Source organism: Erigeron canadensis, chromosome 5 (assembly GCF_010389155.1).
Source record: "Erigeron canadensis isolate Cc75 chromosome 5, C_canadensis_v1, whole genome shotgun sequence".
Classification (NCBI taxonomy): domain Eukaryota; kingdom Viridiplantae; phylum Streptophyta; class Magnoliopsida; order Asterales; family Asteraceae; genus Erigeron; species Erigeron canadensis.
Window position 1 is genome coordinate 24,103,078 of NC_057765.1, and position 72,089 is coordinate 24,175,166.

Genomic DNA, 72,089 nt, shown 5'->3' on the forward strand with positions numbered 1-72,089 from the left:
AAAGATCATGTATATACAAATATATAGTTTGTCCTGATTCATAATGTATTAATATTATTGTTGCAATATATATTGTAGATATCACAGGAAATCGAAGACCATGAGTTCATCAGTTATAACGCACACTTAGGTGAATTAAGTGTGTGTATTACAATACCTGATCAGTAAGCAATCGTGTATGTGTTGCGAAGTTGAATCTGAGCATCGTGTATGTGCATGTGTATGTGTTGAACTGCATCCTTGTTGTTGTTTATTTTTTGAATCTCTGATGATTGATTCATTGCTGCTGCTACTTGTACCTCTGTGTGTAGAATCATCTTCAGTAAATAAAAAAAAACATTCAAATTCAAATAACATAATTTTATCTTACCACTTAAATAATTTAGATTAAAACATATGATATATATATGGGGAAGGGAATATGAGGCTGTTAGGCATCCAAGTTGGGTGAAAAACCCTTCACATACCTTTTTTTAAAAAGTAAAAATCATGGGGGGCATATATTTATTCAAAATATTAAAATATTAGTATGTGAGGGGTTTTTCACCCAAGTTAGGTGCATAACAGCCTCATACTCACTTTTATATATATATATATGTGTATCTATATACGAACCGCCATCGAGGGGAATGATTTATAAACAACTATCAAACAAACTATCAAGAATAATGAAACCCTAGTTATTTTCAATTGAATTAGCACAGATCTATAACTTCTCATCATCAGATCTATGTAATCGAAAATTGAAAGATTTTGACTATAACACGAACGATTTTGGGGCTTCAATTTTGTATAGACGATCGTGTATGTTTGGCAAAAATAGGTGGAGCTGGCTGGAGCTAGGAGCTGGGGCTGGAATAATGGGCTGGAGTTTAAACTGGGAGCTGAAGCTGGAAGCTGAGGCTGTAAAATTAAAGCTTTTAATTATAGAATCCTGTTTGGTAAACAAGGTATAAGATGAAGCTAAAAAAATGTATAATTACATTAATGGGCTTATAATTTTATTTTATTAAAAAACATTAATAAGAAACAAAAGTAGTTAAAATACTTTCAATTTCATACGTATACACATTAATAAAACAATGTAGCAATATATATCATAAGTTGTTCAATTTCATACATAAAGCATACATATATGATGCATACATAACTTCATTAGCTACATATATATGATATATAAAGATAGGCATGCAAAGAGCTTACTATAATAACTTTACACCTGGATGATAAAATTTTGTACACTAAATATCAAGACTTTCTAAACATACATACATACTTTCTAAACATACTTACACATATACACAACAATGTCTTAGTAGTTGTAACAACCGCCTTAGAAATAATTTAAATAAATCCATGATATGTTCTAGTTTCGAATATGTGCTCACATGAAGGTCTATTCACTCTTAAATCTTAAATTATAAGACGCGTCTATGGTCTATTGTGATAAGAATGTTAGGTTTCAAGACGTAAGCGATTGTATTCAAGAAATTCTAGTCCGAAAATGTTTCATTTAGACCCTACATTTATTATAATCATTAATTAAGGGAAAACTATAAAAGGGTTAGAAAACCCCATTTTTCCACTTCTTCACCATTTTCTTCCCATCTCACTTCTCTCTCTCTCTAAAAAAAAAAAAAAAAAAAAAAAAAAAACACACACACACATACATTCACCATCTTCACCCACAAAAATTCATCATTTAATTTTGAGTTGTTAAACCAAGATTTCTTGCATTTTTAGCTTCCTTGTGATAATCAAAACATATTTCTAGCATCGATTTTCAGGTAACCACAACAAATTTTGAGATTTTCATCAAAATAAAAGTTTACTTTTCAAGTGTATGTTCTTGATGATTTGGTCCATTTTGGTGTAAAAATCGTGTTAAAAGTTAGTGGGGTTTGTGTCTAAAAGTGGTTAGTAACCTTTTCGTGATCAAATTTGGGTCGTAAACATGTCTTAATCTTCAAAACCCTTGTTTTTGTTGAACAGTCCCAAATTCGTCCTAAAAACACTTAAAACGAATTTAGTATCCTAGAAACGAATTTAAGTCTTCCAAAACGAAGTTAAGCTTCAAAACGAACTTAGCAAACGAACTTAAGCTCCAAACAAACTTAAGTCCTCAAACGAATTTAAGGTTTATCTTCGTTCAGATACACCTTACGAATTTAAGGTTTATCTTCGTTCAGATACACCTTACGAATTTAAGGTTTATCTTCGTTCAGATACACCTTACGAATTTAAGTTCTATCTTCGTTCAGATACACCTTACGAATTTAAGGTTTATCTTCGTTCAGATACACCTTACGAATTTAAGTTCTATCTTCGTTCAGATACACCTTACGAATTTAAGGTCTATCTTCGTTCAGATACACCTTACGAATTTAAAGTCTATTTTCGTTAGTTGTAGAAATCAGATTTTATACTTAGTTGTAATCCAAGTCTATCATGTACAAGGAAACCCTAATTAAGGTATAATCAAGACATATTCGATCTTGTTTATCAAAGTGCGAGTTCAAAGACGTTCATTACGAGTCTAGTGTATGAAAAACACTGTTGAGTCAAACGTTTAAAGATCTTTACTGAACCAAATCATCAGTACATCAAGGACACTTAGTGAATAAATAATCACGAGAACTAATACATGTATCCATCTATGCTCAATGGTTTGTGATTAGGTTGACATCAAGACATACTTGGATTCGAGTAGATATATTTTACTATATCTGTGTTTATACTCTGTGCTCGCAGAACTACGTTGTAGCAGATCACTGTGAGTCTTCGTAGCCCCTTTTTCTTTACTTATTTCAGGGTGAAAGGAATACTACTTAAGCTTTTATGCATGCCGTAACTACTTTTACTACCCTTTGGCTATTTGACTACTTGTTACATATTAGCCAGTCCTATTGAGGATTGTGTGTGCTCTATTGATACTATTAGCCGGTCCTATTGAGGATTGTGTGCACTCTATTGATACTATTAGCAGGTCCTATTGAGGATTGTGTGTGCTCTATTGATACTATTAGCCGGTCCTATTGAGGATTGTGTGTGCTCTATTGATACTATTAGCCGGTTGATACTATTAGCCGGTATTGAGGATTGTGTGTGCTCTATTGATACTATTAGCCGGTCCTATCGAGGATTGTGTGTGCTCGCTTACTTATGTGCAAGTTGGTCACTAGCCACTACATACTACTTAATACTTGAGATCTATTGGCAGTATAAAATGCTTTTATACTACTTGTGTATACTCAAACCTACGAACTCACCAACCTTTGTGTTGACTCTTTTAAGTATTCCTTTCAGGTAATCAGGCTAATCGTGGCTAGGAGTCGTAGCATGGGACTATTAGCAGACTTCAGGATTTAGGGTTGGAGTTTGCATGCTTGTACTTTGTGTTTGGTGGCAATATGCCTAATCGTATCCCCTGCGTGGGAACCTTTCGTACTTAATTTGATCATCTTTGTTGAACTTGTGTGTGTCATAGCTACTACTATGCTTGTTTGGTTATGAAATTGACTATTTATGTTTATCCTAAGCACTCATTTAGTATTCCTATGTAACATCCATGTGCGCGTGTGCTTTATCTCACATCCCGAGTTTTCCGCCTAGTCGGGGTGTTACAGTAGTAACTAACATTACATAAGTTTATATTAAAAAAAAAAGAGTGGCATAGCATACACCTACTAATTTATCGACCTCGTGCATTCCAAATTAAAGTAGCGATATCATTGCGGATTTGCTTCATCATGTTAGATGCTCCATCAGAAGATTCTCCAATGTTTGCGTAATGACCATGAACATCATGAAGGTCATCTTGTGGTATAAAATTTGGATGTTGCTCTAACCTACTAAACAACATATCATCTTTAGAATTGTTACGAATGTAGTTATGCAAAGCAAATGTTGCAATAATAACGTCAATTTGAGTTTGCACACTAAATTGTGGCATTCCTTTGAGTATTTTCCATCGTTTCTTCAAGACTCCAAATAATCTTTCAATACAACTTCGAAGACATGAATGAGAACGGTTGAAAGCTTCTTGCATGTTAGCTGGTGGTTCATTTTCGAATTGAGATAGATGGTATCTTGTCTTGGAATATGGAACCATATATCCTTGTCTAAATGGATACCCTTTATCAACTAAATAATATCTACCTGTTAAATAATTATTTATAAATATATGCGGGTTGTAACATTCTAAAATAAACATGGTTAAATGAAATAGTTAGATGTAGTTACCTTCGGGTGGATGTGGAAAGTTCATTGAAGGTGTGTTTATAGCATGAATAAAAACACGTGTGTCATGAGCGGATCCTTCCCATCCAACTGATATAAAAGTAAAACACATGTCGAAATCACAAGTTGCCATTACATTAAAAGTAGGCATACTCTTTCTACCTATGTACGGGATTTGTTTACTCTTCGGTATACATGCTTCGATGTGTGTACCATCAATACATCTGATGCAATCCTACAAATAATGTAAGTTTTTAATTGATATAAAAACTTTGTTGATGAAAATTTAATAGATGGCCTCCAACCTGAACTTTAAAACTTTAGACCCAAATTAGCTATAATGGATTTGTAAAAGATAGAAATGCAATGATATATATGTGAATTCAATTCGTAAGCTTCAAAAATCTAAAATTTTGAGGCTGTAACATTTTGGTCAGCAAAAAGTCACTATTAATCATTACGAAGTTTATAATATATCATCTTTTAATAGAAAAATTTTTATATAGTACTCTTGAAACGTCAAATAAATAACTCGTTACCTTAAAATACGGCATATATCTTTCATCATCAACTATTTGAGGTGGTATATGTTGAAATGTTGAATCCTTTGGCTTTATAACTTCACGTGCTAGACCATCGAAACATTTTCCTCTACTTGTTATTGCCTCCAAAACATCATGAAACGCTATGCTAACAGTCTCTCCCGATCGTTGAAAACGCTCACCAACAGCCCTATTGGATACACCTAACGAAATTATATATAAGAAAACCCCTAACTTTTCAACAGCTGACATTTTATCACTTGACTTCAATCCATATTTTGATACTAGTTCATCACATAATTTCAAAAATACATCCGGGTGCATTCTGAATGCATTAGCTGATCGAATAGGGTGACCGCTCAAAATTTCGTTTGTCCAAGATTCACCTGTTTGTGAAGATGTCATGCATGGCTCTTTATGCATATACTTATAAAAGTAGCAAGCTGCTATCGCCCTTTTAGTTCGTGAAACCGTTAGCAAATATAAACAGCAAAGTCTTTTTCTTTTTCGTCTTCTTTCAATATCCATGGTTATCATGTGCACCTATAACATCACAAAATTTATTAAAACACAAAAATATTAGATCATATCCCACAATTGCTGTTAAACACAAACACATGAAGGAAAGAACAGCCGATTTAACTACAAGGTCACTTAAACGAATAGAAAACATTAAAGTCAAGTTACAATAAGGATCCAAATGAAGTTCACATAAACAAATACATAAAACATATTCTATTTTTGCTGGCTACTAAAAACGACATAACAAAAACCTTCAGATTCCATTTTCATATTTATATTGCAACCACTGTAGCCTACGCGCATCATTGGGAAGACTCATAAAAATCTCTCTTTTTACCGCATCTTCAAATAAGCTAATCGCGAAACACCATAGCTCATCCGTAGTCATTAATTCATTGTTTACCATGCCATCAACGACATTTATAGCTGCACTAACAATAAAACTACTAGCTTGATTCACATGAGGAACTTGATCATTGACACTAGAAGCTTGATTGACATTACGAATATCTGACGTGAGTAACTCTAGAATTTTTTCTTCCGTAGTTTCTTGTTTAGCCATATATTCTTTAAACTTTACAGCTCCCGATGACTCTCTCAGTTTACGTTTCATCTTAGAATTTTTGGATTTATCATTCACTTTGCTAGACTTGTGAGACTCTTTAGAACCCCCTGCACGGTTTGGGTTACTTATAGCATCGTGTTGTGTCTCGCCTAAGAAAATAGGGAAAAAGTCAGCTTCTTGTTTTTCTAGATAATCTAGACGAGAGGCATAGTTATTGTGTACTCCATCAGTAATTTCATCATTATCTTCAACATTGGTATAGGGCACCTGATTCGTAGCACCAGGGTCTATAGAAGGAGCAACACAATTTTCCCCACTGGCGACTACATCCCCAAATAATTGACTCCATGCTTCTTGTAGTTCAACAGAAGGTTGTTTTTTTGAAAACCTTTTAAAATGTTGATTTTCCTACATGATACAAAACAGTAAATGTTATTAAAAATTTTGTATGATATTTAAATATGTTAAAAAAAACCCATTAAAGTTACCTTAATTTTATTTTTCCACCACTCACGTGAACCAACGATTTTTCCCGTACTTTCATCCCATCCTAGACCAGTTTCACTATGCTTTAATGACTGCCATTATACTTATTCTTTAACGCTTTGTCGCTCTGAAACTTGTGCTTAATAATCGTTTCAAATTGTGGCTGAAGTTCGGTCCATTTAAATGGGGCATTCCGACCATTCTTTTCAAGGTACTTATTTAAGAAAGCACACAAAGTAATCATAACTACATCCGTCCAAGTAAAATTGTTGTCGTCTTTTGATGCATCATTATTTGAGTCCATCTAGAAGAATTGTATCATTTAAAACATATAAATTATTTTACCAAACAAATATAAGATATGTTAATTAGCAAGTATTGATTTCATAGTATTGATCATAAGAGCAACCTTGTTTTCATAGTATTGATCATAAGAGCAACCTTGTTGTTGCCTAAGCCAAGGCTAAGGCCGCTAAAACTAAGACCAATGCTAAGGCATAAATGAGTGAAAAAAAGAATCGAGCAGCTGCTAATTAAAAAAAATCTAAGCCAACTACAAAGAGGAAAATCTAAGCCAACTACAAAATTGAGTGCTAAGGGAAAACTGATGTAAAGGCGGCTACGACAACTGTTAAGGCGGCTACGACACTTGCAGGAATATTTAACAGCAACGTAGCAACGTATCAACTGATCAATCGATAATATAAGTCAATTAAGAACAATAAACTCTCATCATGACTGTCCCAAAAAAAAGTCAGTGAACCTGAGGCTTAGTAAAGAAATATATATATGTATGTATAGTAGGTTGTTCGATCAATCACTATGTTTCAGGCATTGATGAACTAGTTTTAAACTCCACATCAATGGGCTGACATGCAGTTGGTGTATCTATCTTGCATCTATCTAGCTAGACTTATCACATTCTATTGCTAGCTACCTACGTTAATTATATTCTTATAATGCAGTCGTGTTGAAGAACTTGCACATTTATCATATATATATATATATATATATATATATATATATATAACACTATAAAGTATACAAATCAAATGTACATACAGTCATTACTAATTAAAAAACAAAAATTGCACATGAGCAACCGGTCTCAAAGAAATCTTAATTAATTGGATTTATGGGAAAGGTTTTAAGGAGTATACACCATATCCTAATACAAAACACATCATATTGTCAATTAGAATGGGGAAGATAAAGGCAACCAATTATACTATTAATTAATGGCATAGCAAGACTTCAAACATGGTTATGTTTGGAAAACAACCTTTATTGCTATTCGTTTATCCTAAATTCTTTCCGATTGCTCAATAGTTATTATTAATTTATAAGTAAGAGATACTTAACACATAAATTCTTAACAAAAACAATGAATGTATCAATCTATAATGCAGATATAAGGCTCAAACACTTATAATAATCAATTCAAATTATAAGAAAAAGGTATTTACGTACCAGTTGAAGAGCAAAAGTAGACAACAAGAGAAGTTTGTAATGGATCATTGATAAAGAAATAGGTTTAGAAGAACCTAACCTGGAACGTGACTCAAGTTGTTGGGGTTATTTGGGTAATTTCAATCATTAGGGGATGGGGCTTTTTTTTAAATTTATTTTTAAGCTAGTTGAGGCTTTTTTTTTCAAAATAAAAGCCCAAGCTTTATTAACCAAACAAGGTTGCTTTTTACTATAAGAGTTTTTTTTTTAAGCCCAATCCCATAGCCCTAAAAAAACCCTTAAAATCCCCTTGCCAAACATACAAGATGTCGTTCGATTTTGGGGCTTCGATTTTGGAGCTCCTCTTCGATAGATTTTGGGGTTTTGAGGTTCGTTATCGATCTAATTGGAAAAAAGAATAGGGTTTTTTTTTGGGTTTTTTTAGCTTTATATATGGGGAACAAAGATGACACTGTAGCCCCATGTTACCCTACCTTTTTTATGACACTAAAAATACGTGTCATAAATCCTTCAGATTTTACAAATTATGACCGTATTTTTATGACTTCTCACTTTGTGCATCATCTATTAGCGTGGGTCATAAAAAGCGGGTCAAGGATAGTCATGCTTCTAGTAGCTTCTAGTAGTGCTTAATGAAAAGTTTCATATTATCATCTTATAATTTTCATTTATAACCTCGTCTTTTTATATTTTCATTTTCTACTTTGATTAAAATGTCACCTTTATCTATACTTATATATATATATATATATATATATATATATATATATAGTAAAAAGATAAAATGAGAACCAACAAAAGGTCGAGGGAAAAGGGAATATAAGGTTGTCCGATACCTAAGCTTAGGTGTAGAACCCCACACATACTAATATTTTATTATATATTGTATAATGAATAAATGTTTGGGCCCCCATAATTTTATGGTTTTAAAAAATTAATATGTGAGTGTCCGGCATCTAAGCTTAAATACCTAATAGCCTTATATTCTCATTCCCATATATATATATATGAGAAATAAAATTTACAATTAAAAGTTTATGTCAATACGAATCTAACAAACTTGAAAACATGTTTTTATGATCACTTTTTATTTTTCCTAAAAAGTACATCTTAATATCTTTTTTAGTATGATAAAGGAAAAGAAAAATGTGATGTGAAAATTACAAATAGCTATTGGTAGGTTAGAGCCATTCTGGATGCTCTAAAGAGGTTTCTATAGAAAAGCTTTGTTCTCCAACGATAAAAAGTTTTTCAAAAGCTTGAAGTTAATTAAAATATAATTGTTTAAATGGAAGAGTAAATGAAAAGCTTAATATCCATCGACCTATATCTTGAACTTATTTTTGTACTAAACTAGCTAATCAACCCGGGTAATACCCGGGTATGAGTAGCAAAATACATATAAATTTTTATATATTGAAATACTTGTAAGTGCGTTTATCCAATTAACCATAATATTTAATTAAATCACCTATAATGATTCCATAAGAAGTAGCACCCTTGACCCCTTGACCTTGTTAAGCAAGATTCGAAAATAGTAAAGGTCTCCAATTTTAAGAGGCACATGGTGTAGTCTGCCAATTGCGAATCCCTGTTTTCTCGGAGTCCATTTCTTTGTTGATGAATTCCAAACAAACTTTGTTGGCATCTGAACATACGTCATTTCTTGAGCTTCCTTATACAATTTGTTACACTCAAACCATCTTAAAAATTGTGACTTTCCTACTGAAGGTTTAGAAAGAACATCGTCTATAGGTTCTTCTCCATCATACGTAACGGGTTGCCCTCCTTTAACATGAAAAGACAAACGTTCCACGACTGGAATCCGATAATGTATGTCAAAAGCAAAAATTCGCCAACATGTTTCACATGCTGATACATAACGACATTCATAGTATTCTGCAATTTCATCCTTATTCTTGTTATGCTCTTCAGTGTCAGCATCAGTTTTTAGCCTCGAAACAGCAGTTGTAATTCTCTCGGGTCCTTTGTTAACATACTTGAAAAGGTACTTAATTGATCCAACTTGGTTACACCATTCAAGATTCATGTGGCATTGATATCGTTTAAGTGATGTACCGTTATATCCAATGACATGCCTGTATAAAATGACAACAGCGTACTCGTTATTTATTTCTCCATGTTAATAGTTGGAAACATATGGCATAAAACAACCTTTGTGCAACTTAAAAACTGTTAATGTATGTAATATTATGTAAATAGACCTGTTATCAAGTTCAACAGTTCCCTTCTTGACTTTACATCCATTATTACGCCTCATATATTTTGGAAATCCTTCGTCATCTATGTAAGTGAAGTCTGTAAAATCCTTTGGGAAATTTTTTGTGCACAATTTTTTATGCATGCAAGGGGAAGAAGGGTTGTCTTCACCACCACATGGTCTGTGCATCATGAACTTGGACACCAGTTGGTAAAGTATAGGATCATCATCTTAGTTTGGAATTTCAGCAGAAATAATACGATCGATATCTTCTGGATTAGGAAGCTTGTCCTTAAGAACCTGATCGATAGCTTGCAAGCGTGCCTTGTCAAGAGGAACCTACCACTGTTCTCCGCCACGCCAAACTTTGACAGAACACGGACCCCACCTTCCTGTACTAAGGCATCAAACTGACCAATCAGGTTCCGTTTGACAGTAGTTTGTATTCTGGTACCCTGCATTTCCAATATACAAACTTGTTATATATCACATATCTAACAATTATCATTAAGGAAGTGGAACAAAGTCTGGACATAATGACTAACAATATACAAACTTGTTATATAACTTATATTTTTTTACCTGCTCGTCAACTAAGACCATGTCAATACTTGAAATAACATTGGGATTGTCGCTGAATGTCTGCTTCCAGAGCCTCATTATCATAACTTTGATCTTCCAACCATCAGTTTCCCCATTAATTTCACTTACCAGGGAAAGGTTTTCAGCAGCCATATCAATTTCTTAAAGTGTGGTTGAGATTATAAGAGACAGTAAGAGAAAAGGCGTAATTGATTTGACATTGATCAAGGGATTTTGTGGGACTATATATACATGTAAAAATACAATCTTTATAAAAATTATGAAGATACGTAGAAAAGGTTGTTGCTGTAAAGTAGGAAATGAATCTTCAATTATGTTAATTATCTTTAATGCTGAATCGGATCATTCTGGACAAATAATTGTTTTGATTTATACAAATTTCGGTTCTGAAGATATACACAAATATATATATTGTCTCACAAAAAAGTAGTAAATTAAATCTTCATCTAATTCTGAAGATATACACAAATATATATATCGTCTCACAAAAAAGTAGAAAATTAAATCTTCATATAATTCACAAAGATTTTTTTTTCCCAAATCCCTTGTCGTCGTGTTAAAATCCAGAATTTTAGAAACTATTTTCAATACCGTGTTTTAGAGAGAAATTTGTGTATATCTTCAGAATCGGGTTTTAAATAAATCATGAGTCACAATAACAAAGAAAATGGGAAGTAATTTGTGTATAATAAAACCATTAACATAAAACCATTAACAAAAGACATAATCGGAATATTACAAATGAAAACCCTAAATTGATGTTTAAAGATACCTGAATTATTTTTACCATATGCAAGGCCGATGTTCATCCATCGGATTTTTGGAGAACATATCGAATCTGAAAATTCAACCAAGAATAACACTTTAAGATTAACCTGATGCATATATTGAATTGTTCTTCTTTTTTCATGGATGAAGATTTGTAGAGAGATTATATAGAAAATGAAAATTCTTCTTCCTATTTTGATGGTTTTAGGTTTTTAGAGAGAGTATATACAAAAGTTGAAACGAAATCTGAAAATTCAACCAAGAATAACACTTTAAGATGAAAACTTGATGTTTCTGTTTGATTTTGATTTATTGTTAGTTGTTGATTGTTAATAGTGTTGATGTTTCTGTTATATTCATATTCATATACCTTTACCTTTGGTTTTGATATTTATTATTTTATTTTGTTAATTATTTTTTTTATATATATTTTGACGTTAAAACAAAATTTAAACAAAAATTAAGCTAATGAGAAGGCAATGTTGCCACCTGGCAAAATTTTTGAAGGCATTAGGCTAAAGAACCTTGCTTTATTAAGGAGAGAGATTTATGTATTTAAATTAACTTCAAGCTTTTGAAAAGCTTTTTACCATGAAGAACAAAACTTTTTTAAAAAAAACCTCTTATACCTTTTTACAATTCTTTTTAAAAAAAAACTTTTGAAATATACCTTGGAGATGCTCTTATAATGCATGAGGTGGTACCTTACAATTCAATTTTTGTAAAGTTTCATAATAAATGAAAATTATCTTGGTCAATTATTTTCATTTTTATATATTCTAAAAACACAATTTAAATACATCTAGTTAAAGTTTATTTTTAAGTTAAGCTAGTTAATTTAAATCTTGCGCGTGACAAACTATTGACAAATACGCACGACTATTAAATCTATGGACATTGTTGGCTACATGCAAAAAAATTTCAAGTTTTTTATCTAATAAAGTTAAAGTTATTTGTTGGTGATTAAACACCAAACAACGTCTAGTTAAAGAATTTTATTACAAGCTCGCTTAGACTAAGAGGAGTGGGGCGAACCCACCCCCGGTTTGCCAATTATGTCGTTCAAAACACCACCCCTTCTCGGCGATCTCCCAAAAAAAACGAAGAAGGCGATGAATATCTATCCCCCATCACAACTTTGACTATTGCTTTTGATTGGCTAGAATGAGGAACAAAATCCCATATGTTTTTAATTTTTTTTTCCAGATATGTGATGTATAGATAGATATAGAATATATATACAATATATCGATTAGATATTTGCAATGTTGAAAAAGGGGTCACACACTTTTATCTTTTGTAATAGTATTTTTATAGCCTTTTTCAAATTAAACCCCCAAGTTTTTTTTAACAGCTAAACCCCCTCAATTATTATTTATATGCAAATGGTTTATATTTATAAAACCGTTCAAATTGGTATTTATTTCTAATTTTTAATTTATAGTTTTAAAACTTTAATCAATGAAATAGTTTTTATTGATATAATTTGTCTTTAGTTTATTTATGAAATTATGATGGTTTTCTATTTAATTTTAAAGTGTTATAAAAAGAAAAAGATAAATAAATAATCAATTATTAGTTAATGTTACATGTTCAAAGTACCCCACCCACATGAGTAGCTCCACTCCCATTTTTTCTTACACTTTCTTCATGATGACGTGACACCAAATGTCACAAGTCCCTCACTTGTGAGTAGCCCCACTCTTTTTAGTCTTAAGGGTAAGATGAGGATTTATTAATGACTTATTGGTGATTCCCATATGGTACAGTCGCTTTAGCCTCAAAGTCTATTTTGGTTGAATGAATAATATGTATTATGTTATGCGAAGGTAAACCATGATCGATGTGAACCTCTCCTTTTACAAGAGAAACTAGTACTATACACCGGGCATTGCTCTGAAAAATGTAACGATATTTAAAATCTGCAACGTATCTAAGACCGACGTTGGATACATAATGATAAACGCACATTATAAAAGCTTATCATAAAGGTAATTCTAAAAAGTATTAAATAGATAACGTCTTTGTCATAGCATAAGTATTACACTGTATGTTTGTAAAAGAAATATGTGGTAAAAAGTAATAAAATGAAACTTTTTATGGCTGAATTGAGAAATTTAAAATTATGTGGTAAAACAATAAAAATATGAAACTTTGTTAACAAAAGTTACGTGGTGAAGAAATTAAGTTATGTGATAAAAAGTAAGTATATGAAACTTTGTTGACAAAAGTTAAAATTCCGAAAGTTATGTGTCAAAAATGAAAAAACATTAAAGATTAGGTTAAAACACATTTGTTTTAAAAATTGAAAAAGTAAAAGTTTCAGTGGTTTTGTGGCAAAAATAGAAAAACTAAGGGGGTGTTTAGTTCACGGAATTCATTAGAATTGCAATGTAAATTCCATTCATAATCATGTTTGGTTGAGAAAAAACATGGAATTGGAATCTAAAACTTTCCACCAACTTCTTTAAAATAGAGAATTTAAGATTCCTTTGATATATTGATGAAATGTTATAAATTCCAATGGAATTCATGTATTTGGATAAAAACACCCTCAGCTATAAGAAAACCTACACAGTCATCTTCTCCATCTGCATCTTCTTCCTCCCATCTTCTATCTTTTGAAAGTAGATTTGATGTTCCGCCAGAGTAACAGTCACCACTGTCGGAATAACAGTCGCCACCACTAACTTGAAATTTGATCAGAGAAAGATGAAACCGAAGGCCATCAGAAAAAGATGGAAAAAGTTGTCGGCTATGTGTCATGTATGTGATATGTGGTCGATTGTAATGGTGTAATGGTGAGGTGCTTTGAAATTTAGATGGTGATGGTAGATTTCTTGGGAAGCTACGTGTTACATATCTAATCCAATATCCAATGTATATTTAATATTTATTATTATTATTATGATTATTATTATTGTTGTTGTTGTTATTATTATTATTATTATTATTATATTAGATTAAAATGTATAATTATATTCTTATGAAAATTAAAATGGAATAACTTTGTAAAATAATAAAAGGTTAATTTTGTCATTTGACATAATTTATATTTGAATTTTTTAAAATTGAATTCCATTGAATTTCGTCATCCAAACACAAAACATAATTTAAAACATTCAAATTCCAATTCTTTAACAATTTTCAATTCTTTCAAAAACATTCTGCGAACCAAACTGCCCCTAAAAGTCCAGTGGTTTTGTGACAAAAATAGAAAAACTAAAAGTTTAGTGGTTAAAATAAATAAAAATTAAAGTCTCTTGTAGCTAATGAGACTTTAATTGTTAAATATATAATGTATGATGTAGCCAGGGAAAGGTCGCGTTTGGTTCACAGAATCTGATGGAATTTGATGGAATTAGAATTGAATTTCATTCCTTAGTGCGTTTGGTTGCACAAAGAAGATGGAATCTCATTCCATAGGAATGTAAACATTCCATCATTTGATGGAATCTCCATTCCTTGGGGATGGAGGAAGGAATTTCATTCCTTCCATCACTTGAATTTTCAAAAAATCAAAAACATTCCGTCAAATTTCATTCCTTCAAATTCCAATTCCTTTGAAAGATTACATTTCTTTCCAAAACATTCTATGAATCAAACACGACCTTATTAATCAGCTTAAAAGCATATCTAAGACTATTTATAGAGGTCTGAGTTAGTGCCTTGTTATTTATCCATAAATGGTAGCAAATATCTAGAATTGTAATGTAAATTTTCATATTTTGGAGCATGTGTTAATGTGGATTCACAAGGACCTTATGCATTTAGGAAAGGATTGATAGTGATCCTTCGCGATTTACACGTGACCGTATAACTGTGTTTATCACTTATACGAAGGTTACATTTCGCTTTACGTAGTAAGCAGCCCAATAAAAGCTGTTTATAATGCTTATCGGATGGGTATATAATCCATTGATATATCCAAATCATAATATGATACGAAATATTTTATTTAACTATTGGTTAATAATCTGAAGTCTCTATGTTAAGGCTTGGATTTGGAGGTATTTATCTTTTTCAATATGTTGTCATGTCTTAGACCAGATTATTATGATTATTTTTTATTAGATATTGAGTAAAAAACTTTTTAACATGGATTTGATAAAAACAACATAACCTCTTAGATTGTGATTTTCGATATGTGCCTGTCGAAAATAATATGATATTTTATTTAGGAAATTATATAAATTAATCTTTTGATTATTTATTCTATATTTCACATTTTTTAATCATAAATTTAGTTAACCGTGTTTAAAAAAAAGAAAGAAATACAGACAAAACCGGTGCTTGGAAAAAGAAAGAAAGAAAGAAAGAGGCAAACGAGTTTATTATACTTTCCTCACAAATCTCACTCTTTCCATTCTTCTTTCTATTCACAAAAATTCCATTCTTTCTTTTTCTTAATATAATACGAGTAATAATAAATTTTATTATCAGGGTTTCAATTTCATCACAATTTTATCAATTACTTAATGGGTAATTATCATCATCATATTTTAGTTTAAACAACACATTAATCTCAATTAACAAAAAAAAAAAGAAAATGGGAGAAGAGGGATCATCAGGAAGTGCAACAAAAGGAGGAATGAGTTCCATGGATTCAATGGAATCACACCGTTGGGTTTTTCAAGACTCACACGATTCCGATATCGAATTCGATAGACAAAATGATTCTGATTTGAATGATGATGATTCTACTAATGATAATGGGGATGATGATTTCACTTTTCATAATGATTCTGATGAGGATGATGATGATGAACAGGAAGACAGTTTGTATCAGAAGTTGATTCGTACTGGGCCCCGGATTGATTCGTTTGGTGTCGAAGCACTTGAGGTCCCTGGTGCTCATAGGAGTGATTTTGAGGTATACCCTTTGTGTTGGTTTTCATGTTTGTTGGTTTGGTTTGGTTTGGTTTAGTGCATTTTAACTGGAATTGATGATAGTTTGCCTTAGAAAGTGTAGTAGTTGGTAAATGCTTGAAAACGTAACGTTTTTGGTAGTGTTTTACTGATAAAGTATGGAACTTTATGGTCAAGTGTTTGATTTGTGGGATGTTTTATGTTCGGTTTTTGGATTAGTGTGAAGGGTTAGATGGATTTAAGCTGATGATATGATGTAAGAGGTTTTATTTATTAGTTTGTGATCGGTTGTGAGCGTTTAGATATGATGGTGGTGGTGGTGGTGTGATCCTGTACGTAGGTCTATTAGTTGTTCGTGTATATGCTTTGATTTGGGTAGCCTTAGTTCATTCGATATGGAATATACTGCAGCGTGTAGTATTTGCTGTGATATAGAATGAGAGAGTAAGGTCATAGACTCATAGTCAAGGTTGCAAATATCGGCCATATCGGCCGATATATCGGTGATATATCGGATATCGGCCTTCAACTGATACGATATATGGGTTATAGTCTGGCATATGTTCAAATTTGGGACTATAATTCAAGGAAGAGTTTCGGTTAGAAATGGATCTATTAACTCGTTTCAAGCAAGGTGGATAATACTATGGCAACTGTCACGCTCATCGCCATATATGGCTTTTTTTTTTATCACTGACAACCTTGCCTTTCTCTCATTCTCCTCTTCATAGGAAGTTCATTAGTTTCAGTATTGGAAGTGGACTACCAATAAGCTTTACTTAGTTGGAATGTTGGATGTTTAAACTGTACATTTTTGTATCTATGAAGAACTGATATATGTTATATGTCATAGTCAGTTGGGTATACAGTAATCCTTCAGTTCATAATTCAGGTCCCCGAGTCTCAGGCTTTTGCCTGTGTTTGTTGGTGTTGGCTTAGTTGTTTCAGTTTTATTGTATATCTTTATTGTATTGCATTTATGGTTGGAGTTTGGCTGTAGTTTTGGGTAGGATCTCAGGGACTAGATTACAAATGGATGGTGATGTACTTGAGTGGTGGATATTTTCCTGTATTCTATTCAGTGTGAAGTGTCTTTTTGAATGACTAAATATTAATGAATAACATAGTGCGTAATCGCTTAACTGGTTTTTATGTTCATCTCTGTTCCAAGGTCAGTATAAAGGTTAATAGAACTTTTGCGGCCATTTCATTGTTGTGCTAACTAAGGAATAATGTACTAGCCATTGGGGATTCGATGATTTTTCGATTTTAATCTACGGTTTAAGATAACATTGAGGTAGTATATATAGCCTAATGACTGAGGCACCTAGCCACTCTTGGACTTCCCCACCGTGGTGACTAATGGATCATCATTAGTATCCATGACTACTAGATTGAAATAAATGCCGCTTGGTGTATCAGAAATAGTCTAGGAAACCTGATGAAATGCCACTTGAAGAATTGTTTGTTCTAATGTAAGGAAACCTTGTAGTTACTTGTATTTTTTCACCCACTAGGGCAGTTTAACTGTTCCATTTTCAAGTTGTGGGTTCACAAGCTGTAAATAATAGATGGTCACAATAATAATTAATGGAAGGGCCTTGTGAGTCTTTGCTGTTAAAGAACAAAAGGAAAACTATATGCATGATACAAAATGTACATAATAACTTAACGCTAATGCTATTTTAAAGTGGCAAAGGTTACAAATGAAGCAAGGTGATCATTATTTGCATGCTGAATCTTTAAACTGTATTTGCAGGATGCTAGTTTCGGGAAGAGTATTTTTCTTATTTGTCAAACGCTTGGTGTTGTTTTTGGTGATGTTGGAACTAGTCCACTGTATACCTTCAGTGTTATGTTCAGCAGGGCTCCAATAGAGACAAATGAAGATATTATTGGAGCTTTGTCTCTTGTTTTGTATACATTGATTTTGATCCCACTGATCAAGTACATCCTCATTGTTCTTCTAGCCAATGATGACGGAGAAGGTAAGGTTGACTAATTTGCTTTATATTCCCTTGTAATATCAGCTCGTAGGTGTATTTCTTTATATAGTTGCCTTCTTGAAGTTGACTGTAATTTCTATAATGTTGCAGGTGGTACATTTGCTTTATACTCGCTCATCTGTAGGCATGCTAAGGTCAGTCTTCTCCCAAATCAGCTTGCTTCTGACACACGCATATCAAGCTTCCGATTGAAGGTTCCATCTGCTGAACTTGAGAGATCATTGAAAATAAAGGAGTATCTTGAAACTTCGTTGACTCTGAAAAAGCTTGTTTTAGTGTTGGTGCTTGCTGGCACCTCCATGGTCATAGCTGATGGGGTGGTTACACCCGCAATGTCAGGTCTGTTACTGTTTTAACGCTTCTATCTCATTTCTTATTTAAAGACTCTGATTTAAAAAACTGTTTTTTTTGTTGAGAACTGCTATAACTATCTATTCTGTGTAGTCGTAGTCATCTTACATTTATAACCTTCACTTATTGTTTCTTTCTTGCAGTGATATCAGCTGTTCGTGGTTTTAAGGTTGGAGTTCCGACAGTTGAGCAAGGTGACATGATTTTACATGTAATGCTTAGACGGACAATAATATACAGATAATTCAATAGATGTGATTGCTTCTTTCTGCTTAGTTTTTTCTGTAGGAGTGTAGTGGTAGAATGTATAATACCTGCTTTCCCCCTGTAATAGCTAAGTTAACCTAGCAACTTACACTAAACACAGAATTTCAATAGTCATTTTTAAAGATTAGCGCTTTTACATTTGGCCAACACTCATGAACTTTCAGGCATACAATTTATTGACTAAAAGGGTATTTTTCCCGAGGGACAGTATCTCAGTAGTCTTTTTGTTATTGTTTGTTATATTCTTTGTTAAGTCTATAACTTCAAAGATTTTGTGTTAGTTTCCCACTTTCCCTTTCTCTGACATTAATTTTTTTTATTAAATTTAACTTTTATCCTTTTAATCAGTTGTCCCGTCTTGTTTTTTATGTATTGCAGATCACGTGGTGATGATTTCGGTTGCATATCTTGTTATTCTGTTCAGTGTACAAAAGTATGGAACAAGTAAAGTTGGGCTCATTATTGGACCAGCATTGTTTATATGGTTTTGCTCTCTTGGGGGCATTGGCATCTACAATCTTGTGAAACATGATAGCAGTGTTGTGAAGGCATTTAATCCTATTCACATCTATTACTATTTCAAGCGCAACTCATATAAAGCATGGTACTCTTTGGGTGGATGCCTCTTATGTGCGACTGGTAAACACCTATTACAGATTTAGGACCTTGGATTTTAATCGCTACCTTGCATTTTAAACACATAGGATTTGCTTGTACACTGAACCTTAGAAACACGGTCATTCATTAAAAAAAGAAAACAGATGCCTCTTAAATGTGGATTGTTGTTACTACCGAGTTTTATCTTACACGATTTCATTCCTTTTTACTAATGAATTTTAGGTTCAGAAGCAATGTTTGCAGACCTGTGCTATTTTCCAGTGAGAACAATCCAGGTAAAGCAGTAAGTTGGTACACACTGCAAACGTTACGATAGTGTTACTCTAATTGTAGTTGGGAGACGCTAGTCTGACTGTTCTAAGTATATTTACTTATTTCATACAGCTAATGTTGTGCAGATGACGTTCGTTTTTCTTGTGCTTCCTTGTCTTATGTTGGGTTACATGGGCCAAGCCGCATACCTATTGGATAGTGATGGTGATGCAACACAGGCTTTCTTTTCTTCCATCCCAGGTGAGTCTCATGTGTGTCTAGCATTCTGATTTAAAGATTATCCTTTTAACTCTCAACTGTGAACATACAATGGTTGTAACTCTGGAAGCAACAAATCTGTTTGTACTACTAAGAAAGTAAGAGGTGGCAGTTTTGATCAATTTACTTAACAGTTAATTGGTTTGATTTATATTTTGTACCACTTGATGAAACAAGTATACTTTAAAAACCAAGTTAACATGAAATTGGTCAAACTGGTCGAGGAAATGTCACCAAGTTGTATTTAGATGCTTACAACCTATTAACTCTCTTTATTAAACAAATGAGACTAATATCATAACTATGTAATAATTTATTCTTAAAAATTAAGGAAACATGGAACGTAAATTTATGCGTGGATAGACCTTACTGATCTGACCTGTTACCAACCTGCCTGACTTGCCCATTAGGCTACCTGGCAGTCATGTATCTATACCTACCTCTAACTAGTACGTCTATGGCTTACAGTTTTGTATTTTCTTATATTTTGTTTGCAGATGTTGCTTTTTGGCCAGTGTTTCTGATTGCTAATATTGCTGCACTGATTGCTAGTAGAACAATGACAACAGCAACCTTCTCTTGCATCAAACAGTCAACAGCCCTTGGTTGCTTTCCACGTCTTAAAATTGTGCATACATCTCGCAAGTTCATGGGTCAGATCTATATTCCGGCCATCAACTGGTTTCTAATGGCATCTGCGGTGCTGCTTGTATGCACCATTGCAAGCACCAATGAGATCGGGAATGCATACGGTACTCTTTCCTTCAATATTAGAGGTGGATGGGCTGGGCAGTTTGGGTAAGGATTTTAAACAAGTTGACCCACAACTACTTTTTTTTTTTTAATTTTTGTTTGGACTTTTCTTGTAAGCAATAGTGCATTTGGTATGCTTACAATGCAATATAGGAGGTTGTATGCATAATAATGCACTTTAGCTGGATTTCATCCCATGTTACCCTTCAACTCATACCCTTTTATTAGTTTAATTTCTTTGTATAAAGTATAAACCATATGGTTTTGTTGAGATATAACTCAAGTTAACCTGCTTAAAAGCAAATTGGTTGAACTCGAATTTGACACTTTGAAAGGTCCAGCTACTTAGCTTCCATGTTAACAAGGATCTCTATTATAAATACAGGTATTGCTGAGCTTGGGGTGATGATGATGACTACTTTCTTAGTAACCCTTGTGATGCTTCTTATATGGCAAATAAACATAGTTATTGTGGTCCTATTCTCTCTGATTTTTCTTGGTTTAGAGTTGCTATTCTTTTCATCAGTCTTAAGTGGCATCGGGGATGGAAGTTGGATCATACTGGTTTTCGCTATAGTTATCTTTCTTATAATGTGCATCTGGAACTATGGTAGCAAGCTCAAGTATGAAACGGAAGTTAAGAAAAAGATGTCAATGGATGTATTGCGTGAATTGGGCTGCAATCTTGGAACTGTTAGAGCTCCTGGTATTGGATTGTTATACAATGAACTGGTGAAGGGTGTGCCTGCGATATTTGGACATTTTCTGACTACTCTTCCGGCTGTACATTCAATGATTATTTTCGTCTGCATAAAGTATGTCCCTGTTCCTGTTGTTCCTCAGAATGAGAGATTCTTGTTCAGGCGAGTCTGCTCCAAAGGCTATCACATATTTCGTTGCATTGCCAGGTAAATATCATTTTCGTGATAATTTTGTGCATGTAGTAATGCTCTATCTAGAAACCCGACTACAAGTTGTTTCCTTGAATGTTCTTAGTTAATAGATGTGGCAAAATGATAAGCTGGGTAACAGATCCAAAATTCTAAATGGGTGATTTTTGGGTATGGATTGAATTGGTGGGTTGATCTCGAACACTTTTTGTCCAAAGTATCTTTGAGTGTATATTTAATGTAGTATTAGTGTGTTAAATTAGAGTACAAGAGTTAAGTATTTTCAATAACCATCTTATACTTGATTAAGTTATGGATTTGGGATGCTTGATGCTTTAGGAAAACGTTTTTGGGCAACTTTAGCCAGTGTCCTGTTAAACTACATTCTTAATGTCTTTTGTACCCATCTGCCAGCTGTAATTATTTTACTTGCGTAGTGTCAAGACCACTTCCCTGATTTATTCTCTTACAGTTCAAAGTCCATTTTTACAGGTATGGTTACAAGGACGTTCGTAAAGAGAACCACCAAATATTTGAACAACTACTAATTGAAAGCCTAGAGAAGTTCATCCGTCGTGAAGCTCAAGAAAGATCATTAGAGAGTGATGGGGATGATGATGATTCTGATTTTGAAGATGACCCATCGCGTGTCCTTGTCGGCCCAAATGGCAGTGTTTATTTTGGTGTCAACGACACCGGTAATGGGATCGACAATCACTACATAACAATCTCAGAAACAACCACTTCAAACGAGCCCGATAAGGCTCCTGCCAACTCAGATCCCGAGCAAAGTCTTGAGAACGAGTTGGCTTTCCTACACAAAGCCAAGGAGTCGGGGGTTGTTTATCTTCTTGGACATGGAGATATTAGAGCTAAAAAAGACTCATGGTTTATTAAAAAATTGATCATAAACTACTTTTATGCATTCATGAGGAAGAATTGCAGGAGAGGGACTGCAACTTTAAATGCACCCCGCTCACACTTGATTCAAGTGGCCATGACTTACATGGTGTAAATGAGTTGATTTATAGTAGATGCTTAATCCAGAAATAAGCTGATTTAGCTTTGTTATGAAGATAAGGGCTGTTAACTTGGTGGCTGTTAGTTTTATCCACACACATGCTCTTCATTGTTGGTACCGATTTTGACATCTTTGATTGCCCATCTTTTGAGATGTAGTTATTTGTAATGGATGGGCGTATTATGTAGACTGCTTGAATTATGGGTTCGGCAGTAAACCTAAACCATAGTCATATACTTTTTGCATACTGCCAAAGTTTGAATGGATATAACATAGCCTGGTTATTGAGCTACAATGATGAAAGGAAATTCAAATTTATCTTTGTTTATACGTTTGGTGTTGTGATTAGAAGTGGCATAATGGGTGGGTGGTCAAGATTATTAGGCTACATTTCGGATTGTAGCTTATGTTAAATTGGAGATATTACATGTAAAAGCTATTGTGTGTTTGGCTTCTTCATTACAAGCTCCATAGACATTTTTAACTTTTTTGTATGATTAATATGCTAATATGATTTTAGAAACTAAAATTACACAGTTAGTTTGGCTTAGCAGTTAAAGGAATTCTAAGTTTTGTTTTGTATTGATTTGGTAAACGTTTTCTAGTTATGGGGTCATAAGGAATTTTAGGTGGGCACATTATGTTAAGCTATGTATGAGTTATACTTAGAGATGAAAGTTTTGTTTCATTTCTCGATAGTGGGAAGCTCGTGAGCTTATTATCTCAGAACAAGTTCATAAGATCTACCTTTTTACGTTCTCAAAGCCCATGTGTGATGGACATGAGGGCAAGAAGAAAGAGAAGGATGAGGTTTCTCTCACCTTCGGCATAATGGTCCCCAAGGAGGAGCCTGCACGATGGGCCAGGAAGATTCAACCTACCTAAGTGAGAGTCAAAATTCAAACGGCATTATAATTATCATCACAATTTAAAAATACTCCAAATTCATCAACTGATAAACACCCTAGAAAGACAACCCATATGGAAACAGTTGAGCCAGAAACCGCAAATGTCAAAAAAATAAATAAATAAATAAATTGGCAGAGCTGGGTAGGATAGTTAAGCTTTTCTACATATTTTTTTTTTTTTTTGCAGATCAACATTTGGCAATGCATATATAATGGACTAACGCAGAAAGAAAAAATGAGATCATATATAATGGTTAGAAGAGGTTCTGTACTCATTAAAAGCTGCACATGTAAGTGCATCCTTGTCTGCAAAATAAATAGAGAAGACAAAAATGACTAACATAACCCCTATCTTACTATAACTATCACCATGTGTCTTCTTTCCCCAAATGATACAAATCTTTTGCTTTGTTAACCGGCCATCATGAATCTACATACAATCTAAGTGAGGGTTTTGGGTGCGGGAGCTTCTATGTCTTCTAGGACTTCATAAGATGGTGCTCCATTAATTCTTTTCTGTTGTGATGTGAATCTGAATCTAAGAAGTAATGAATTAGTCATCACACCGATCGAACTCAAACCCATGAGGGCGCCCGCAATTGAGGGAGTAAGCATCAACCCCGTTACTGGCAACAAAGTTCCTGCAGCTATAGGAATCCCAACCTGCAATTATGCAGTTATATTAGTTTTATAGAAACATGCACTAAGTTAATAGCACCTTCAATAGCAAAATCACCCACAGATATCCTACTCATTTCTTATGACTTACCATAAACCAGATTTTAGTTCCGTGTATAGACACAGTTAGGTTTAAATGACGACGTTAAAATATTTAGGATTGCTATTTATGCATAGTGATATTTTTGACATGCATATACATCCTTAGATTTTAAATCTTTCCACTCTCAATCAGTTGCAATTTCTTTAAGATCAAATAAATTAAATTTATATATATTGTGTGCAGAGCTCTAATTTATATAGGGGTTGGGTATTGTAAAACAAGTATTAAGGTAAAATAAATAAGACAAGATCTTGACCCTTTGATCATGGTTAAACTGATGCACGAAGATTCATGAACCAATTGATGCACGATGCTTTTCATGATGCACGGTGATTTTCAGTGCAGAGAAACCTATTGTTTTATTTGTTTTACTTTAATACTTGTTTTATTTTACCTAAAACCAATTTATATAAATTCAATTTTATATGATGTAGAGATTTTTGTAATGATATCTTAAACATCAAATAAAAATTTAGTGTATCCATATTATATTAAATCTTGGGATTTTTAGATAGGAAAGTCCAATTTTAGGTAAACTGAGCTTCTGATTGCCTTTGGTCAACAGAAAAATTAAGCATTGTGATTGTCAACTAAGAGTAACGGTCTTTTGTTAATATTATATTAGCATAACTATGTTTTTACTCTGAAAATACAGTATGATAGAAGTACGACGTTATTAAAATACCAATCTAACTTCTATTACAATGTCTTTAGAGGGTTGTATATATTGAAAATACACACTGGACTAGTTTTAACCCACTTGCCCCATTTTGACATGTTTCTCTTTTATCTTCTTTTTCCATTTGTTGTTATCTGACCCATATGAAATTATACATACCACTTTATGGAACCTTTACGCTCATTTTATTAGTTATAATTATCTGCGATGTGACTTTTGAGCTTTTGGTCCTTAGTCGAAAAGATCTCAGCTCAACCTATTGCAGCCATAAGAATCAAGAGGAACAAACAAGAAGTATTACTTACAATATTGTACCCAAAAGCCCACCAAAGATTTTGCTTCACAGTCTTCATCGTTTGTCTGCTAAGCTCCATTGCATCAATCAACTGCAAAGGGGTATATGCCAATTAACATGCTACATTACTATACTGTGCTACATCTATATCTTAATAAAGTCGTCACTTTTTGAGACCATTCTCTTTTAATGGTCTCACATACACCACGCCCATCAAGTATATCATCCCACATTCCCATCTATGGTTCAAATCGGTAGTAAGTGCAAAAGGTCTGCCAGATTGGGCACAGGTCAAAACGGGTACCTTTTAGATCATGACAGGCTGGACCGACCAGCAAACACTTTTTTGTCTTCTTTTCTTGAATATTAACAACAATTGATATCTTTAAAATTTAATATTTTTAAAATTATAATAACAATAACCATATGATACAAAATAATATTTAATGTATTAGGCAATTACACTTATAACTTTAGAACTGTTCTGCTTTAGCTATTTACTTTGAAATTTTACTCGTTTGACCCCATGAGAAACGAAGTATAACCCAGACAGAACAGTTTACTCATAAATGGGTCTACTTAAGTGTATGAGACGCTTTCTTCCTACACAACCAGAGTGGCAATTATCATTGGGAGAACAATCTCTATGATTCTATAGTTGAGAAAGTGACAGAGGGTACCTGTGAAATTTTGTTACCCATGAGCACAACTGACGCGACCTCGCTGGCAGCTCCAACACCTCCACCTATGGCAACTCCTACGTGTGATTCAGCCAAGGCAGCAGCATCATTGATTCCATCCCCAACCATAGCAACAACATGTCGATCTTTCTGAAGTTTGCTGATAAATTTACTTTTTTCATCAGGTTTAACTCCATAGAACACCTACCAAAAACACAGATTATTACCATTTTATCTCAAAAGGTTTTCCCATTTTCCCTAATAATTCATTATTTAAGTTTACAAATTTTATAAGGGGAGGGTATGACTGCACGTTGACACATACCCAAACAAGAATGAAATGTCTGTACCTGTTCCTTTGGAATACCAACTACAGAGGCAACATATTCAGCTGAACTCTTTTTATCCCCGGAAAGCAAGTATACATTAATTCCTTGATTAGTCAAAGATTGAACAACATGTGCAGCATCTTCTCTTATCTGATCCTCAACGTAAATAAGTCCTGCAAGGACACCATCTACCCCCACATACACCACTGACTGATTTTTAAACTCTTCAGTTTCTACAAATGGATTCTCAACAACTCCATGCCTGCATTGGAATCAATTATAGAAATAAGACTCCAGCGTTAAGTACCAGATTACAGAACCACTACCAACGGCCTCTTCAAAGCAAGAGATGGCAGGTCGGTCAGATTGGCGGACGGTCCAAAAATCAAGACTGAACTACTGAAGCACCCGTTGATTTGGGTAGACCCAGAGACATTTTGTAAACATCAGAAGCATTAATTATGATTGCAAAATATTATATTAATAACCTAAATCTTTATATGAAGTATAACATTAGGATTTTGTTTGTATGTATACGTGTATTATACATATATATCATAGTGTGATAAATGTGACAAATTTGGTAGGCCTACAAACATGCCTAAAAATCTGGTGCACATGGCAGATCAAATATTAAGATTAAGAAAGAGAATGAGTGAAATCCATGTGTGTCAACACCAGATGTTTAGGCATGTTTTCAGACCTACCAAATTAGTCACATATATCATTACTCTAACTATGAGCATGGATACCTTTGATTATGACTCACTCCATCTATTAAGTTTCTTTTTAATCGACAAATTGAGTGAATCTAGGAATCTGTACAGAAATGACTCAACAGAACATGATAGTAATGGAGCTACAAAGAAATGCTTGTGTAAGTCTGAAAATTCATCACAAACACAAACTCATGCCACTTCAGAATCTATAGAAGAATGGTTGATTATTCTGTACCTCCTAACCCATTCCAATGAACCAACAGAAATCATCTTTTTCCCAACTGAGGCTACTGCACCAGATCCAGGTTCCTCCACAAATGTTCCATCATCAGCCTGCATAAAGAATACTCTCATGAAATGACTATAACTCTATAAGATCAACTCTAGAGTCTCCAACTTACTAGATGTTCGCGCAGTAAAAATTCAAACGTAGTTTACTAGAGAAATAGGAATAAAATGTATTATTATATCTAACCAGTTTAATTTTAAAAAAATAAAAAACCTGGACAGTCTGAGCCATGGACTATTTTGATACGGGATCAAATTGATATTGTTCTCTTTGAGCCAGTCAAACATTTAGTTACAAACTCAACTTTGGATGATTCAGAAGAGTAACTTCTTAGTAGAAAATATAGATACAAAGTTATTGCACAAAACTAATCTGGTGGTAGATATGAAAAGCCACTAGTAAAAACTTTCAAGAAACAAAAATAGGATAAAGTTAAAAAGATAACATTCTTTGTATATATGTACTTGAGCCAAATGCAAATAGGCCCATTCATTTTGGTAGATAACTGTATTGATAATTGTTTTGATGGAGATATATATGAGTTATCAAGATTGAACAATTGCTGGTAGTGGTGGGGGTAAATGTGAGATACCAAGTGAATATAAAATAAAATTAAAATACGTAATAAAACGTTGAAGACGAAAATTAAATTCTTTTAACTATGGCATATGGAATTTTAAGTAAATTATGTGAAATTTCTCTGGCTAGCAGACAATATTATGTACCTTTACATTAGGGCATTTAGCACGCCGTGCAGCTTCCACTATAGCTTTACCAATTGGATGAATTGTATTAGATTCAACAGCAGCAGCTAACTTCAGTACATCAATATCAGACCATTTGTCACTTGAATTAAGCCTGCATCATAGTTGCATTCAATTATACCAACAACAACTTGCATTAGGTAGAATTAGATTCTATTATAATAGTTTATACAATTGACTTCCGGTAGTATCACACTCAAAATAATATCAATTAGTATATTGACAAATGTATTCACCCAGAATATACAAAAATTTGCTCTTCTCACGAAGTCTCAAAATTAGAATACCAAATTCACTCTTACCCATTAAACTATTTAAGTCATTCTAATTTCCAAGAACTCCCGTCCCCCACAAAGATTGGCCTCGGCCCCAAAAATGTGACTCCCCACTCTATAAGTTGGTAGACCTTACTTACCTAACAGATTTTATAAACTAATACAAATATATAACAACTAATTAGGATCAGAAACTTGGAACAATACTCAACTGTAACTCGGAAAAGTCGCCAGATGTTGGAGTCACTATATTTGTGACAACAGGTTTGCCAATGGTTAACGTTCCTGTTTTGTCAAAAACAATTGTGTTGACTGTAGAAAATTTCTCTAAGATACTTCCGCCACGCAAGAGCAATCCTTTTGTAGCACCAAGTGAAGTCCCAACCTAAATTGGCAGGATAAAATAAGATCAGACCATTGATTTGTTTACATTCACATTAAGCACGCCTTTGATCATGTGACGTTCATGTATATATCTTGGAGAAAAAGAGCTTACCAGCACAGCAGTTGGTGTTGCTAAACCCAGTGCACATGGACAAGCAACAACCTGCATCACAGAACAGATGTTAAGCTTTCAAATAAAATGATAAAAATCCCAATAGCTATATGTCCTTTTATTGAATGAAAAGATGAAATACCAAAACACTACAAGAGAGCTGCAATGCTAGTGACATGGAACTTCCATGGTGAAGAGTGGCTGGCAAAATATGCATACCAAAAGCACTCCAAAACATAAATGTAGCGGCAGAGATTGCCATCACACCATAAGTAAAGTGTCCAGCAACCTAGTACAAGAAAGATGGCATTAATATGAGCAAAATAATAAAGCAAATTATTATATTCATAATGAAAAAATTGTAATTTCATCATCTAATAATAAATATAGAGATGTATTCACAACAGGATATGAGATGAATGTAGGACCTTGTCAGCCAAACGTTGAACAGGAGCTTCTCTACTCTGAGCTTCTTCTACCAAACGCACAATGTCTCCCATAAAGGTTTCACCGCCTGGCCTTTGTACTTCAACAGTAAGCGCTCCATTAAGGTTTATACTTCCTGCTGACACTTCAGCCTACAACACAAGAAATTATTTTAAAAAATAAAAATAAAAAAAGCATTATCAAATAAATCATAATTGTCAACATCTTACAAACCCACACAAAAACAATCTATAAAATGTGTATTTTCTCAAAACTGATGTCATATTTACCCCCGGAAGCTTAGTAACTGGAAGTGGTTCCCCAGTGAAACTTGACTCGTCCACTGCACTTCTACCAGCTCTGACTATACCATCGGCAGGAACACGATCCTGAACAGTGAGCATAATATTTTGTAAATAGAAGCCAAAATTAAAGCTAGAACACACACTTTATTATGAAATTTTGTAAATGAATTATGTCTTAAACTTACTCCAGGTAGTACAACAATTCTATCTCCTATGGAGAGACTATCACAAGGAACGTCCACTGTTGAGCTCGATTCTTGAGCATCATCAGTCACTAGAAGACGAGCTTTTGGTGGCAGAACACTAAGAAGGCTTGTCATGTCACTGGTGGCCTTAATTTTAGCTCGTTGTTCAAGATTCCTTCCCAGCAAAACAAATGCAATCAGCATAATTGGTTCTTCAAAGAACACTTTCCAACCCTACACATACAATAATAAAACAGGGTATAAACTTTCCATCTATCAGGGGCTAATATACTACCTGTCTGGTTAAACATAATATTCAACCAGGTTAGTTATTCATTGTCATTTTGTAACATTCGAAGAACACTGGCAACTTCAATTTATGGTAAACATAATTAGTCTACATTGGTCATAATAGAATGTCAGGGCCAGAACTTGCTCTTGTTTTCCCCGGATTTTGCCCTTACTTATACATTAAGGTTAAAAGTTATTCATGGGCGGTAATTTCGAGTTCATGCTTGAATCTATCAAACTTGGTACACGTTAAAATCTATTGCACTTCTGCATGCAATAATATCTAGAGTGTTGTAGTTGGTTTTGTTTGCGTACTTATTACTAAATACAAACTGCATCAAAGCAAGCTAATCCATTTTCAAAAATAAAACACAAACAAAACAATTTATTTTTAATAGAGTTCTGATTGATACTGAAGAAACTTAGAGAACTTTTCCTTAAATTATTCCAATCAAATCGCATTGTTTTATAATCAGCAGAGCTTGTAACAAGTTAAAACAACTGAAAAGCAAATTGGAGACTCTGCTCGCTGGAGCCTGGGGCAATTTTTAATGTTACACACCAACCATGTTCTTCCTTGCCTTTTAAAGCAGACTTGACATCTTTCATTATATTTCCACAATATTGAATGAATGCTCAATACAGAAGAAAAAATTTATATCAGCAGGTAGCAAGAAAAATACTATATGTGGAAAGAACAGTGGGGATTACCAATTTTGGTATCAATGCTGCAAATGAGCTAACGGTAAATGACGATATCGCCCCAAGACCAACTAGCGTATTCATGTTTGGAGTCCCCCTTAAAAGACTTTTTATACCATCAACAATAAGTTGACGTCCAGGAATCAACAATGTAAATAAAGACAATGACAAATGGAAACCAGTTGAATGCATGGCATGGATCCACCAAGCTTTGGCTCCAATGAAATGAGAGACATGCCCAAAAAGGCATACAGCACATAAGGCCCAAGAAACGGCAAGTCCCCTACCTGTTAAAATAAAATAGTTGATCAAAATACTACTAGAAATAATTCATCATACTACAAGATATTATATAAGCGCATACCACTTTCTTTTAATTGTTTACGCTTGTCTTCCACCTTTCTTTGAAATGTTTGGAAAACACTTTCTTTCTTAGAATCTGTAAAAATTGGTGCAGACATGGTGGAAGATCAGTAATGATTTTAACAGCATACTTTGATCAACCATGTAATATAAAGAAACACATCAAATTTTGCAGTTATAAAGAGAACTTATATACAGAAACGCATCATAATTGTGAGACTACAAGAAGACAGGTATCTTATTTGAAACTAAGAGGAAAAGATACAATCCTAGAAAGTTCTATGACTGACTGGAAATCATTATTTCTCAGTAGTCGGAACAAATGTAACGCTTTCGAAATACTGAGATTCTCTACTACATATAACAAAAAAGAATCTACATAAGCCTTCCATAATGTGAGGGTGCTCCACTGGTAGAATTGCCTCCTTGCAAACAACACTCACCTATGGATACAAAAGCTAATTAAGCATGACCCAAAGATCAAACTGTCTTTCAAAGATAGTGTTGAGAGTTTTGGGTGTGAACAAAGTAACATAGAGAATATATATAATCCAAAAGTCCAGGTAACAAGGACATACCACAAAGGCTTATGGTTGCTCATACAAGAATCCATTGCATATATTAAGATGCATCTCCTTCAGTTGCAGCCTCACCTGCCAGTTACCCATCAATCCTCTTTATCAATTACCGAGTGAAACAGACGGAATATTTGTATAAGTCTTCTTTTTCAAAAGTCCTTTTTGGAAATCGAAATCAATGTTTTTTCTCAACTTCGGTGGTCACTACGTACACTATTCAACTTTTTTCTCAAAAAGCCAATATATATGTTGCAACAAGTCCATACTATTATTAATACGGTTAATAGTTCGCCATGTGACCAAACTTCTCTAAAGCTTTACATTTTGGAAAAGCTCAGCTAAGCTATTGTGTGCTAATTTTATTATAGAATACTTTGATTCATGTTATTGGAGAAAATTGATGATTACAATAAGAACTATCTAACTAAACTGGTGTCATCACCCCAACGATAACAGACATAAGCGTCAAGGAAGCCAGCACCATATCATTTCAATAACTGGAGAACACATCATGCAAAGATTCTTGTAGGCAGGCCAACCAGAACCAGATGGACCTTGTAACCTTAGACTTGACCAACAACTATATAGATTAGACAACACAAAAAACAAACCTAACAGAAAGAAAAGGCAAAACACCCACAAAACTAGGTGTAAGCATTATAAGACCTAAACCTAATAAAACACTTTGTAGTTGCACCCAACAAAAATTCACAAAAGTCTAAACTTTACGTCTTCACCAGGGGCACAACATAATATAGCATTACTAACGGCTTCTAATAGTTAAAATGAGTAGCTATCAAGAATTTTATGATGATAATATCTATAGAAAAAAATACAAGTACACATTTGAACATACATGGAAAAAGGTCAAATGCTGTGAATTGCAATAAAAAAGAAAAAATAAAAATTCTAATGGAGCAGATACAGACCTCTAAGGTTAGATTTAAATCCACAAGTTGTCAAATGTTTAGCAAGTTCTTCTCCCAGGACCCTTTGCCAGTTAGGTGAAGCCTTAGCTTCAGATACAGGCCATACAATTGCTGTCTCTGTCGTAAGATTCACACTAGCAGAAGATACCAGCGGCTGTAAACATGTCAATAATGTATCATTATTAACTAGTTTACTTCAAGGTACACAAAGCAGAAAAATTGTTTCTCGGAAAGAAACATAAAAACGTTTATATTCTGCCATATTTGCAACATCGTTATTCATTAATGATTTTTCTTTTGTAACTTTTCAACATCATCTTCAAATTTATAGTGATTAATTACTTGCTTAGTGTGGACATGCGTTCTTCCATTTGGCAGAAAATGACAACAAAAGTACAAGTTACAGGACAACCCCTGAAACATCTCCGCATGGTTACTTAAGTAGTAAGCACACAACGACACAAATACCAAATGATAGGCAAGCAGAGTATGTGGAAGTACTTACTAGACTCTCTAAAATTCTTTTTACACTTGCAGAACACCCTCCACAGCTCATACCCTGACAAAGCAAAGGATTTGTATGTTAGTAATTACAGGACGAAAAAAGCATAAATTTTCACAAATAACTATCAAAAATAGCAAATTGGCATACGATAAGAGGATGTGCAACTAGGAGACAAGGAAGCCATAAAATCAAGTGAGATACTTTTCCAATTAGTTCGTGCATATTATCCTCAAAGGATCCATTGTTCTAACTTCTAACAGAAACCACTAATTCAGAGAATTTACTCACCTAGAATAACAAACTTGTAGATATACACATCATAACGTCTTACATAACAAATACATCTTTTATTGTCCTATTGGAATGTGATCAACTCGACGATTGCTAATTGATATTCCTAATATCAAAAAAAAAAAAAAAAAAAAGAGGCTTCTCCTATTCTATGATCATACATACATATATAATCCTATTACTCCTATCACACATTGCAAATCATTGTATATTCCTTGTTGATATTGATAAAGCTATTATTATTATTAACATGATCAATTAACTAAACACGGCCGAGATCAAACGAATGCGAGATAAAGTGTATATATATATATATATATACTTACTCCAACATCTAGAATGATAACATCAGACGAAAAAGCCGAAGCATCATCACCTCCTACACCGACCGGATTCGCCTTAACCTCACCTCCATCACCACCACCACCACCTCCTCCACTTCCACCAAACACATCTCCACCACCACCGCCGCCACTTCCAGTACTAAACGAAGCAGCCGAATTCGAAACACACGATAACCGATACCTAACCGAATTTACTCCACCGGCACCGCCACGGCTGACATTCCTCAATCCAAACAACACCGGACTTGCAGAAGCAGCACCGAACTTCAATCTCCTCAATTCAGCTTTTGCAATTCCGACGGTAATTCGGTGGAAGTTCAGCAGCGCAAGCTGGCTCCGTACAGATTGAGCGCCGGTGAGTTTAGAAAAACCGATTGCAGCTGATGCAGTTGATAATGTTGATTCCATTGTCAACTTAGAATGTGTTAATGTGTATCTATATCTGTCTGTATCTATTTATATATATATATATATATATATATCATATATGTGTGTAGATATATATGTATATGTATGTGTACCTACCACCACTCGTATCAGTCTGAAAACCTAGAAATTGAATACATAAATTGTTTTTTTCCTTGATTAAATAAATAATTTTTTTTCTTGAGCAAATAAATAATTGATTAATGAGTTCTGCAACATTATCTACGGCATGTGATCGTTTGTAGAGTAGGTGAGAAGAAGATAATAGGTCCATGGTTTCCACGTGCATATAATATGATCGCTTTTTTGATTTTGTATTGTACTGTAGATAGGATTACAAGATTCAAAAAAAATATTAATAATAATAAATTAAGGTAAATTATATAAATCATATATGAGATTTGTAAGATACTATATTTACGATTTAAGAAAATTACTTAAGGCATACCTATCGTTATCAATAACTTATACTGATCATGTCTAACATTGTCAATTATGCACGCTAACCATACCTATTACAAACGAAGTTTGACTAATCATTAAGTTTTGTCACATGTGAGGCACGTAAAACCGTAAAAGTAGTTTTTTACCCAATATCTGCTCCATCCATTTTCTTTTCAATTTAACTTTTGTAAATAAACTTATTTTTATCTAATGTACTATTGATAATAATACAAAATACATATAAAAAGGATTTACATATACATATTAATAATTTATATAAAATAAACATTACAACTAAATTTTAGTTAATTTGTTCAAACTTTAGTTGTAGTTTTTTAATTTTATTTAGTTTTTACTAATATAATATTTTATTTTTAATAAAAGTAAGTTTACACAATAAAATAAAATTGAGAAAGATGTGAGGAAGAAGAACTTATCACAATACCACTTTACTAGTAAGTAGTAACTCTTTCAATCCTATGATCTACTATCTACTACTCCATTAATTTTAAGAGAAAATAGCCTTAATACCCAATTTTTATAAATGATATATCAATTTACCCAACTTTTTTTGGTTTTTCACAAAATACCCAGAAAAATCGCAATAACTTTCGAAAATCGCAATGAGATTGTTAAAATCGCAATGAGATTCCCAAAATCGCAACGAGATTATACAAAATCGCAATGAGATTACAAAAATCACATAAAGATTTATGAAAATCGCATAAAGAGTTTACATAATCACATAAAGAGTTTATAAATCTCGTAAAGATTTTGTAAAATCTGAAGTTCTTTATGCGATTTTGATAATCTTTATGCGATTATAAGTTCTTTACGCGATTTTTAAAATCTTTATGCGATTGTCATGTCTTTATGCGATTTTGATAATCTTTATGAGATTATCATGTTCTTTACACGATTCTGAAGTTCTTTATGCGAATTTGTAAATCTTTATGCGATATTACATGTTCTTTATGCGATTTTTATATCTTTATGCAATTTACCCATTCAGGATAAGATTTTATGACAATTTAAGTACGTAAAGTTACAAAAAACTCCCCAATACATCATATGAATTCTATCCTTTCTAACAAAATAATTAGTTCAAAGTTTTCAATATTTCTCCCAATATTTGAGTGTACAACTAATTAAAGGTATGTTTTTATTAATTTACTAGTAATTATTTGTTATTGAGTTTCATAGTATAATGAAATCGTCCACTGTTGAGAGTGTTTGGGTAGATTTATGTTTTGGTGGATCATGGGAGAATGTGAATGGTTGTTTGCAGTATATACCATTATCTATGAATGTTTCACTAAAACTATCATTTAAAAGTTAACTTATAAAGGTTTGATGTTACGTGTTGCAAAAAAATTGAGTTAGGAGCCTCAAAGCGGGTTTAAGCTATCTTATTTGAAAGAAGGCAAAGTCTATTTATTAAACGATAATGAAGATGTTGATGGTTTCATGGCTTATATTAATGTTTCAAGAGATCTTGCTACATTATATGTTGTTGCACCTAAAAGTAGTGAATTCGGGTCAGGAACCGAAAGTAATCATATTAGTTCTTCAACCCCTGCTTATGGAGATCACAATGAACAACAAAATACCTATAATCAACATCAAAATTTCATGATTCCACCACATTTTCAAACACATACAACTCATTTTAGTATCCAACCTCAACAATCTCAAAATCCACAATTCTTCCTTGATAATTCAAATTTCAATCAAGTTACAGACCCAAATTCAGGTTTTCGAATAGAAGACTTAGATGATGATAATGAGCCAACCAAAAAAAATGTGAATAGTATTCATTTTGGTTTTGATCTTAGTGAATACGCGATCTTGAAGATAACTCAGATCAAGTTTGGGGTAAAAACAAAGTAGAAAAATCAATGCCAACTTACAACAATCTTGAAGAATATGAAGATATGGATGATGGAGCCACGGGTAAAAATGATCTTCATTTTGATGGTTTTGATCTTAGTCAATACTCGGATCTGGAAGATAATTATGATAGGACTATGCATGTAGATGTTAGTGAAGAGGAAGATATGATGGTGAAAGAGACAGTTGAACACCCATTCTATAATTCGTATAACTATGAAGAAGAAGAAGAAGAAGAATGATGTGTTAAATCGAGTAATAAAATTTATAAAACACGAACTACTAGAAAACTGACTACAATACACTTACAGGCAGTGAACCCATTCGTATGCAGTATAGTAAACAGGTAAATCCGAGGTCGAACACAAGGACTTTGTAAGCAATTGTTCAAATAAAGTAATTCAGATTAAAAAGGGGTTTTTATGGCCGAGTTGCCACGTTGCAAAAGTTAGTGAAAATAGTTAGTAATCCCATAGGATTAATCGAAAAGAGAATTTGGTTGTATTTTATGACAAAAGAGATTTAAAAGTCATCCGTCTTGACCTCGCTCAACAACATGTTTGGATTGCACATTAATGAAGCTCAAATTCAAATTAAGTTGATAAAGATAATCGTGACAAAACAAAGACACAAACTGGTACCACCGGCATTTGTAAAATTATTTAAATCACCTAATTAATCAGTTCCTTTGTAAAAGCTGGTACCACCAACACTTAAAAAAATTTCCCTAACCAACTAGTTTGTTTGACTATAAAATTAACAATTGTACCTATGTGAAGATAACGTGGTACCACCAGCCGTTACCCAACACGTTGACAAAATAACTCCTTTTATTAAATGACATTCACTATCATACCATGAACTAGTGATAACTGTTTATAGACAAACAGTTAATAGAAAATCACATACGTATTCAACTAGTACCACTAATAAAGAACACATATGCCACCAATATCAAATAATAATTAATAAGGAATTAAATCATCAAGATCTCGATACAACGATAATTAAAATCAACTTTGAATTATTAAATTAGTGCAATCCTACATATTGTATCACTCCATCAAGACGGATGATATAAAATTTAGCTACTCATGACAAAACTAATAAACACAAATACAATTATTAATAGAAAAGAATCCATATTAATATTGTACGATGATAAAGTCTTAACAATTAATATTAAATAAAAATAGAGAAGTAAAAAGAGTTTGACCAGATTTGTAACAAGCTGCTTCGTAAACGAATTCGAAGAAAACAGTAAAGTTTCACACTTTTGTCGAACACCTGGAGCTGCTCAAAACCCTTCCTATGAATTTGTAATTGCCAAGCGCCTCCTCTACTCTCGTACAATTAATAACTATATATAGTTATTGATGTTGTTACTTGACCGACGTAATAAGACCACAAAGGGGCCGAAACTTCTTTCTTTCTTTTCTCGGCTGCACACATGGAAGGGATGGGCCAGGCCCAACTTGACCATTATTTTGGGCTGCTGCTCACGTGAAGAAACACCACAAGTGGGCTGCCCCACATAACTTTCTTTTCAATAGTAAATGTCCAGCCCATGATTAATTCTCCATAGCAAAATATTGAAATTAGCTTTGGACTAAATTCACGTCTAACTTGCAAAACTATGATGCATCTTTAAAGGACTTATTTTAACCTTTGTAATATAATCTGCCACATTTACCTACAATCCAATTAAATATCTATTAAGTATCAAAAGTTTACAAAAATAAACATAATTTAAATATAAAAGAAATGATATCGCATAAAATAAATATGTATAAAATAGGCGTTATCAAATTCCCCTACACTTAAGCTTTACTTGTCCTCAAGAAAATTCAAATTTCAAAACAAACATTCCTTTGGTTCAAGATCGCAAAAACACGACAATTATCAAAAGAAGCTAAACCATGAAAGTTAGAAAATAAATGAATATGGTTAAGCAGTTTTAATCTTAAATGAAAATTGAAATGTTTGACAATATTTGAATCTGATCTACAAGCCTCGAAAACACGACTAAGCACTTTAATCAAATGAAAGAAGAACATCTCAACTAACCTACTCCAACTAACAAACTATTGGGGTTGAAATATTGTATCAATCATTCAAAGCCTAGTCGTGATGCATACTATTTTACCATAGGCTTGTTCTAGAATCAAATCTCCACCATCATGGCGTAAGCACCAAGCATAACTATCAAAAGAGGTCTTTTATTCGGTTTTAATGTACATTCTGAAGGCTTACAAGGGTCATTAAAATTGTGTATGGAAATTTGGGATATAATTGGTGTTAAAAAGAAATAACACAACAATTAACAAAGTTTTACATTATAGTCTACTCCAACACAACCCATATCACTAGTTGCTATCTATCTAAAGCCCAAAAGATGTTATCCCGACACTACTCCCTAATAGACCGATAAAAACCGACATCATTACCAGTATGACCTTCAAACGACTCTTAACCACCATAACATACCAATATTGACTTAAACGAATATAGCCAACTTCAAATGAAAAAAAGAACCATCAAAGAACCTTTTGTTGGTCTCATATACATACCAACTTAAACCATAAGATAAGCATTTAACCATTAAGCTTTTGTTGGTTTAAACTAACTACCAACTTACATTGATTTGCCGAAAATATGGGAAATACCAACTGACAGTCCAAACTCATTTTTCTATCATTTTTATATTTTTTTCTATTTTTTCTATTTTTCAATTTTTCCATTCTCTCTTTTTTTTTTTTAATGAACTACTTTTACCCTGCCTAATTGGTACCCCTTTTTGAACTTTAAAATACATTGACAAATCATAACTCTTACTAATTAAAATATTCTAGACTTCCTCTAAAATCATGACGAAATCAATCTACCCCCACTAATAGGAAATATACCAACCCGACATAACCAAGACAACCCAAATCATTCAACTAGCATAGGCAACTAATGACCAACCATGGATTTCGACTATCGGTATGGCGAGGAAAGGTTACATATTTAAGTGGATTTAAACACAAACGAATAAGGCGAGGCTCAACAGGTATTTTACAAGTTTCTTGCACTAAAAATGAGTGCAACACGGGTTTAAACAAGGGTATTTACTAACTAATGTGGTTAGCTACTAAAACACATGCACAAAGACATGGTTAAACAATGATAAACATAACAAGGGGTGAAATAACAAAGAAAAACACGGTTTAAACCTAAATTTGCCTCTTTATCATCTAGTTACACCTATATCACCGAAGTGATCTCACTACGATCTCGAAATGATCAACTAGGACAAGTTCTAGAATCAATGCGATCACCGACACACTCATATCAAAGAAGAAATAATACGGAAATGGAAAATCAACCTTAAACTTGCACATCGTAGTTCAGAGCTCTTAAAGAGACCCTTACTTCCGGATAAATCCAAAAGCCTATGAGAGGGACAAATTTACAAGGCTAATAATTTCAAAACCGTAACACCTAGCATATATATAAATGAATCAAGACCTTACAAATTTGGTGTTTTGGGATATAAGTGTGCTAGTCATGTTATCAATCCAGAAAGGATTTGCCCAATTAATCATTCAAAACACATTTCACAAATTAAAATTTTTTGACCAAAGGAATTTATAGTTTAATTACTAATATGATTAAATCCTATATGACAAAGCAATAAACTATAAGGACAAACAAGCAAAAGTTTCAAAGTCTCCCAAATTAACCCGGCTTTTTCCTATTTACCTCTCTCCCACACTTGAGTTGTACAATGCCCTCAATGTACAATGAACTAAGACAAAACTATGGGAAATAGGGAAAAGTAAATAAAAGAGATAAAGAACTTAGAAACTTCCTGGGTTTAATGCGCATGCTCCAAATGCTCGGTTGATCCAAAAATAATGTAAGTTAATTGCATCTCAACCGCATTTAACACCTTCCTCGAAGCTCTAACACACACTCAAACAAAAACATCAAACATACGAAAAAGAAACAACTATAAAACTAAAACTAAAAATCCTAAATACGAAAAAGAAACAACTACACTAAAAATCAAAATCTTTTTGGATTTTTTTATATTTCAATTTTTTTGGATTTTTTTAATATAAAAAAAAATGAAATGTAAAAGTAAAACTAAACAAGATAAGAAAAAGAACAAACATAATAAAGAGACTCGGGTTGCCTCCCGAGAAGCGCTTAATTTATTAACGAGTCTTTAGCTAGACTCGATCGTCGATTACTCTTCGAAATCAAACAATGGGAGTTCCTAAAAAGTAACTCCCTCCACGGCTTCTTCCTCATGATAAAGCTTCAACCTATGACCATTAACAATAAACGACCCTCCATCATTTTTAAACAACTCAACGTATCCGGATGGGTAAACATGCTTAATTACATAAGGTCCTATCCACCGGGAAGTCAATTTAGGTTGCTTAATCTTAAACTTTGACAAAAACAATAAGACTGTATCACCAACTTTAAATTCTTTCCTACGAAGTCTTTTATCATGCCACACTTTTGTTCTTTCTTTGTACAACATGGAGTTATCATAGGCACCTAATCTAAGCTCATCAAGCTAATTCAATTGCAAAAACCTATGTTCACCTGCTTTTAACAAATCCATGTTACAATTCTTTAAAGCCCAATATGCCTTATGTTCAATTTCAATCGGTAGGTGACAAGTCTTGCCATAAAGAAGCCGGTATGGTGTGGTACCAATAGGCGTCTTATAGGCGGTCCGAAATGCCCAAAGAGCATCATCTAACTTTTTAGACCAAATCTCGGGGTTATCTCCTACGGTCTTTTCTAGAATTCGTTTTAAGGCACGGTTTGTGTTCTCTACTTGACCGCTAGTTTGAGGGTGGTAAGAGGTAGAAAAACGGTGTGTTACACCATACCTCTTTAATACCTTGGCTAATTGATGATTGGCAAAATGGGTACCACGGTCACTAATTAGGGCTCTAGGAACACCAAACCTACAAAACAACTGTTTCAAAAAATCTATGACCACTCTAGCGTCATTTGTGGGCAAGGCCTTGGCTTCCGCCCATTTAGACACATAATCAACCGCAACTAAGATATAAAGGAACTTATTCGAAGGCGGAAAAGGTCCCATGAAGTCAATACCCCAAACATCAAAAACCTCACATACCTGAATCATTTGTTGGGGCATTTCATCCCTTTTTGAAATGTTACCTCGTCGCTGACAAGAGTCACAAGTTTCCACTAACGTCTGAGCTTCCTTGAAAATAGTCGGCCAATAGAAACCTGCATCATAAACTTTCTTACCTGTCACAGACGGTCCATAATGTCCACTGGTAGGTCCATAGTGACATGAATCCAAAATCTCCCAGGTTTCAGTACCGGAGACACATCTTCTGATCGTTCCATCTGCACACATTCTAAACAAATACGGTTCTTCCCAAAAATAATGCTTAATCTCAGAAAAGAATTTCTTCTTTTGTTGAGATGTCATTTCTTCAGGAAGAACGTTAGCACAAAGATAATTAGCAATGTCTACAAACCATGGTTCTTCATCACCTTGTACCCGCATCAAATCTTCATCAGGAAAATAATCATTAATCTCATGCTCTTGCAACTCCTCAAGGTGAGGGTTTTCGAGCCTACTTAAATGATCAGCTGCCACATTTTCCGCCCCCTTTTTATCCCTGATCTCAATGTCGAATTCTTGCAAAAGCAAGACCCAACGGATGAGACGGGGCTTGGCATCTTGTTTTGAAAACAAGTACCTCAATGCGGAATGGTCCGTGTAAACAATAGTCTTATTCAAAACCAAGTAGGGACGAAATTTGTCAAAAGCATACACAACGGCCAACAACTCTTTCTCAGTCACAGTGTAATTTTGTTGGACCGGATTCAAGGTCTTGCTAGCATAAGAAATGAGACGGAAATGTTTATCCTCCCTTTTTCCTAAAACGACCCCTAAGGCATAGTCACTAGCATCACACATTAACTCAAAGGGTAATGACCAATCGGGTGAAGTCATAATTGGTGCATTAGTCAATTCTTTCTTTAACAAGTTAAATGCATTAAGACACTCATCATTAAACACAAACGGGACATCTTTTTCTAACAACTTGGTCATTGGCCGGGTTATCTTTGAAAAATCCTTTATGAACCTACGATAAAAACCGGCATGACCCAAAAAGCTTCTAATTGATTTAACATTTGTCGGTGGAGATAATTTAGCTATAACATCAATCTTGGCCTTATCTACCTCTAATCCGGACTTAGAAACCTTGTGTCCCAAAACTATTCCTTCTTTAACCATAAAATGACACTTTTCCCAATTCAAGACTAAGTGTGCCCGTTCACACCTTTCCAACATCTTATCAAGACTCTCTAAACAACTCTCAAATGAACTACCAAAAACTGAAAAGTCATCCATGAAAACTTCCATGGAGGTTTCAATCATATCTTGGAAAATGGCAATCATACATCGTTGAAAGGTACCGGGGGCATTACAAAGACCAAAAGGCATCCTCCTATAGGCATAAGTGCCATAGGGACAAGTAAACGTGGTCTTTTCTTGATCTTTAGGGTCAATGGGTATTTGAAAGTACCCGGAGAACCCGTCTAAAAAACAAAAATACTCGTTACCGGCGAGCCGCTCGAGCATTTGATCAATGAAGGGCAATGGGAAATGGTCCTTGCGGGTTGCATCATTCAATTTCCGATAATCAATACATACCCTCCACCCCGTAACAGTTCTAGTAGGAATTAATTCATTTTTATCATTTAAAACAACGGTCATCCCACCCTTTTTCGGTACACAATGTACCGGACTCACCCAAGAACTATCCGAAATGGGGAATATGATTCCCGCATCAAGTAACTTAATAACCTCTTTTTTTACAATATCTTTCATGTTTGGATTTAATCTCCGTTGTCTTTGCACAATTGGTTTAACATTATCAACAAAGTTTATGATACTTGGGCGTATATTCATTATGTCATCGATCACCCGATCTTGAGAAGTCCGGGCTCCATAGGTTTCTGTAAGTGTTGGAAACGTCGCACTAAGTAACTATTGGAAAAGTCGACACTTATAGCCACTATACATATTTTAACCATATTTCATGAGGTTTATCATTCATGCATCATTCCTAAAATCACATATATATACACTTACAAAGTCATAATCACACAAATTAACATAAACAAATTGATCATAAAAGATTCAGTTTCTCGAAAAAATAAGAATCATTTAATTTGAAATTTTCAGTGATGATGAAGGTGCGGAAAGTCCAAGGAAACGGTTGATCGACTTGATGTAAAAAGGAAGAAAAAGTTGATAGCCAACAACAACGATCATGTGACTGTTTTGAGCGGGGGTTCAGGTGCGTCTTCTATATATCACCGGGGGCAGCGGCGTAATCTCTCTGGCTTATAACCCTACCCGCGGTTGAACCCGTTTCCACACCTACCACCTGTAGTGCATTAGTAAGCATATATTTGTTGTGCAATAGTGAACTAGTTATATTAGTGAGATAAAGATTAACTTCAATTATATATCAAGGATTATTAAGGATGAAAATATGGGTTTATTAAGATATTTTTAATAAAAGTGATGATTTTATAAATTCTATTCATAAAAGTGATGATTTTATAATAAAAAATAAAATAATAATAATAATAATAATAATAATAATAATAATAATAATATACTATAAGAAAGTTGAACTAATGACATATTAACCAATCAAATCATTCAATTTCATCAAATTGAATTTCGCTTATGTCATCATTTAGATTAACTGTAAATTAAAAATCTTAATAATAATTATCCAAATATATTATTATATTAGTATTTATATTAATTTGTAGAAAAAATCTCATTATTTTACACTTTTTTGTTTTCCATCAATAATTTACACTTTTTAACCTTGAACACTTTATTTATATTTATTTTTAGCCATCAACTTAAGAATATATTTTTAAAAAATTTTAAAAAGTTACAAAAAGTATTTATATTTAATTTTTTAAATTTATAGTTGTCACTCAAATCAAGAGGTTGTTGTCAAAGAACATCAAAACAATCCTAATTCTTATCTAATTATCATAGGACACGTAATTGAAAATAAACATATTCGTGTTATGGGTCTGTATCATGATCAAATACATATACTTGAATGTCAAGTACAAGATCACAGGTATGTTAATATTTCAAATTTTAATTATCTTTCATAATCATAATAATATCACATTATGAGTACAACTAGTTTTGAAAAATTTTATAATAGAGAAATTATTGTATCATGTGCCTTGTGGAATGACTACGACAAACAATTCTATCAATATGTTTAAGCTAATAATGACTCTGACGAACATGTGATTATTACTACAACTTGCATGCAAAGTATACACTTAGAACCGTATATCTTCAAAATTATAAGTTTTTATGAATTAAATGTATAAAATTCTAATATTGATAATATTGTAAACTTCGTGTCCAATGTTGGATACGGGTACTATAAGACAGTTGACCTAATAACTTATTAACCAATCAAATCACTCAATTTCATCAAATTGATTCTCGGTTATGTCTTTAGATTAACTCAAAATTATATATGTCAATAATCATTATCCAAATATATTATTATATTAGTATTTATATTAATTTGTAGAAAAGTTTTATTAATCTACAGTTTTTTGTTTTCCATCAATAATTTACACTTTTTAGCCATGAATATATAATTTATATCTATTTTTAGCCATCAACTTGAGAGAATTTTCTAAAATTTTGTAAAAAAAGTCTCATTAATTTATACATTTTTGTTTTCTACCAATAATTTACTCTTTTTAGCCCTGAATATTTATTTATATTTATTTTTAATCAACTTGAGTGAACTTTTTAAAATTTACAATCATTTAATTATTTAAATAATAATTCAACATATGAAATATTGTCTACAAATTATATTTCAAAACCTAATGACTTATCAACAAATATTAGATTAGATCAGTATAAATTATTTATATTAGTATTTAGTTTAATATTTTATAAACACAATTTAAACTCTAGATACATGTCTCAAACATAATAACAGATAACGATATATAACATCATTATTCTAAACACAATAGGAAATACAAAACCAGGACGATCACAGGACAAAACATGATTTACAACAGATGGTTACTTGAATACTAAATCCAAATCAATATGAACTTCATTCAAAATTCATTCTATCTCTCAAACAAAAAAAGTACATAATATTCTCCTTTTTTATATATTAGTTTTGCGTATTAATGTTTAAAGTTACAGTAATCACTCAGAATATAAAAAAAAAAACCTAATTGTTATCTAATTATCATAGGAGAGGTGATTGAAACCTATGTGTGTTATGAGCCTGCATCATGATCAAATAGATATAATTGAATGTCAAGTACATGATCACAAGTAAGTTTATATTTTAATTCTTTCTTTTATAGTACTATCACATTATGAGTATAACTGAATTATTATAGCATGTGCCTTGTGAAATGACTACGACAAATAATTTACATCAATATGTCTCGGCTAATGACAGTGACAAACTTATGATTATTGTACTATAATTTGCAAAATAAATAACACTTAGAATCGTATATATTTTTAAATTATAAGCTTTTATGACTTAAATGTATGAAAATCTAATATTAATAATATCGTAAACCCCGTGTCCAGTGTTGGACACGAGTCTAAAATCTAATATATATTCTCTAAACTAACTATGGAAATTAGTAGATATGATAAGACATAACTTTATGGATTTAAATGGGGTACATATTTTTATTGAGAAAAGAATTTGGGTGAATTTAATTTGTTTACTGCTATTATTGTAGAAAAGAAATTTTGTTTTATCTCATTGTATATATGAATTATTACTTAATATTTATATATTTATGTTTACAAAATAAACAATTAGTACGAGTAAATTACTAATCTGAAAAACTATAATTCCCGATATGAAAAGCGGGAATAAAAGCGGCAATTCCCGTCAACGATTTACGATTTAATAATAACCATAAACATCGCCAAGCCGACATGCCTCGCCTCCGCAAGAAAAACAGGTGTGTATATATAACCTTGAGTTTTCGCCACGAAAGTTTTCTTTTCGTTGCTTTTTATGATTTTTTTTTAATTTTCGACACGAAAGTTTCATTTTCCTTATTTTTCGCCACGAAAGTTTTCTTTTCGTTGCTTTTTATGATTTTTTTTTAATTTTCGACACGAAAGTTTCATTTTCCTTATTTTTCGCCACTTTTAAATTTTTAACTTTTGTCAACAGATTTTCATATTATTAACTTTTTACCACATAACTTTATTTTTTTCAACTTCAGCCACCACGAAAGTTTCATTTTTTCTTTTCTTTGTATGTTTTACGTTGCGTTACCCAAGATAATTTATTAGTATTATCTTAACCTTAGTAGCCGTGGATAGTATTTTATGGACTAATAAGATACGAGTATATTCTATAATAAAAAACAAACACAAATATATCAATAATAACTGGAAAGAAACAATGAAACATAACCAGAGAGGGGTTTTGATCTTTAAAAATAAGGTGAAAATGTGGTCCAGGAAGAGAAAGATATGTAGAAATTTAAAAAGATATGAAAATATTTGAAAGAAGACGGTGGGCTTCGACCTGTTTTGTTGAAAGAGGCGTACGCAGCTATTCTCCTTAACATTTGAAGAAGTGTAAATAAATATAGTTAGAGGAGCACATAAGTCGGCTTTTCTTAATAATAACCATAACCATCGTTTTAGGGTTTGGTAGCGATTATCATAGTCTCGACATGCCCCGCCTCCGCAAGAAGAACAGGTGCGGTACTCTGTGTGTATATCTATATATATTAATATGTTTTGATTTGGTTGATATAATGTGAATTTTGGTGAACGGTAAGGCAAAGAAGCCAGAGAAATTACAAGAGCAGGTGTCTATATATTATATATATGTGTATAAATATATATCTATATGGTTTGATTTTATGTGAATTTTTGTGAACAGTAAGAGGACTAAGGTTTGTCCGGAATTATTATTGCCAAAGAAGTTGATAAAAACTCCGGTGAGTATATATATCACCTTTTCAACTATTTTTTTCAATTATCATTACAGATATTGATGATTTGTTGGCACTCTTGATTGAAAATCTATATTGATATCCTTGTTTATCTTATGTTAATAGTAATTGTCTGCTACATTAATGGAATGCAGAGGAAGAAAAGGGTCAAAGTTGATCTGAAAAAGATCGAATCTTTAGAAAGCAACCAAGGGGACTACATATTACAATTTATACCATCGAAAACCACTAGAGGTATGCAGTTTCTCTGCCCCTACTTTACCCATGCTATACACACACACACACACACAATAGCAACACCAACATCATTGACTTGTTTCTGTTGTTATAAATATAAATATATACACACAGATGACAAAAAATTGGTCACCAAGAAGATTGATGTTCATACTAAAGCTCTCAAGAAGATTGATGTTCATACTAAAGCTCTCAAGAAACTTATTACCACTAGTTTCAATTTTGTCCGAAATTATGAATTCTTAATCAGTTCTGCTAAAGAGGTGCTGCGCCTTGTTGATTGCTACATCAAGGATTCCAAGTTGCAGCCTTTCAACTACGATTGGTATGTTACAAGCCTTCATATGTGTGGTCGTTTTGTATATTAATTTCCTAGTATCAACCCCACTTTTTACCATAATAATACTACATACTATAAGAAAAAAAAAGTGTAGTTATTGCAACTTACTTTTTACTAAACTGATAATTTTATCTTTAATACTCTAACAATCACTTGACACTTGTTTGAGTTTTTATAATACCAATTTTTGTTTTGGGGTTATATTAGGATATGTTTAATCAATTTTATCTTAACCTTATTAGCCGTGGATAGTATTTTATGGACAAATAAGATATTCTATAAAATTTTATCCAACTACTAGGTAAAAGCTTGAAGCATAAACGTAGAGAAATTATTACTTGTTTCATTTATGTGTCTGTAAAAGGGTGCATGTATGCATTACACTTTCTTTGATATTAATAAAGTGAATTTGTCATCTCTCATTGACTTGAATTGAACCCATGTCTAATCTAATGAGTACTACTATATGGTTTTTATCATTATTTATATATAGGGTCCTTTTTACTGAATCTTTTTTTTCCCCAAAAACCGTGAGAACTTTTAAATTATGTATTAGATCACATGTTTTTTAAGTTCATTCACATGTAAAAAGTCATACGAGAAGTCGAGAACACAAAAATTGTCTAAAACATGTAAAACTACATATAACTTGACATGGTCATATGTGAATGGTAATGTTTTTGTTTCATATGAACTCTATGACTTTTCACATATGAAATAAAGCTAAAACACTTGTGATCTAATACATAGTTTAAAAGTTCTCAAGATTCTTGCAAAAAAACAAAGTTTTGTAAAGAACATGAGCCTCATTGGTCACTGCACACACACACACATTTTTGTTTTGTGGATCACATTGGCATTGACTTTTGCATTTGCAACGTTTTTCAACAGGTTAGTTTATGACCCACCGAGGGAAGTTTATAAAGAACCAAATGTAAGAATGTGTTATTATTAGCTATGCTTTTTTTATTTCGAAATTGTTTGAAGTTTTAAATGAAAAAATGGATTATAACTATGATACAACTACAATAACGTCAAATCCGGCGATTGGGATGTGGACACTCATACCTCTACCCGAGAGCAGAGAATCTGTCTTCTGCAAAGTGTGAGACAGTATATATAAAAAGCATGTGATTATTTGTTAGTGTGAGGTAGTGGTCATTTGTCTCTGTTTGAGTGTGAATACAAGAAATCATAATATTACAATAAGAAAGAAAAGCAAAGAAGCATGCCGACATATAAAAGCATGTATAAATGTACATGGCATACAAACCATAGATCAGTTTGTGTACAAGGAATCTATACTACACATACTAGGTATATGTTTGTATCTGTATACCTAAAGATATAGGATAATATCTATGCTTTGAGTCCGTATGTCACCTAGAAACATACGGGCATCTAAAAGAATAAACGTAGATATCTAGAAGCATAAAGGCACCTAAATGGCCTAGAAGCATATCATTATAATAACTTGGGGATTATTATGACTATGATAGCATTAGTATAATTAACTATCTGATGAAATGTTGGTGTGTAAATCATAATCATAATAAATTGGGGGTTGTATGTGGAGCTGGTCAGGTAAGATAGAAAGCATAGTTCTTCGTATGTTACTACTTTTAAATTGTTTACTAGGGATTAAATCGATGCATAGGAACAAAACTGTGGCCTTCACTGATTTGAAACAAATTAGTTCATTATAAAGTAAATCTTAATCGTTACAAAAAGTTTTTACTATTTGTTGTATGTGGAAGCTATATGGTTTTGTATTTTTTTAAATTTTTATTATATTATTATTATTATTATTATTATTATTATTATTATTATTATTATTATGTGACTTGCAATTTGGATATCATTTACCATATTGTATATTCAATTGATTTCATATCAAAATTTAATTTGATTTTGATGCACACACCAAAACAGTGTATTATTAACTTTTGGCATCAAGTTGATATTTGTTTATTTGATGAATTTTTCAGGTTTCTGCCTATATCTGCAACCTTGCCAAGAATGGTCATGCAAGTGTTCATCCGAATTTTTGGATTGATCCGGAGAATGTGTTATTTATTGGTATGCATTTTCAAATTAAATAAAACCGACTAGGGGGGGGGGGGGGGGGGCATCACAAGTGATGTTGGGATGGTGAACCCATATAAGACCTAGATTGTTGTACACAAGGTTTAAACCATTGACAGCATAGGCAAACCCTTTCCTTGGTAGATCAGCCTCTAGCGAAGGGACCTGTTATGTATTCACCTTCTTTTAGTCATTTTCTTATTGATGTGATGAGACCCGTCCTGACTCTATCAAGTTAATTAAATTCATCTTAATAAAGTTTTAACCCTAATCCTCTGGTTTGGGACCAGCTATAAACTAATTCAAGTAAATAGAATATTTATTTTATATATTTGTATTTTATAGCAAAAGCGGTGCAATTAGCGAATCTGACAGCTGTTTTAAAATCCGCAGGGTGGTATTTGTAGAGTAATCATAATGTCTTATTAGGATCTTATTTCTCTTGGCATTATTCGTATTTGTATGCGTGTTTTTGTATGCATGCATAGACCTGACCTGATATAAGTTCTGAAACCAGGCTCATGTGAATAAAAAAGGCTCGAGCTTCCGTAGAAAGTTCAAACTCTTATTTAAAAACGTTAACCTAATACTTAAAAGTTCAAACTCTTATTGATAAAAAAGGTCAAACTTAAACATAATTGTTAAGGAACATTAACATAATACTTCAAAGTTCAAACTCTCATTGTTTGGAAACATAAAATTGAACCAATTTAGGATTTGATTAAAAGTTCATAAATTTTTTTTGACCTAGGTTGACCCAAATTTTGACTCGCGTCAGCCGATCCCTGATCGATTTTTAGTCTGATCGAGCCTGACTCAACTCTTGAGACCGCCGATCCCTGATCCAATTCTGATTACTCGGCTGAATCGGCCGAGTGTTGCAACCATGCATGTTATTGGACTTGTTCAAATATGAACAAACGTGTAAATTTGTGGGTCTTGTGGTATTTAGGCATGCACAAATATCTATGCTGAGATTTGTCATATTTGTGCATCAGTTTTTTGATGCATGTACTCCCCAGTTTGTTAATATATTAGTTAACACATGGATGATAACTTGAGCTGTTTTCTCCTTTCAGATCATCATATGGAACCTTTTCCTCTTATAATACATCCTTTGAACCAAAAAGAAAGCAAAATCTGGCTGGAGTTTAAAAAGCTGGATAAGGGGAATGTATGCATATGATATCCATTTCTCAATCTGTTGTTCATGCTCACTACATGTCTGCCTGCACATAATTTTTTAGACATACATATTTTATGACATTTCATGGCCTAATTCATGTGTTTGGCAGTCTGTAGAAGAGGAAGAAGAAAGGTCAGTCAATCTTTCTTATCCCCTTGTTGGTGTTATTGGTGGCTTTGCGGTTGCTGCTTTCAACAAGGCTTGTGAGTTGGTATGGGTTCTTTCCACCTATTCTCAACTTCAGGGGTTGTTTTATTGCTTACTGCTTAACATATAAAGAAATTATTTTGCTTTTAGATCAAGAAGGTTGGACACAACCTCCATGATTTCGAATATATGGAGTGCAAGTATGTAAAAGATACTGAGGATTATCTCTTCTACATGACCATAGAGGCCATCGAAGAAGGGAATCTTGGTGTTTATGAGGCTATAGTTGTGTGTCCAAGGGCTGAAGTTGGAACATGTCTCCAGTTAACATTGCTCAAGTTCGTGCTTACTGATCGTACACCAGTTGGTATGTAGATTATTTGGAGTATTTATGTCCTGATTTGCTTATGACATCCTTGGAAGTTAGAACTCACTTTTATATTCTCTTTTGTGCTACTAAGAAACATTTAACACTTCATATATCTGGGAGGTTATTACATCAGTTTCAGTTTTTGCACTTATTAAAGACAGCTGAGACTCAATGGGTAATCAGATCATTTGAGTCTTATTATTTCTATTAGTTTTTGAATAGAATAGCTTCTTCAATCAAACAGATAACATTATATTATTAGAGAATTACCACCTTTTTTAAGTCACCTGTATAAAAATATGCACCTGATTTGACATGTTAGCCAATTCGTCCCACCTGCCAGTTTACCACTTATTCAAGTTACCACTTTTATTTCTCATGTTTGTTTCTTGTGTGGTGTTTTATTTGATTCCTTATCTTTCATGCAGGTGCAAAAGCAATGGCATTATCTCTTTTTTCTTGCATGAGATCCTTATGCCAAGCGTTAAAAGGTTAATCTGCCATGATTGCTACATTGTTTTGCTTTACCAATGTTGTTATCGAATAATCATTATGGATTCTTTTGTGTTGCCCTTTTAAACATTAAGGTTAATGGCTAAGTTTTATCTTAACAATGGAGTATTTGCGCAGATGATGCAGAGGAAAAAGCATATGAGATTAGGGGGATACATTCTAGTACGAGAGGTCACACACACACACTAAACCTGGTCCTTATTAATGACATCCTTCCATATAGGGTTTTTCACTCCCCTTTATCACTTTGGATTCACAGGTATGACAAGGGGCAAAGCGTGTCATGAAATGATTTTTCTTGGATATTTCGAGCGTGCAGTTATAAAAGGTTTAGATTCAACATGATAGTACGCATATTGTTGATTATGATTGTTTTATATATTTACTATAGCCACCCTCTTAGAAAAGAGTTACATTGTGTTGTTGACACACTATAGGTATTCGGCGAGTGCTTTATTTGAACCTTGAGTTACTGTTTGAGCCGGATTGCACCCGAAGAAATGATCCAGGTTAACCCAAGCTTACTCTGAATTATATTGATTGTTTGCTAGTTAATGGCTAAAGATTATAGATAATTGTATGTAGAGGTGGTAATCTTGTGAATGGGTCAATTTGGTTTGTGTCAATTCTGATCTCTATATCATACCCAATCATTTTGAACATATTAGTGATTTTTAAGAAATATATTTGTGTCCATTTACTTTAAAAGTTGACAAAATAAGTGTTTGCTGGATTAACTCCATGTGGCCCTTCACTGTCAATTTTTACATCTCTCCATCCGCCTATGTTGCCACTCACTGTCAATTTGGTCTCTTTTCAATTATTTTTATCTTTTTACTATTATGTTTTTAGAAATATAAATCTTCTGTAGATGATTGGTCTATTCTCAACATTAGCTGGATGGTGCCTAGGAACAATGGCACGCCTAGTAGGGGTTATGACTACGATAACTACAATCCGTATATCACGGCCAGGTTAGTTCTTGCTGATGCTAAGTACACGGGAAGTGTTGTAGTTTCTCATAAATTTTCATGCAAGTTTATGATCTTCACATTTATAATTGTGGTGGATTGGGTCGTATAAAGTGGTATGTGTAGGATGTGAGTAGAGCAATAAGTTTGTTGATCAAGTATGTATGGTGGCTCTATTTTTGTAAATATTACTGACTTGTACGAACTAACTTAGTTTAACTAAGAGGACATATGTTGCTGGCTGATAATTTAATGGTCTTTTATATAGAGAGACCAAAAACATGTATGAACCAAGACCGACAATGTTTTAGAGTGATATTACATGATAAATGAGGTGCTTCACTTCCTTGCCACACGGTTGACGAGTTATCATAATATTGTAAGCTCCATCCTTTTTCTTGTGATAAGGGTTTTTAAAATCCGCATTGAGGTAGTAGGTGCTACATAATATGCCCTTATGATTGCTTTGTGTTATCCATCGCTTGAAATGTCTCCATAGTCGTTGCTCCACAATGATTATCTTGTGTGACGACTTTAAAACTTAGGGTCTGAAATGTCGCTCCATAGTCGATGCTCCCACAATGATTATCTTGGGTAATGACTTTGAACTGACTTAGGGTTTATAGGGGTCTCCATTAATCATAACTTGCAATTACCAAGGTTAATGATCTCTTGGGGAAACATCATAAAAGATGGTATAAGGTTCTTTGCAATCAAAGTCATGCATCATTTGTTATCCATGTTTGTAGAGAGTGTATGGGTGTTAGTGTTGTTTAATTTGATTTGCTATTTGTTATTGTTCAATCGTATTGATGTTTAAGCTCATTATTTTACAGTAGTTGGTTCAAACACTTTGAAGTGCTTGTATATTGTGGTAATGGGATCTATCGCCATTCAAAATAGTAAGAATTGAAAAACAACCAATACCGAAGAAGTGCCAAACATACTTGCCTCTTAGTTAATAGTTTAGTAATATTTTCATTGTAGTAACTATAGGACCATTTTTGTCTCCCAATCCATCGGTTATTGTACCCTCATTGTAAATAGGACCCTTCTTATTATGTCACTATTAAGGAGTTCTTATGTTTTCATACATTATCATGTTATCTTGTTTCTGTGTGCCAACATAAATTTTTTCAATTGTTTTCAGGTCGGCCTTGGCAAAAAAATGAGACTGATGTATGGAAAGAATCTTAAAGAGCAGCTTTTGAATTCTTGTTAAATAAGTTTAAAATTATTTACCTTGTGTTTGGTTGTGTAATTTATGGTCCTAACGATGTCTAGGCTATACGTATGGTCCTCTTTTGAGGCACGTCTCTTTGATGAAACCCTAAACTGTATGTCAATGAAATTCGGAGTGCTAGTTGCAGCTATGTACAAGGTTAATCCTAAATCCGCATCTAAATCATTGAACCCAAGAAAAAGGAACTTATTTTTGACACTACCAAGCGGGGCTCCACATTTAATTGTGTGCATCGGTCTGATCAATACACTTATGAATTGACATTTGATGTATGTAACTTTCTTACTAATGACAAATGTATCAAGATTTGTCCAAGTATTTAAACAAGTGATCTGTAGATGCCTATGCACCGTCTCTAATATAAATTTGGGGGTAGATGGATATGAAGAAAAAACAGGGTTGAGAAATAACAGTTAGAATAATGTGAATTGTATCCCCACAAAACTGGTTTGGTTATTCCATAAACTGGTGTTTACCGATTATTGATTTTGCCGTTACAGAGTGGTTTTTTTGTAACCTGGTTAGAAAAACTGGTTTGTATTCAAGAGACATTGGATCTAAATATAGTAGTTTGAGTAATTGGACATCTAGCCGTTTTTTTATTTTATTTTATAGCTTTTAGCCTTTAGTTACCATTTTGTCATTCTAAAACTTGTATAAATTGGTAGCTTGGGTTTGATTTAGTCACAACACTCAAAACCCGGAGCTTTTTGCTAACTTCCTTTTGTGTAAGTGGTTGGATGGGTCGACTAAGGTGCAATGTAAAAGTTGTTAGAAATTTTTTAGCTAGCAAATCCAAATATCCAATACAACATTGAGACTACGTATTAAAAAACACTGTGAAGGACTAAGAATCGTTCCAGAAGAAGGTCAAGCATCAGTGCCATGAGATAAAACTATTTTTGCATATTTTAAACAACCCTGTTATCTCGTTTGGGAAATATCAGTTAACATATTAAGAATTTTGATTAAACAACCCTGTTATTTAAATAAGAAAGATTTTCCACACATTTAGAAGTACATCTTGTGGTTACTTTGAAGTTTTAGGTTGTAACTTCTTTCACTTTATTTTTTTTTTGATATATGATTATATGAGCATTTAGTTGTTATTTCCATTAGATGAATTTTATGTATGTAAGTTTGTCTATGTATTAGCATAAGTATGAACTGTCCTACGTCGTGAATGAGTGAGTTGCAATGAATTTCTCACCTCCCTTCATCACTCTTTTTAATAAGATAAAGATAAAGAAAAACAATGGAGGGGTGGTGAGTGAATTGGTAGGGGGACGCCCTTTGGCTCACCACTTGTCTGTCATCGGGGAGGTCAAGGCGGTGTTCACATGTGACCACCGGGTACCCCTTCTTTCCCCGATACACTCTCCCCCTTCTAAATAACCATATATGAGTTTATGGCAGCTCTGTGATTTTCGATGAACAAGACCTTCGTGCAGGGGTATTAACTATTAAGTCACTTCTCTCAATGTTATATTCTTTTTGGTATATCATTCCAATAATTGGTAATGGATCATCGTGTTGGTGATGAATGGTTTTAATTTCAAACGTTTGACTGTGATTCATTAATGGTTATTTAGTTTGGTGTATATGTGTAATTTTTGATCTGATCAATAAAAATGTAATATTTATCAATATATAGTCAAATTTGTAAGGATTCATTTTTGGAATTTGCTGTAATTATCTATGTATATATTTGTGTATCTAGCTTCTATACTTCGATCATGTGTTCAAGTAATAATTTTAACGAGTTACAAACTTTTGCGCAATTGTCATTTTAGCGATGAACGTTGTAGCCTTTAAGGGTAGTCAAATTACTTGTATTAGCAATGGAAAATAGCTTGCAGTAGTTCAATGCATTAGGAACTTGGGTTGCTCACAAGTTTTACCATTCAACGTCCGTAAAATACAACTTTTAAACATGTTATTGAAGGACTGTTAGATAAATTTGCTTGTTTAACATACACTCCAAACTGCCCCATCTATTTTATTTGGAAAGCAAATACAACTATCTAGATAAATTGTGCCAAATGAGTGACCTACCGGTTATTTCATTCACAAATAAACTTATATACAGAGACAAGCATTCATATATGATGTATAAACTAGAATAATAATACCCGTACTTAGTTCGGGTTATAGTTATCAAACTATTTTTATAACTTACATAACTCAATACATAATTTAATTAATTTAGATTTAAACTTTTTAAATGAGTTTATGATTTATTTTTCTAGGCTTTAACTCATATTTATATATAACTTAATTCGGTTAATTGGATTTATAATTTATGTTATATTTTCATTCTATGCTTTAACTCATACTATGGGATATCAACGGTGCCGAATGACTCATTTTTACATGTATATGTCTGACATGTTTCTCTTAAATGAGCAGTTTTAACCAATCTTTATTTTGAATCGTTACTCAACCCATCATGACCCGTCTATTTTGCTAGGGGTTCCACAATTTTTTGTTGGGTGTGAAACCCTCTTTTTCTCGTTAGTTTATTTATTTTATAAAAAACATTATTTTTGTAAGCCTAAACAATAAATTATATTATTCTCCTATTGAAAGGCCCATTTATTTATTTATTTAAACTTGTTAATTACTCGTAACACCATACAACTAAAGAAGTAAATTATTTACCCGTAAAATATAACACACCAGGAAAACCTTTTTACACAACTATATATGTCTATTTACACTTAGGAAAAAAAAATGACGCTAAATAATATGTGTAGAATAATTAATAATACATGTAACACATGTAATAGCATTCATCTAATATACCAAACATGAAACATATACAAGAAATTTTTGTTGGAATAGTAGATTATACAAAATGATTTGCAAAAATAGAGAGTCAATGAATAAAATTGCAAATATAATACCCAGTTTAGGACAGGGTGATGTAGTTTGAGGACCCGATGCTCAGGTAATGAGGTGTGGTCATTAAGGCCCGAGGTCATAAAGTCGGATGATGGATATTGAAATTTAATTTCTAATTTGAGTTGATACATTAATGATTTAATGTATACAAGTTTCACTACAAGCAAAGAAACACAAATACTATGACACATATAGTAAAAAAATAACAAACATGAGACTACGAAAAATTAAACTTGAATAGTTTATGATACTTGGGCGTATATTCATTATGTCATCGATCACCCGATCTTGAGAAGTCCGGGCTCCAAAGGTTTCTGTAAGTGTTGGAAACGTCGCACTAAGTAACTATTGGAAAAGTCGACACTTATAACCACTATACATATTTTAACCATATTTCATGAGGTTTATCATTCATGCATCATTCCTAAAATCACATGTATATACACTTACAAAGTCATAATCACACAAATTAACATAAACAAATTGATCATAAAAGATTCAGTTTCTCGAAAAAATAATAATCATTTAATTTGAAATTTTCAGTGATGATGAAGGTGTGGAAAGTCCAAGGAAACGGTTGATCGACTTGATGTAAAAAGGAAGAAAAAGTTGATAGCCAACAACAACGATCATGTGACTGTTTTGAGCGGGGGTTCATGTGCGCCTTCTGATATGTCCATTTATATGCATATTCCCATATCGTTTCTAAGACGTTTTAAGCTTAATTATGTGTAAATTATATGTATATTCGATGCTTTGATGGCGTTGCTAGTGCTTTCAGGCTTAGAACAGGTAAAATGGTTAGAAACAGCTGTTGGAAGACTTTAAGATGCATTGGGATGGTTCGTGGACGCATACGAGTAAAGATGGAATGGAAACTACAAGTTTTGGCTGAAAACAAGGTTGGTGCGTCGCACCATGTAAGGAGGTGCGGAGCATTTTCTATTCAGAAACTTGGAAGAAGTTGGAAAGCAGGGAGGTGCGACGCACCAACCCTGTGGTGCGTCGCATATCGGGCAGCTTCAAATTTGGTAACAAGGCCAGGTGCGCCGCACCTGAAGCTTGGTGTGTCGCACCTGTAGGTCGGTTTGTGAAGACCTCTTGCAAACTCTATAAATACAAGGCTATAACCCTCCCATTCGACACACAATCACTTCTAGTCGACTTTAGGGTTCTTTGGGGGTATTCTTAGCAGCTTTTTCGTCCATCAAGGTCTAAGGGTTGTTCGTGATCTCCAAGGCATTCGGTTGTCGATTTTCTTAGCGTTTACTTGTTTTCTACACATTGGTACAATGTATTTTTCTATATTTTTACTCTTTGTGCTTTGTTTTTGATTATGAGTAGCTAAATAATTCGTCATCCACTGAGATGAAGTGATACATTGAATAATGGTTGCATAAATCTTTTGAAATTCAAGTTGATTTGATTTAACGTTGTGTCGTAATCTTAGCTTATTAATTCTTTGTTATTTAACTCTCAATTGCGGATAGTTTTTGCATAACTTCAGTGGTAACTAGGTTGTGTAGAAGTTATTTTGATTGCTTGGTTAGAAGCAATTGTTTCTATGACGGGTATGGTAGGAAGTAATTGATAGTTAATAAGGGTTAACGGGTTAATGGTTGGGTACAATCAATAGACACAATTGTTATCTAATTAACCAAAACAATTAATTGGCTAGGAAAGTTATGAAAGGCGTCTTGGGGTACCAGTCTTAGTAATGGAACCAGTTAACTAAGGGAATTTAATAAAGTAACAAACTTGAGGGGTACGGGGTGAGTCTTTGTTAGTTCTCGGTTATAAAATCAACATATTTGAATTGGTACTTTAAATATATGCAACCTAAATAAAGTGTATCATGGAATCGAAGTGGATGATCTTCTCATCATATTTGATTTAAAATAATTTCCTTTCCGATAAATTCTACGGAATTTCTAACTCTTTTAATCTAACTAACTTTCAAATTAAAATCAATATGACGTGGTGTCTTTAAAAACCAAACTCTTTTCTTAAATTACTTAAAACTCGCTAACTCTTATTAGTCTCCGTGGAACGAACCTTTACTTACTTTAATCTATATTACACACGAACGGGTCCACTGCCCGATTGTGTGTGGTAAACGATTCAGAGTATTTATAGGATTTTAATTTAACTAGATTTTCACACATCAAGTTTTTTATATCACCGGGGGCAGCGGTGTAATCTCTCTGGCTTATAACCCTACCCGCGGTTGACCCGTTTCCACACCTACCACCTGTAGTGCATTAGTAAGCATATATTTGTTGTGCAATAGTGAACTAGTTATATTAGTGAGATAAAGATTAACTTCAATTATATATCAAGGATTATTAAGGCTGTAAATATGGGTTTATTAAGATGTTATTGTTCAAAGAGATTCATATTGATAAAGAAAAAGAAATTCACGTAGAAAACTAAGAGTATATTATTATTATTCAATATATGGTCCATGTATATACAATCTGAGATATGAGACAAAAATATTTTTTATTAAATAGGATTTCATCCTATAAATTTGCGTCCAATCTTAATAATAATAATAATAATAATAATAATAATAATAATAATAATAATAATAATAATAATAATAATAATAATAAAAATAAAAATAAATAACCAGATAGTATCTCGGGTTCCCACTAAATTTTTGTAAATTCTATTTATTTCTAATAAAAGTGATGATTTTATAATAAAAAATAAAATAATAATAATAATAATAATAATAATAATAATAATAATATAATACTATAAGACAGTTGAACTAATGACATATTAACCAATCAACTCGTTCAATTTCGTCAAATTGATTTTCGCTTATGTCATCATTTAGATTAACTGTAAATTAAAAATCTTAATAATAATTATCCAAATATATTATTATATTAGTATTTATATTAATTTGTAGAAAAAATCTCATTATCTTACACTTTTTTGTTTTCCATCAATAATTTACACTTTTTAACCTTGAACACTTTATTTATATTTATTGTTGGCCATCAACTTGAGAATATATTTTTAAAAATATTTAAAAAGTTACAAAAAGTATTTATATTTAATTTTTTAAATTTATAATTGTCACTCAAATCAAGAGGTTGTTGTCAAAGAACATCAAAACAATCCTAATTCTTATCTAATTATCATAGGATACATAATTGAAAATAAACATATTCGTGTTATGGGTCTGTATCAACAAATAATAATTCAACATATGAAATATTGTCTACAAATTATATTTCAAAACCTAATGACTTATCAACAAATATTAGATTAGATTAGTATAAATTATATATATTAGTATTTAGTTTAATATTTTATACAAACACAATTTAAACTCTAGATACATGTCTCAAACATAATAACAGATAACGATATATAACATCATTATTCTAAACACAATAGAAAATACAAAACCAGGACGATCACAGAACAAAACATGATTTACAACAGATGGTTACTTGAATACTAAATCCAAATCAATATGAACTTCATTCAAAATTCATTCTATCTCTCAAACAAAAAAAGTACATAATATTCTCCTTTTTTATATATTAGTTTTGCGTATTAATGTTTAAAGTTACAGTAATCACTCAGAATATAAAAAAAAAACCCTAATTGTTATCTAATTATCATAGAAGAGGTGATTGAAATCCATGTGTGTTATGAGCCCGCATCATGATCAAATAGATATAATTGAATGTCAAGTACATGATCACAAGTAAGTTTATATTTTAATTCTTTCTTTTATAGTACTATCACATTATGAGTATAATTGAATTATTATAGCATGTGCCTTGTGGAATGATTACGACAAACAATTCCATCAATATGTCTCGGCTAATGACAGTGACGAACTTATGATTATTGTACTATAATTTGCAAAATAAATAACACTTAGAATCGTATATATTTTTAAATTATAAGCTTTTATGACTTAAATGTATGAAAATCTAATATTAATAATATCGTAAACCCCGTGTCCAGTGTTGGACACGAGTCTAAAATCTAATATATATTCTCTAAACTAACTATGGAAATTAGTAGATATGATAAGACATAACTTTATGGATTTAAATGGGGTACATATTTTTATTGAGAAAAGAATTTGGGTGAATTTAATTTGTTTACTAGAAAAGAAATTTTGTTTTATTTTGAATTATTACTTAATATTTATATATTTATGTTTACAAAATAAACGAATAGGCCCATGGGGCCAAACGTTTAGCTGCTACTAAATTAGTACGCGTAAATTACTAATCTGAAAAACTATAATTCCCGATATGAAAAGCGGGAATAAAAGCGGCAATTCCCGTCAACGATTTACGATTTAATAATAACCATAAACATCGCCAAGCCGACATGCCTCGCCTCCGCAAGAAGAACAGGTGTGGTACTCTCTGTGTGTATATATATATGTGTATTTACATTGATAATATGTGAATTCGAAAACAGTATGGCAAAGAAGCCAGAGATTGTAAGAAATTATTATTTATAGGGTTTGATTTTATGTTAATGATGTGAATTTTGGTGAACAGTAAGAGGACTAAGGTTTGTCCGGAATTATTATTGCCAAAGAAGTTGATAAAAACTCCGGTGAGTATATATATCACTTTTTCAACTATTTTTTTGAATTAGCATTACAAATATTGATGATTTGTTGGTACTTTTGATTGAAAATCTATATTAATATCCTTGTTTCGAGTCTATCCGCTGCTTTTTAAGCTTATATTATGTTAATAGTAATTGTCTGCTACATTAATCGAATGCAGAGGAAGAAAAGGGTCAAAGTTGATATGATAAAGATGGAACATTTAGAAAGCATCGAAGGGGACTACATATTACAATTTATACCGTCGAAAACCACTAGAGGTACGCAGTTTCTTTAGTCTGCCCCTATTTTACCCATGCTATACATACACACACACAATAGCAACACCAACATCATTGACTTCATGACTTGTTTTTGTTGTTATAAATATAAATATAAAAACATAGATGAGGAACATTTAGTCACCAAGAAGATTGATGTTCATACTAAAGCTCTCAAGAAACTTATTACCACTAGTTTCAGTTTTGTCCGAAATTATGAATTCTTAATCAGTTCTGCTAAAGAGGTGCTGCGCCTTGTTAATTGCTACATCAAGGATTCCAAGTTGCAGCCTTTCAACTACACTTGGTATGTTACAAGCCTTTATATGTGTGGTTGTTTTGCATATTAATTTCCTAGTATCGACCCCACTTTTTACCAATATATTACATACTTTAAGAAAAAAAGTGTAGTTATTGCAACTTACCAATATATTACATACTTGTTTGAGTTTTTATAATACCAATTTTTGTTTTGGGGTTATGTTAGGATATGTTTAATCAATTTTATCTTAACCTTAGTAGCCGTGGATAGTATTTTATGGACAAATAAGATATTCCATAAATTTTCATCCAACTACTTGGTAAAATCTTGAAGCATAAACGTAGAGGAGTTATTACTTGTTTCATTTATGTGTCTGTAAAAGGGTGCATTTACGCATTACACTTTCTTTGATATTAATAAAGTGAATTTGTCTTCTTTCATTGACTTGAATTGAACCCATATTTAATCTAATGAGTATTATATGGTTTATATCATTATTTATTTATAGATTTACTGAATCTTTTTTTTTTTTTACCAAAAACCGTGAGAACCTTTAAATTATGTATTAGATAACATGTTTTTTAAGTTCATTCACATGTAAAAAATCATACGAGAATAAAATACGTTGCCGAAAACATGTAAAACTACATATAACTGGACATGGTCATGTGTGAATGGTACTGTTTTTGTTTCATATGACCTTTTATAGACTTTTTACATATGAAATTAAGCTAAAACACATGTGATCTAATACATAGTTTAAAGGTTCTCACAATTCTTGCGAAAATACAAAGTTTTGTAAAGAATATGAGCCTCATTGGTCACTGCACACACACACACATAGTTTTGTTTTATGGTTTACATTGTTCATTTACTTTTGCATTTGCAACTTTTTTCAACAGGAAAGTTTATGACCCACCAAGGAAAGATTATAAGCCACCAAATGTAAGAATGGTTGTTATTATTAGCTATGCTTTTTTTATTTTGAAATGGTTTGAAGTTTTAAATGAAAAAATGGATTATAACTATGATACAACAATAAAGTCAAACCCAGCGAGTGAGATCTGGACACTCATACCTCTACCCGAGAGTAGAGGAAACTGTTTTCTGCAAAGTGTGAGACAGTATATATAAAAGCATGTGATTATTTGTTATTGTGAGTGAGTAGTCATTGGTTTCTGTTTGAGTGTGAATACAAGAAATTATAGTATTACAATAAGAAAGAAAAACAAAGAAGCATGCCGACATATAAACGCATGTATAAATGTACATGGCATATAAACCATAGATCAGTTTGTGTACAAGGACTCTATACTACTCATATTAGGTATATGTTTGTATCTGTATACCTAAAGATATAGGATAATATCTATGCTTTGAGTCCGTATGTCACCTAGAAACATACGGGCATCTAAAAGAATAAAGGCAGATATCTAGATTCATAAAGGCACCTAAATGGCCTAGAAGCATATCATTATAATAACTTGGGGATTATTATGACTATGATAGCATTACTATAATTAAACCATCTTATGAAATGTTGGTGTGTAAATCATAAGCATAATAACTTGGGGGTTGTATTTGGAGTTGGTCAGGTAACATAGAAAGCATAGTTCTTCGTATCTGACTACTTTTAAATTGTTTACTGGGGATTAAATCGATGCAATGATGCATAGGAACAAAACTGTGGCCTTCATTGATTTAAAACAAATTAGTTCATTAAAAAGTAAATCTTATTCGTTACAAAAATTTTTAGTATCTGTTGTATGTGGAAGCTATATAATTTTGTATTTTTAAATTTTTTTATTAATATTATCACGTGACTTGCAATTTGGATATCATTTACCAGTTTGCATATTCAATTGATTTCATATCAAAATTTTATATGACTTTGATGCACACACCAAAACAGAGTATTAGTAACTTTAGGCATCAAGTTAATATTTGTTTATTTGATGATTTTTTCAGGTTTCTGCCTATACCTGCAACCTTGCCAAAAACGGTTATGCAAGTGTTTATACGAATTCTTGGATTCATCCGGAGAATGTTTTATTTATTGGTATGCATTTTCAAAATAAATAAAAACGACTGGTGTGGGGGCATCACAAGTGATGTTGGGATGGTGAAACCCATATAAGACCTAGATTGTTGTACCCAAGGTTTAAACCTTTGACAGCATAGGTAAACCCTTCCCTTGGTAGATCAGCCTCCAGGGAAGGAACCTGTTATGTATAACCTTCTTTTAGTCATTTTCTTATTCATGTGATGAGACCCGTTCCGACTCTATCAAATGAATAATTAAATTCATCTTAATAAAGTTCCAACCGTAATCCTCTGGTTTGGATCCAGTTATAAACTAATACAAGTAAATAGAATTTTTATTTTATATATTCAAATGTTGAAGCAAAAGCGGTGCAATAAGCGAATGTGACAGCTGTTTTTAAATCCTCAGGGTGGTATTTGTAGAGTAATCATAATGTCATATTAGGATCTTATCTCTTTTGGTATTATTCGTATCTATATGCGTGTGTGTGTTTGTATGCATGCATAGACCTGACCTGATATAAGTTCTGAAACCAGGCTCATGTGAATAAAAAATGCTCGAGTTTCCCTTGAAAGTTCAAACTCTTATTGATAAGAAAGGTCAAACTTACACATACTTGTTTAGAAACATTAACATAATACTTCAAAGTTCAAACTCTTATTGTTTGGAAACATAAAAAAAACCCGGTTTTTAGGATCAAACAAAACCAATTTAGGATTTGATTAAAAGTTCATAAATCTTTTGACCTAAGTTGACCCAAGTTTTGACTCACATCAGCCAATCACTGACCGATTTTTAGTCTGATCCAGCCTGACTCGACTCTTGACACCGTCGATCCCTGTTCCAATTCTGATGACTCGGCTGAATTGGCCAATTTTTGCAACCATGCATGTGAATGGACTTGTTCAAATATGAACATGTGTAAATTTGTGGGTCTTGTGGTATTTAGACATGCACAAATATCTATGCTGAGATTTGTCATATTTGTGCATCGGTTCTTTGATGCATGTACTTCCCAATTTGTTAACACATGGATGATAACTTGAGTTGTTTTCTCCTTTCAGATCATATGGAACCTTCTCTTATAAAACATCCTTTGAACCAAAAGGAAAGCAAAATCTGGCTGGAGTTTAAAAAGCTGGATAAAGGGAATGTATGCATATGATATCCATTTCTCAATCTGTTCTTCATGCTCACTACATGTCACATAATGTTTTAGACACATACATATTTTATGACATTTCATGACATAAATCATGTGTTTGGCAGTCTGTAGAAGTAAAAGAAGAAAGGTCGATTAATATTTCTTATCCCCTTGTTGGTGTTATTGGTGGCTTTGCGGTTGCTGCTTTCAACAAGGCTTGTGTATGGGTTCTTTCCACCTATTCTCAACTTGAGGGGTTGTTTTATTGCTTACTGCTTAACATATAAAGAAATTTTTTGCTTTTAGATCAAGAAGGTTGAACACAACCTCCATGATTTCGAATATATGGAGTGCAAATATGTGAAAGATACTGAGGATTATCTCTTCTACATGACCATAGAGGCCATCGAAGAAGGGAATCTTGGTGTGTATGAGGCTATAGTTGTGTGTCCAAGGGCTGATGTTGTTGGAACATCTCTCCAGTTAACATTGCTCAAGTTCGTTCTTACTGACCGTACACCAGTTGGTATGTAGATTATTTGGAGTATTTATGTCTTGATTTGCTTATGACATCCTTAGAAGTTAGAACTCACTTTTATACTCTCTTTTGTGCTACCGAGAAACATTTAACGTTTCATATATCTGGGAGGTTATTACATCAGTTTCAGTTTTTGCACTTATTAAAGCCAGCTGAGACTCAATGGGTGAATCAGATCATTTAAGTCTTGTTATCTCTATTAGTTTTTCAATAGAATAGCTTCTTTAATCAAACAGATAACAATATATTATTAGAGAATTACCACCTTTTTTAAGCCACCTGTATTAAAATATGCACCTGTTTTGACATGTTAGCCAATTCGTCCCACCTGCCAATTTACCACCTATTAAAGTTACCACTTCTATTTCTCATGTTTGTTCTTGTGTGGTGTTATATTCGATTCCTTATTTTTCATGCAGGTGCAAAAGCAATGGCATTATCTCTTTTTTCTTGCATGAGATCCTTATGCAAAGCGTTGGAAGGTTAATCTGCCATGATTGCTACATTGTTTTTCTTTCCCAATGTTGTTATCGAATAATCATTATGCATTCTTTTGTGTTGCCCTTTTAAACATTAAGGTTACTGGTTAAGTTTTATTTTAACAATGGGGTATTTGTGCAGATGATGCAGAGGAAAAAGCAAATGAGATTTCTCGGATACATAATAGCACGAGAGGTTATTATTCCTTTTTTTCATGTGTTCAATTTATGAACTTGAAATTATACACGCAAAACAAATTTAGGCATTGGTTTAAACGGGAATTTAGAGGATCGTGAACGAAGTTTTAATGTTTTGCTCCGTCCCTCCCCACCCAACCACCCACCCACCCTAAACCTGGTCCTTATTGATGACATCCTTCCATATAGGGTTTTTCACTCCCCTTTATCACTTTGGATCCACAGGTATGATAAGGGGCCAAGCGTATCGTGAAATGAGTTTTCTTGGATATTTCGAGTGTGCAGTTATGAAAGGTTTAAATTCAACATGATAGTACTCTTATTGTTGATTATTATTGTTTTATATATTTACTATAGTCATCCTCTTAGAAAAGAGTTACATTGTGTTGTTGACGCACTGTAGGTATTCGGCGAGTGCTTTATTTGAACCTTGAGTTACTGTTTGAGCCGGATTGCACCCGAAGAAATGATCCAGGTTAACCCAAGCTTACTCTGAATTATATTGATTGTTTGCTAGTTAATGGCTAAAGATTATAGATAATTGTATGTAGAGGTGGTAATCTTGTGAATGGGTCAATTTGGTTTGTGTCAATTCTGATCTCTATATCATACCCAATCATTTTGAACATATTAGTGATTTTTAAGAAATATATTTGTGTCCATTTACTTTAAAAGTTGACAAAATAAGTGTTTGCTGGATTAACTCCATGTGGCCCGTCACTGCCAATTTTTACATCTCTCCATCCGTCTATGTTGTCACTCACTGTCAATTTGGTCTCTTTTCAATTATTATTAACTTTTTACTATTATGTTTTTAGAAATATAGATTTTCTGTAGATGATTGGTTTGTTCTCAACAGTAGCTCGATGGTGCCTAGGAACAATGGCACGCCTTGTTATGACTATGATAACTACAATCAGTATCTCATGGCCAGGTTAGTTGTTGATGATGCTAAGTACATGGGAAGTGTTGTAGTTTATCATGAATTTTCATGCAAGTTTCTGATCTTCACATATATAATTGTGGTGGATTGGGTCTTCTAAAGTGGGTATGAGTAGGATGTGAGTAGAAATATAAGCTTGTTGATCAAGTATGGATATATGGTGACTCCATTTTGTAAATATTACTGACTTGTAGGAACTAAGAGGATAATATGTTGCTGGCTGATAATTTAATGGTCTTTTATATAGAGAGACCACAAACATGTATGAACCAAGACCGACAATGTTTTAGAGTGATATGACATGATAGATGAGGTGCTTCACTTCCTTGCCACATGGTTGATGAGTTATCATAATATTGTAAGCTCCATCCTTTTTCTTGTGATATGGGTTTATTAAAATCCACATTGAGGTAGTAGGAGCTACATAATATGCCCTTATGATTGCTTTGTGTTATCCATCGCTTGAAACTTAGGGTTTGAAATGTCGCTCCATAGTCGTTGCTCCCACAATGATTATCTCGTGTAATGACTTTGAACTGACTTAGGGTTTATTGGGGTCTCCATTCATCTTAACTTGCAATTACCAAGGTTAATGATCTCTAGGGGAAACATCATAAAAGATAGTATAAGGTTCTTTGCAATCAAAGTCATGCATCATTTGCTATTCGTGTTTGTAGACAGTTTATGGGTGTTAGTGTTGTATAATTTGATTTGCTATTTGTTATCGTTCAATCGTATTGATGTTTAAGCTCTTAATTTTACAGTAGTTGGTTTCAAACACTTTGAAGTGCTTGTATTTTGTGGTAATGGGATCTATCTCCATTCAAAATAGTAAGAATTGAAAAGTACAACCAATACTGAAGAAGTGCCAAACATACTTGCCTTTTAGTTAGTAGTTTAGTGATATTTTCATTGTAGTAACTAAAGGACCATTTTTGTCTCCCAACCCATCGCTTATTGTACCCTCATTGTAAATAGGACCCTTCTTATGATGATGTCACCTTTAAGGAGTTCATATGTTTTCTTACATTATCATGTTTGTGTGCCAACATAAATGTTCTCAATTGTTTTCAGGTCGGCCTTGGCAAAAAAATGAGACTGATTTATGGAAAGAATCTTAAGAGCAGCTTTTGAATTCTTGTAAATAAGTTTAAAATTATCTACCTTGTGTTTGGTTGTGTAATTTATGGTCCTAACGATGTCTAGGCTATATGTTTGGTCCTCTTTTGAGGCATGTCTCTTTGATGAAACCTGTATGTCAATGAAATTCGGAGTGCTAGCTGCAGCTATGTACAAGGTTTATCCTAAATCCGCATCTAAATCATTGAACCCAAGAAATAGGAACTTATTTTTGACACTACAAAGCGGGGCTCCACATTTAATTGTGTGCACCGGTTTGATGAATACAATTATGAATTGACTTTTAATGTATGTAACTTTCTTACTAACGGCAAATGTATTAAGATTTGTCCAAGTATTTAAACAAGTGATATGTAGATGCCTATGCATTGTCTCTAATATAAATTTGGGGATAGATATGAAGAAAAAAAAAACAGGGTTAAGAAATAACAGTTAGAATAATGTGAATTGTATCTCCACAAAACCGGTTTGGTTATTCCATAAACTGGTGGTTACTGGTTATAGATTTAGCCGTTAGAGACTTGTTTTTTTGTAACCTGGTTAGAAAAACTGATTTGTATTTAATAGACATTGGATCTTAATATAGCGCAGTTTGAGTATTTGGACATCTAGCCGTTTTTTTTTCTAGCTTTAAGCCTTTTAGTCACCATTTTGTCATTCTAAAACTTGTATAAATTGGTAGCTTGGGTTTGATTTAGTCACAACACTCAAAACCCGGAGCTTTTTGCTAACTTCTTTTTGTGTAAGTGATTGGATGGGTCGACTAAGGTGCAATGTAAAAGCTGTCGAAATTTTTTAGCTAGCAAATCCAAATATCCAATACAACATTGAGACTACGTATCAAAAAACATTGTGAAGGGCTAAGAAACGTTCCAGAAGAAGGTCAAGCATCAATGCCATGAGACAAAACTATTTTTGCATATTTTAAACAACCCTGTTATCTAGTTTGGGAACTATCAGTGAACCTATTAAGAATTTTGATTAAACAGCCCTGTTATTAAATAAGAAAAATTTTCCACACATTTAAAAGTACATCTTGTGGTTACTTTGAAGTTTTAGGTTGTAACTTCTTTCACTTTATTTTTTTTTTGATATATGATTATATGAACATTTAGTTGTTATTTTCATTGGATGAATTTTATGTATGTAAGTTTTATGTAAGTTTGTCTATGTATTAGCATAAGTATGAATTATCCTACTTCGTGAATGAGTGAGTTGCAATGAATTTCTCACTTCCCCTCATCACTCTTTTTAATAAGATAAAGACAAAGAAAAACAATGGAGGGGTGGTGAGTGAATTGGTAGGGGGACGCCCTTTGACTCACCACTTGTCTGTCATCGGGGAGGTCAAGGTGGTGTTCACATGTGACCACTGGGTAACCCTTCTTTCTCCGATACACCCTCCCCCTTCTAAATAACCATATATGAGTTTATGGCGGCTCTGTGATTTTCAATGAACAAGACCTTTGTGCAAGGGTATTAACTATTAAGTAACTTCTCTCAATGTTATATTCTTTTTGGTATATCATTCCAATAATTGGTAATGGATCATCGTGTTGGTGATGAATGGTTTTAATTTCAAACGTTTGACTGTGATTCATTAATGGTTATTTAGTTTGGTGTATATGTGTAATTTTTGATCCGATCAATAAAAATGTAATATTTATCATATATAGTCAAATTTGTAAGGATTCATTTTGAAATTTGCTTTAATTATCTATGTATATGTTTGTGTATCTAGCTTCTGTACTTCGATCATGTGTTCAAGTTATAATTTTAACGAGATACAAACTTTTGCGCAATTGTCATTTAGCGATGAACGTTGTAGCCTTTAAGGGTAATCAAATTGCTTGTATTAGCAATTGAAAATAGCTTGCAGTAGTTCAATGCATTAGGAACTTGGATTGCTCAAAAGTTTTACCATTCAACGTCCGTAAAATACAACTTTTAAATATGTTATTGAAGGACTGTTAGATAAATTTGCTTGTTTACCATACACTCCAAACTGCCACATCTATTTTATTTGAAAAGCAAATACTACTATTTAGATGAATTGTGCCAAATGAGTGACCTACCGGTTATTTCATTCACAAATAAACTTATATACAGAGACAAGCATTCATATATGATGTATAAACTAGAATAATAATACCCATACTTAGTTCGGGTTATAGTTATCAAACTATTTTTATAACTTACATAACTCAAAACATATTTTAATTAATTTAGATTTAAACTTTTTAAATGAGTTTATGATTTGTTTTTCTAGGCTTTAACTCATATTTATATATAACTTAATTCGGTTAATTGGATTTATAATTTATGTTATATTTTCATTCTATGCTTTAACTCATACTATGGGAAATCAACGGTGCCGAATGACTCATTTTTACATGTATATGTCTGACTTGTTTTAACCCATCTTTATTTTGAATCGTTACTCAACCTATCATGACCCGTTTATTTTGCTAGGGGTTCCACAATTTTTTGTTGGGTGTGAAACCCTCTTGTTCTCGTTAGTTTATTACTTTTATAAAAAAACATTATTTTTGTAAGCCTAAACAATAAATTATATTATTCTATTATTGAAAGGCCCATTTATTGATTTATTTAAACTTGTTAATTACTCGTAACACCATACAACTAAAGAAGTAAATTATTTACCCGAAAAATATAACACACCAGGAGAACCTTTTTACACAATTATATATGGCTATTTACACTTAGGAAAAAAAATGACGCTAAATAATATGTGTAGAA

The 72,089-nt window shown here is 32.9% G+C and overlaps 4 protein-coding genes across 6 annotated transcripts; 3 read left to right on the forward strand and 1 right to left on the reverse strand.

Moving 5' to 3' along the window:
* Positions 1–15,790: 15,790 nt before the first annotated feature.
* On the forward strand, positions 15,791–23,050 carry LOC122600336 (potassium transporter 7-like). The gene is made up of 10 exons (XM_043773044.1): positions 15,791–16,289; positions 18,045–18,273; positions 18,382–18,630; positions 18,786–18,836; positions 19,288–19,548; positions 19,750–19,802; positions 19,926–20,040; positions 20,556–20,810; positions 21,197–21,719; positions 22,194–23,050. Exons 1-10 carry the CDS (start codon positions 15,966–15,968, stop codon positions 22,714–22,716), a joined length of 2,583 nt encoding a protein of 860 aa, XP_043628979.1. The 5' UTR covers positions 15,791–15,965; the 3' UTR covers positions 22,717–23,050.
* An 805-nt stretch (positions 23,051–23,855) lies between these two features.
* Positions 23,856–34,509, reverse strand: LOC122599293 (copper-transporting ATPase PAA1, chloroplastic). The gene is made up of 17 exons (XM_043771782.1): positions 33,839–34,509; positions 33,222–33,275; positions 32,717–32,870; positions 31,211–31,285; positions 30,856–31,133; positions 29,854–30,087; positions 29,654–29,752; positions 29,366–29,515; positions 29,080–29,226; positions 28,938–28,988; positions 28,654–28,826; positions 28,128–28,260; positions 27,349–27,446; positions 26,416–26,656; positions 26,066–26,269; positions 25,396–25,476; positions 23,856–24,293 (listed from the first exon to the last, which is right to left on the reverse strand). The coding sequence occupies exons 1-17, from the start codon at positions 34,262–34,264 to the stop codon at positions 24,072–24,074; spliced, it is 2,820 nt and encodes a 939-aa protein (XP_043627717.1). The 5' UTR covers positions 34,265–34,509; the 3' UTR covers positions 23,856–24,071.
* Positions 34,510–47,253: 12,744 nt separating this feature from the next.
* On the forward strand, positions 47,254–55,123 carry LOC122602004. The gene is made up of 15 exons (XM_043774741.1): positions 47,254–47,445; positions 47,632–47,689; positions 47,839–47,938; positions 48,056–48,266; positions 49,173–49,215; positions 50,270–50,360; positions 51,446–51,540; positions 51,662–51,763; positions 51,850–52,066; positions 52,498–52,560; positions 52,700–52,753; positions 52,842–52,910; positions 53,020–53,091; positions 53,454–53,556; positions 54,704–55,123. The coding sequence occupies exons 1-15, from the start codon at positions 47,420–47,422 to the stop codon at positions 54,723–54,725; spliced, it is 1,326 nt and encodes a 441-aa protein (XP_043630676.1). The 5' UTR covers positions 47,254–47,419; the 3' UTR covers positions 54,726–55,123.
* A 6,839-nt stretch (positions 55,124–61,962) lies between these two features.
* Positions 61,963–69,498, forward strand: LOC122600786. Of its 3 annotated transcripts, none has more exons than XR_006324094.1 (16): positions 61,963–62,097; positions 62,248–62,305; positions 62,482–62,581; positions 62,708–62,888; positions 63,746–63,788; positions 64,812–64,902; positions 65,952–66,040; positions 66,157–66,252; positions 66,338–66,557; positions 66,989–67,051; positions 67,191–67,244; positions 67,472–67,540; positions 67,650–67,721; positions 68,084–68,180; positions 68,384–68,547; positions 69,264–69,498. XR_006324094.1 is itself a non-coding variant. In XM_043773546.1 (15 exons), exons 1-15 carry the CDS (start codon positions 62,072–62,074, stop codon positions 69,283–69,285), a joined length of 1,281 nt encoding a protein of 426 aa, XP_043629481.1. In that variant the 5' UTR covers positions 61,963–62,071; the 3' UTR covers positions 69,286–69,498. The 3 variants fall into 3 exon arrangements, 1 of the variants encoding a protein (XP_043629481.1); XR_006324093.1 differs by having other exon boundaries at positions 68,106–68,180; XM_043773546.1 differs by lacking the exon at positions 68,384–68,547.
* The last annotated feature ends 2,591 nt before the right edge of the window (positions 69,499–72,089 follow it).

Excerpts from the sequence above, each read along its gene's own strand:
- LOC122602004 (XM_043774741.1), top strand. The coding sequence starts at position 47,420 with ATGCCCCGCCTCCGCAAGAAGAACAG. Across the intron at positions 53,092-53,453 it reads CACCCGAAGAAATGATCCAG|ATGATTGGTCTATTCTCAAC; the intron begins GTTAACCCAAGC and ends AATCTTCTGTAG. Across the intron at positions 53,557-54,703 it reads AATCCGTATATCACGGCCAG|GTCGGCCTTGGCAAAAAAAT; the intron begins GTTAGTTCTTGC and ends AATTGTTTTCAG.
- LOC122600336 (XM_043773044.1), top strand. The coding sequence starts at position 15,966 with ATGGGAGAAGAGGGATCATCAGGAAGTGCAACAAAAGGAGGAATGAGT. Across the intron at positions 20,811-21,196 it reads TGAGATCGGGAATGCATACG|GTATTGCTGAGCTTGGGGTG; the intron begins GTACTCTTTCCT and ends TTATAAATACAG. Across the intron at positions 21,720-22,193 it reads ATATTTCGTTGCATTGCCAG|GTATGGTTACAAGGACGTTC; the intron begins GTAAATATCATT and ends CCATTTTTACAG.
- LOC122600786 (XM_043773546.1), top strand. The coding sequence starts at position 62,072 with ATGCCTCGCCTCCGCAAGAAGAACAG. Across the intron at positions 62,889-63,745 it reads CAGCCTTTCAACTACACTTG|GAAAGTTTATGACCCACCAA; the intron begins GTATGTTACAAG and ends TTTTTTCAACAG. Across the intron at positions 66,253-66,337 it reads CTGCTTTCAACAAGGCTTGT|ATCAAGAAGGTTGAACACAA; the intron begins GTATGGGTTCTT and ends TTTTGCTTTTAG.
- LOC122599293 (XM_043771782.1), bottom strand. The coding sequence starts at position 34,264 with ATGGAATCAACATTATCAACTGCATCAGCTGCAATCGGTTTTTCTAAA. Across the intron at positions 31,286-32,716 it reads ATTTAAATCTAACCTTAGAG|ATTCTAAGAAAGAAAGTGTT; the intron begins GTCTGTATCTGC and ends CAATTTTTACAG. Across the intron at positions 28,989-29,079 it reads AGCTCTCTTGTAGTGTTTTG|GTTGTTGCTTGTCCATGTGC; the intron begins GTATTTCATCTT and ends TCTGTGATGCAG.